Source organism: Pristiophorus japonicus, chromosome 6 (genome assembly GCF_044704955.1).
Source record: "Pristiophorus japonicus isolate sPriJap1 chromosome 6, sPriJap1.hap1, whole genome shotgun sequence".
In the NCBI taxonomy this organism is placed as follows: domain Eukaryota; kingdom Metazoa; phylum Chordata; class Chondrichthyes; family Pristiophoridae; genus Pristiophorus; species Pristiophorus japonicus.
The window spans coordinates 117,080,279-117,152,367 of record NC_091982.1 but is presented as its reverse complement, the minus strand read 5'-3'; the positions used below and the strand labels follow the sequence as shown (position 1 = coordinate 117,152,367).

At 48.2% G+C, this 72,089-nt stretch overlaps 1 pseudogene; it reads left to right on the top strand.

Annotated features, from left to right (window-relative positions):
- The first annotated feature begins 61,095 nt into the window (after nt 1-61,095).
- Nucleotides 61,096-61,335, top strand: LOC139266388 (U2 spliceosomal RNA; annotated as a pseudogene).
- Nucleotides 61,336-72,089: the final 10,754 nt, after the last annotated feature.

Sequence of the window (72,089 nt, the reverse complement as noted above, 5' to 3'; positions counted from 1 at the left end):
CTTTGGAGGGGGTACAGAGACGATTCATTTGGCTGATTCCGGAGATGAGGGGGTTACCTTATGATGATAGATTGAGTAGACTGGGTCTTTACTCGTTGGAGTTCAGAAGGATGAGGGGTGATCTAATAGAAACATTTAAAATAATGAAAGGGATAGACAAGATAGAGGCAGAGAGATTGTTTCCACTGGTCGGGGAGACTAGAACTAGGGGGCACAGCCTCAAAATACGGGGGAGCCAATTTAAAACCGAGTTGAGAAGGAATTTCTTCTCCCAGAGGGTTGTGAATCTGTGGAATTCTCTGCCCAAGGAAGCAGTTGAGGCTAGCTCATTGAATGTATTCAAGTCACAGATAGATAGATTTTTAACCAATAAGGGAAATAAGGGTTATGGGGAGTGGGCGGGTAAGTGTAGCTGAGTCCACGGCCAGATCAGCCATGATCTTGTTGAATGGCGGAGCAGACTCGAGGGGCTAGATGGCCTACTCCTGTTCTTAATTCTTATGTTCTTATGTTCTTATGTAAGAGAGGGAGGGAGGGAAAGTGAGGGAGGGAGCGAGAAAGGGGGAGAGAGGGAGGGAGGGAAGGGTGAGAGGGAGGGGGAGACAGGAAGGGAACGGGTGGGAGGGAGAGAGAGAGATGAAGGGAGGGAGAGAGAGATGGAGGGAGGGAGAGAGAGGGAGTGGAAGAGAGGAAGGGAGAGGTTGGGAGGGAGAGAGAGGGTGTGAGGGGAAGGGAGAGTAAGACTTGGAGGGGGAGGGAAAGGGATGGTGCGAGAGGGAGAGAGGGAGACGGAGATAGTGGGAGGGAAAGAGGGAAGGAGTGGTAGAGAGGGAGGTAGAGTCAGAGAGGGAGAGGGAGGGAGAGAGACAATAAGGGAGAGAAGTAGAGAGGACATCAGCGTTGATTTGCATTAAAGGTACTAATTTGGCCACAAGTATTTTGCGGGTCTCTGATAGTATCCCTTCATACCTTTGGTTAACAAAATTCTATCAATCGCATGTTTAAAATTAACAATTGATCAACCCAGCATCAATTGCTGTTTGTGGAAGAGAGTTCCAAACTTCTACCACCCTTTACGTGTAGATCTTCACTCCCGAAAGGCCTAAATTTTAGGTTATGTCTAGATTCCCCATGCAGCAGAAATAGTTTGATTGTCTCTGCCCAATATGCTTCCATTAATATCTTGAACACATTGATCAAATCTTCATTTAACCCTCTGAATTCCAGGGAATACAATCCTAGTTTGTGTAATCTCACCTCGTAATTTAACCTTAGGAGTCCAGATATCATTCCAGTAAGTCTACGCTGCACTCCCTCCAAGGCCAAGATAACCTTCCTCAGGTGTGTTGTCCAGAACTGCTCACGGCACTCCAGCAGTGGTTTAACCAGGGATTTGTATAGCTGCAGCATAACTTCTACCCCCGTGTATTCTAGTCCTCTAGATATAAAGGCCAGCGTCCCCTTAGCATTTTTGATTATTTTCTGTTCTTATCCATGACATTTAATGGTCTATGTAAATGGACTCCGAAGTCTTTTTGAAATCTATTTGCCACAGTTTTGGCCATTCACTCAATCTATTAATATCACTTTGTAATTTTATGCTTCCATCTACACTGCTTACAATGCCGCCTATCTTTGTGTCATCGTCAAACTTAAACATGTGGCTTTCTATCCTGTCATCTAAGTCGTTAGTAAACGCAGTGAATAGTTGAGGCCCCAACACAGATCCCTGTGGGATGCCACTACTCACATTCTGCCAATAGGAGCACCTGCCCATTATCCCCACTCTCAGTCTCCTGCCGCTCAGCCAATTTCCTAACCAGGTCAACAATTTGCCTTCAATTCCCTGAGCTTTGATTTTAGCTAACAGTCTCTAATGAAGGATTTTATCGAATGCCTTCTGGAAGGCCTTGTAAACAATATCCGTAGACATTCCCCTGACCACTACTTTAGTCACAAAATGGTATTCCCAATATCTGCCCCAAAACAAGCCTTGGATCACTTAACATCTCACTGAATGGCGCTACTCAGCGCCGAGCTTGTGGCCAACATCTCGCCATAGGCAATTAGGCCCATACAGCACTGCCTGCGCTCCAGTCATCTTGGATCCCCTTGCCACAGGACCAAGATCTTGCTCAGCTAAGCCCGTGTGGTAGCCGCTGTGCAATGGCCACCCCACGTTAAAAGAACTCACACACAGGCATCTTCCACCCAATAATATGAAGTTTGGGACCTAGAACATTAAGACCCTTATGGACAACTCCAACAGTGACAAGCCGGAACGCTGCACCGCCATAGTTGCCCAGGAACTCAGACTTTTCGATGTTGACATCGCCGCCCTAAGCGAGACCCAGCGGGCAGGGGAATTCCGGCTCACGGAACATGGTGGAGGTTACACCTTCTTCTGGAAAGGCAAACCAGAGGAAGAATGCCGCCTTCACGGAGTCGCTTTCGCTATCAACAACGAGCTACTCGACCGCCTCAGAGACTCCCCCTGTGGGATTAACGAACGTCTCATGACTCTCCGACTCACCCTATCCTGGAACCAATGCACCACAGTCATCAGCGCATATGCCCCAACACTCGATGCAACAGATGAGGCCAAAGAGGGCTTTTACTCCAGCCTCGTAAAATCCCTGTCCCGCGTTCCTACGGATGTAAGTCGACAAATTCAACTCTGAACTGTTGTGTTTCATCATCATAGGCAGTCCTCGGCATCGAGGAAACATAGAAACATAGAAAATAGGTGCAGGAGCAGGCCATTCGGCCCTTCGAGCCTGCACCACCATTCAATATGATCATGGCTGATCATGCAACTTCAGTACCCCACTCCTGCCTTCTCTCCTTACCCCCTGATCCCCTTGGCCATAAGGGCTACATCTAACACCCTAATGAATATATCCAACGAAGTGGACTCCACTCTTTCTGTGATAGAGAATTCCACAGGTTCACTATTCTCTGGGTGAGAAAGTTTCTCCTCATCTCGGTCCTAGATGGCTTGCCCCTATCCTTAGACTGTGACCCCTGGTTCTGGATTTCCACAACATCGGGAACATTCTTCCTGCATCTAACCTGTCAAATCCCATCAGAAATGTATATGCTTCTATGAGATCCCCTCTCATTCTTCTAAATTCCAGTGAATATAAGCTTGGCGATCCAGTCTTTCTTCATATGTCAGTCCTGCCATCCTGGGAATCAGTCTGGTCAACCTTTGCTGCACTCCCTCAATAGCAAGAATGTCCTTCTTCAGATTAGGAAGCCAAAGCTGCACACAATACTCAAGGTGTGGTCTCAGCAAGGCCCTGTACAACTGCAGTAAGACTTCCCTGCTCCTATACTCAAATCCTCTCACTATGAAAGCCAACAAGCCATTTGCCTTCTTCACCGCCTGCTGTACCTGCATGCCAACTTTCAATGACTGATGAACCATGACACCCAGGTCTCGTTGCACCTGCCCTTTTCCAAATCTGTCACCATTCAGATAATAATCTGCCTTCCTGTTTTTGTCACCAAAGTGGATAACCACACATTTATACGCATTGTACTGCATCTGCCATGCATTTGCCCACTCACCTCACCTATCCAAGTCACCATGCAGTCTCTTAGCATCCTCCCCACACTGTCACCCAGCTTAGTGACATCTGCAAACTTGGAGATATTACATTCAATTTCTTCGTCTAAATCATCAATATATATTGTAAGTAGCTGGGGTCTCAGCACTGAACCTTGCGATACCCCATTAGCCACTGCCTGCCATTCTGAAAAGGACCCGTTTATTCCTACTCTTTGCTTCCTGTTTGCCAACCAGTTCTCTATCCACGTCAATACATTACCGCTAATACCATGTGTCTTAATTTTGCAAACTAATCTCTTGTGTGGGACCTTGTCAAAAGCCTTTTGAAATTCCAAATATACCACATCCACTGGCTCTCCCCTATCCACTCTACTAGTTACATCCTCAAAAAATTCTAGAAGATTTGTCAAGCATGATTTCTCTTTCATAAATCCATGCTGACTTGGACCGATCCTGTCACTGCTTTCCAAATGCGCTGCTATTACATCTTTAATAATTGATTCCAGCATTTTCCCCACTACCGATGTCAGACTAACTGGCCTATAATTACCTGTTTTCTCTCTCCCTCCTTTTTTTAAAAGTGGGGTTACATTAGCTACCCCCCAATCCATATGAACTGATCCAGAGTCCATGGAATGTTGGAAAATGACCACCAATGCATCTACTATTTCAAGGGCCACTTTCTTCAGTACTCTGGGATGCAGACTATCAGGCCCTGGGGATTTATCGGCCTTCAATCCCATCAATTTCTCTAACACTATTTCCTGACTAATAAGGATTTCCCTCAGTTCCCTCAGTTCCTCCTTCTCGCTAGACCCTCGGTCCACTAGTATTTTCGGGAGGTTATTCGTGTCTTCCTTAGTGAAGACAGAACAAAAGTACTTGTTCAATTGGTCTGCCATTTCCTTGTTCCCCATTATAAATTCACCTGATTCTGACTGCAAGGGACCTACATTAGTCTTCACTACTACCCTTTTTCTCTTCACACATCTATAGAAGCTTTGCAGTTAGTTTTTATGTTCCCTGTAAGCTTACTCTCATACTCTATTTTCCCCCTCCTAATTAAACCCTTAGTCCTCCTCTGCTGAATTTTAAATTCCTCCCCGTCCTCAGGTTTGCTGCTTTTTCTGGCCAATTTATATGCCTCTTCCTTGGATTTAACACTATCCCTAATTTCCTTTGTTAACCACGGTTGAGCCACCTTCCCCGTTTTATTTTTACGCCAGACAGGGACGTACAATTGTTCTAGTTCATTCATGTGATCATTAAATGTCTGCCATTATATACCGTCAACCCTTGCTTCCACTCTTAACATGAATTCTTTGGTGGCTGAACAGTCCAATATGAGAACCACAGTCTCTGTCACAGGTGGGATAGATCGTCATTGAGGGAAGGGGTGGGTGGGACTGGTTTGCCGCACGCTCTTTCCGTTGCCTGCGCTTGAGTTCTGCATGCTCTCGGCGACAAGACTCGGGGAGCTCAGCGCCCTCCCAGATGCACTTCCTCCACTTAGGGCAGTCTTTGGCCAGGTCTCCCAGGTGTCATTAGGGATGTTGCACTTTATCAGGGAGGCTTTGAGGATGTCTTTGTAACGTTTCCGCTGCCCACCTTTGGCTCATTTGCCATGAAGGAGTTCCAAGTGAAGCGCTTGCTTTGGGAGTCTCGTGTATGGCATGCGAATTATGTAGCCTGCCCAGCGGAGCTGATCAAGTGTGATCAGTGCTTCAATGCTGGGGATGTTGGCCTGGTCGAGAACGCTAACGTTGGTGCGTCTCTCCTCCCAGGGGATTTGTAGGATCTTGCGGAGACATCGTTGGTGGTATTTCTCCAGCGAGGAAGAAGGTTGGGGCGATGACGCAGCCCTGCTTGACCACGGTCCGGACGTGGATTGGGTCTGTGATGGATCCATTGGTAAGGATCACGGCCTGCATGTCGTCGTGGAGCAGGCGGAGGATGGTGATGTACTTTTGGGAGCATCCGAAATGGAGGAGGACGCTCCATCGACCTTTGCAGTTGACAGTGTAAAAGGCCTTTGTAAGGTTGAAGAAGGCCATGTATAAGGGCTGGTGCTGTCCCCTGCATTTTTCCTGCAGCTATCGCGCTGCAAAAATCATGTTGTGTTTATATCCTTGTTGGCTGTACACCCTCAGAAGGACTTTTGAAATACTGTGATGCAAGATGGCTGGTCTGGATTAGGAAGAAACCTGTTGCTCGGTGAAACACGCGGGGGGCAGATCTCTCCCACAGAAACTGGTGAGAGAAGCTAGGGCTGTTAATGTTAATTTGAACACTTGCCTGCCCGTAGCCAGCGACATCAGAGCTGGGTGCTCTTAGGAAGGCCAAGGGACTCTTTTGTCTGTGGAGCCAGGCTGCCTAGGGAGGTGCTAGGACAAGACCGACACCTGCATTGTCTCCACAATGGTCCATTTAACACTCACTCGGGAAGCCTGCAGAGATCGATCGGCTGGCTTTGTTCAGACCCCAGCACATCTCAGATAGCGCGACATAAGACCTGAAGAAGCCAGAAAGGTTCCCTGGAGGCAACAGAACCATCCAAACCCAGCCAGAATTGTGGATTACAGCAGTATAACTGTCGAGCCTTTCGGAAGCTCGATCTTCGTTCTATCGCATCCTACGTGAAGGCACATTTGCCCAACCCTCGAGGATAAGGACCGAGAGCGAAGCCTCGCTTCTCCAACTCGACGGACTTCAACTTCAACCTGGATCTCGCATGTTTCAGCCAAGCACGGGGCCATGGAGTCGAACCACTGAGGAAGGACCAGCGCGCACGGAAGGGCAGATTGGATGAGAACTCAATAGTTGCACGCTCACCAACCGATTCACGAATGTGCATGAGGGGATGTCTGTGTTCCCTAACCAAACCAGAGGGGTGTTTAGAGTTAGGTGCGTCTCGGGTGGGTTTAGCTCATGGGAAGGGTTGGTTTGTTGTAAGGCTAATAAGGGAAGTGCACTATTTTACTGGGTATTACTGCACTGTGTGGTTCCACTTCACAAGCATCTGGCGAGTGGAGTGGAGGTGTTGATCTGTTGCAATAAACCTTGATGTGATTTTGAACTCGAAACGTTGGTCCGTATCTATAAGACAATCCGTTGTTACTCTTTTTGCCCGTACATAAGCACAGGTTTAGTGCCCTTGCTATAAGCGGGTGTTAAATTATAAACAGAAGATTGGATAACTGTGAGAGACCTATTGGCACCGGTCTCTGTGGAAAACCAACCCGTAGCACAGCAAGCAAGGCAGGGCCGATTTGGCACCGGTCACTGCCAAGTAAAAACCCTGACTTATTTGGACCCTATGGCGAAGCCTCGAAAACCTCAGGAAATAACCGTAGACTGACCACTTACACGGATGACAAACAGATCCTCCTCGGCGACTTCAATGCCAGGGAGAGAGGGAGTAGTCAAAACCAATAACAGCGGTATCCTTCTCCTGGCAAAATGCCTAGAGCACGACCTTGTCATCACCAACACTTTGTTCCAGCAGACAGACAAATACAAGGCAACATGGCAACACCCTTGCTCCAAACACTGGCACCTGCTCGACTATGTCATCGTCCGAGCCAGGGATCGCAAGGATGTGCGCCTCACCCGCGCCATGAAAGGAGCTGACAACTGCTGGACAGACCACCGCCTAATCCGATCCATCATTAATATAAACATAGTCCCAAACGGTGACGGCAGCAGAAGCAGTGCCACAAAAAAGTTAATGCCGGGGCACTAAGAGAGCCCTATACAGTCAACGCCTCACTGCTAACCTGGCGTGCCTTGTTGACCCCGAGAAGCAGAATGCCCACAGTGCTTGGTCTGCCCTCCAGGCCTGCATAACCAGTGCCTGCAAAGAGACACTCGGTCACTCAACCAGGAAACACCAGGACTGGTTTGATGAGAATGACCAGGAGATCCAAGAGCTCATAGATCGCAAGCGCGGGCATTTCTGAGCCTCAAGCATCAACCCAACTCAAGAGCTACAAAGCAACACTACAGATGGCTCAAGGCTGAGGTTCAACAAAAAACCCGGGACCTAGCCCGGGTGGAGAAAGCACAGGAGATTCAGCAGTTGGCCGACAGCCATGATGTGCGAGGATTCTTCACCGCAAAGCAACCTATGGCCCAAACACCCAAGGCCCCACCCCACTGCTGGCCAATAATGTGAAGACACTCATCAAGGACACCGAGGCAGTCAGAACCCGCTGGAAGGAGCACTTTGAAGATCTCCTCAATCAAGGTTCTGCCTTTGATTCGAGTGTCCTCGACTCCATCCCACAGCATGCTACCCACCATCACCTCAGCAAAAACCCAGACATGCACGAGTTAGAAAAGGCCATCCACCAGCTTAAGAACAACAATGCAACGGGAGCGGATGGAATCCCCACTGAGGCACTAAAGTATGGTGGAGAGGCACTATTGGCACGACTGCATGACTCATCTCTCTCATCTGGAGGGAGGAGAGCATGCCAGGAGATCTCAGAGATGCAGTAATCGTGACCATCTTTAAAAAAGGGGACAATTCCGACTGCGGCAACTACAGGGGAATCTCCCTGCTATCAGCCACTGGGAAAGTCATCGCTTGAATCCTTCTCAACCGTCTTCTCCCTGTGGCTGAGGAACTCCTCCTGGAGTCGCAGTGCGGACTTCATCCTCTACGGGGCACAATGGACATGATTTTTATAGCATGACAGCTGGAAGAAAAATTCAGGGAACATCACCAACCCTTGTACATGGCCCTCTTTGTCCTTACAAAGGCCTTTGACACTGTCAACCGCGAGGGGCTATGGAGCATCCCCAAAAGTACGTCACCATCCTCTGCCTGCTCCATGACGACATGCAGGCCGTGATCCTTACCAACGGATCCATTACAGACCCAATCCACGTCCGGACCGGGGTCAAGCAGGGCTGTGTCATCGCGCCATCCATCTTCTCAATCTTCCTCACTGCAATGCTCCACTTCACACTCAACAAGCTCCCTGCTGGAATGGAACTAAACTACGGAACCAGTGGGAACCTGTTCAACCTTCGTCACCTCTAGGCTAAATACAAGACCATCCCTACCTCTGTCGTCGAACTGCAGTATGCAGACGACGCATGCGTCTGCACACATTCAGAGTCTGAACTTCAAATCATAGTCAACATCTTCACTGAGGCATACGAAAGCATGGGCCTTACACTAAACATTCGTAAGACAAAGGTCCCCCACCAGCCTGTCGCCACTACTCAGCACTACCCCGCAGTCATCAAGATCCACAGCGCGGCTCTGGATACCGTAGACCACTTTCCATACCTCGGGAGCCTATTATCAGCAAGGGCAGACATCGACGACGAGATTCAACACCGCCTCCAGTGCGCCAGCGCAGCCTTCGGCCGCCTGACGGAAAGAGTGTTCGAAGATCAGGCCCTCAAATCTACCACCAAGCTCATGGTCTACAGGGCTGTTTTAATACCCGCCTTCCTGTATGGCTCAGAAACGTGGACCATATATAGTAGACACCTCAAATCGCTGGAGAAATACCACCAACGATGTCTCCGCAAGATCCTGCAATCCCCTGGGAGGAGAGACGCACCAACGTTAGTGTCCTCGACCAGTCCAACATCCCCAGCATCGAAGCACTGACCACACTCAACCAGCTCTGCTGGGCGGGCCACATTGTTCGCATGCCCAACACAAGACTCCCAAAGCAAGCGCTGTACTCAGAACTCCTACACGGCAGGCGAGCCCAAGGTGGGCAGAGGAAACGTTACAAGGACACCCTCAAAGCCTCCTTGATAAAGTGCAACATCTCCACTGACACCTGGGAGTCCCTGGCCAAAGACCGCCCTAAGTGGAGGAAGTGTATCCGGGGGGAAGCTGAGCATCTCGATCTCATCACTGAGAGCATGCAGAAAGCAAGCGCAGGCAGTGGAAGGAGCGTGCGGCAAACCAGTCCCACCCACCCCTTCCCTCAACGATTATTTGTCCCACCTGTGACAGAGACTGTAATTCCCATATTGGACTGTTCAGTCACCTAAGAACTCATTTTTAGGGTGGAAGCAAGTCTTCCTTGATTTCGAGAGACTGCCTATGATGATAACTTTAGTCATCTCTTCAGAAAATTCAATCGGGTTTGTTAGGCATGAACGAACTTTAGAAATTCTTGCTGGCTCTCTCTGATCAACTGAAAATTTTCAAAGTGTTCAGTCACAATTAAATACTGTAGTAATTTCCCGACATTACATATTGGGCTAACTGGTCTATAATTCCCAGGTTTCCCTCTCGCACCTTTCTTCAATAGCAAAGTAACGTGTGCAATTTCAATTGTGTAGGGACGGAGTGACAGAATTGCTGAACTGCTTATAGTGCCTGCTTCTGTAGGCCAAGCTCTACAGTAATGTTGGTAACATTGTGACTCGGGACAGCATTACCCATCCGAGTTATCTAACGGCGAGAAACAAAAATTAGGGATAGTGATTGTATAGGGGTCCAGCAACTGTCATGTTGATCGGAAGTAGACACACAATATTCTCCTTGACCTTTGGTGGGCATGCTGTACTCATTCACAGCTCCATGATGCCAAGCCAATAGTTCAGCTGGAAGAGTGTTTATTGAGAGTGAAGCCACATGCTGAACATTTGCTTTGAACACAGATCACCAACACAAGTAGATACCTGGCTTCCTGTCGCAAAATGCTATGTCATGTACCCCCCGCCACCCGCTCCCCCCCGGCCCATGCTTCCTCCTTTCCCAAAAGGGTGCATGGATACTCCACAAATTCTTTGTGGATCTTTTCTTCCCAGACTGCTATGGTCTCAACTGCATACACAGGCAGTGGGACATGTGTCTCATCTTGAAGCATAGGTAACATGACTGTAAGGCCAGTAAGTAGGCTTGGGGAAACAGTGGTGCAGTCTCATTTTAGCATAAACACTGAGCCAAATTGTCTGATCAGCAACAATAGTTAGCTGGAATGCCCCACTTGATCGACTGCTGCTGAGTAATAAAGGCTGGCACTCAATTGTTCTCAATATCATTCATGCCCTTCGGAACTTGATCTAACATGAAAGTTCCATACATGCTACAGGTAATTGCCTTGCAGGCCATTTTCTTCACCTTGATGTGGTCATTAGTGACTGCGTTGATTTTAGCTTGTATTTGACCATCGGCTTCTACTGGTCTTTTACTGTTAGACGGAACTGTCATTCCTCATAAACAAGGTCTTCCCGGGTTTTACCCTCTTGCTTAACAATATCTTTCAATTGCCTTCTCACCCCAGGTACAGTTCCCATTGGGCCCCTGATCCTAGCAATTCTCACACATCACTTTTTCTACAGCTACCACTTTCCTGTATAGGTTTTCCTTGGTTCCCATTCCCAGAGTTCCTTTCTAAAAATGGTTTGGTCATTATGGACAACATCTCTCGGTAAAAAGGCTCATATGTCTTGCTGCACAGAACACTGGGTAAATGTATCATTGAAAGATCAGGAATTGCAGGAAATAAATCATATCTTACATCATTGTACAACCATTCACAGGTTTCAATAGTCACCAGAACGTTTACGGGTCTAGGGTTGGGCAGGGTGATTTCGTTGGCTCAGTCCCATTCCTTACAGGATGGCGGCTTGATAACAATAGAGACATTGTTTCCACCCCAACAATACGCTGTGCCATCGTGGAAGGAAACCTTACCTTCCTGCACGAACAGAATGGGGTGTTTTTCCCCTCCTGCATACAACAGAAGGTTGCTTTGCGGTGGGGCCAGAACTGTGACCAGATCAGACGGCTGAATAATGTGAAGATGCAAAGGGATTGGGTATGGAGAATTATAATGTGAGAATTAAAACAGATCATGGACAGTTAATGTATGGGTAGTACAGATAACAATTGTGGAATGATTCAGCAGCCTTGAGATCTGGCAATGATATGCATTGGTGCCCCTCATATACAGCGTGGAGGCCCCGACTGCGAGAGACCATCAGCGGCAGGTCGGGGCCATAAAAGGAGCGGCGTGCGGCGGCAATGGACAGCATGGAGGCCCTGACCTGCAAGAGAACATCAGCGGCCGGTCAAGATCATAAAAGGAGCAGTGAGCAGCGGCCCGGGAGCAGCGTGGCGGCCACTACAAGGTATAACGTGAGCTGGTGCAGGAGGGCGATGGCAGCAAAGAGTGACGTCATCAAGGTCCAGGTCGGTGATTGGAGCGTGGGCAGGTACAGCAGGAGCGGCCAACGAGTGGTTAGAAAGTGTAGAGGGATATGATCGGGGCCCAGGGGAGGCGTGAGTTCGGGGCCAGGGGCCCAGGGGCAGCACGGGCCAGCCTACACTGCGATATGTGTGCGCATTAGATCCGTGCAGCAGAGCAGGTCTCCAGTTGTCTTGGGTAATCCTTGCCACTGGACCTAGACCTAGCTCTGTCAAGCCCGTGTGGTGGCTGGTGCGCAACAGTCACCACACGTTAAAAAAATCCACGCACAGGCATCTTCCACCCTTCAACATGTGCTTCAGGTTCTTCATTCGAAACACCTGTGAACTCATCCTTTTTTTGGCGTGGAAGCAAGTCATCCTCGTTTCGAGGGACCACCTATGAATGATGAATGATGAATGATGTATTGGTGCCCCTCATGTGTATTGGTGCCCCTCATCTCATGCAGTTATGTGCAATCTACTGTCAGTATGAGTGACAGTTACAGACAAAGAAATGGTACAAGTGAAGTCGGTGTGTTTCAAGGAAGGTATAAATATGGTATCAAACCCTTTGACCCGTGAACTCAGTGTTAGGAACAGTCTCAACAACTCGACTGGTAACTCTCTAGCCCACAATGAGTCCCTGCTGGTGAGTGGTTAGACGTATCACTTGCATTACTCATGTGCTCTGTCCAATAAAATCTCTGCTAAGTTGAACTGACTTTTGGATCTTGAGCCTTTATTCATGGAGTGCGTAACACTCCACCACACAGCAAGGGTTAACCCTTGCCACTGGATAAAGGCCTAGGTCTGTCAAGGCCTTGCAGTGGCTGACGTGCAACGGTCACCACATGTTAAAAAAATCCACGCACAGGCATCTTCCACCCCCTCAACTGGAGTTCAGGACTGGAACATCGGGTCCTTCATTGAAACATCTGTGAACTCATGTGGAAGCAAGTCATCCTCGTTCGAGGGACCACCTATGATGATGATGACCACACAGCACATTCCACAACTGCCTCCCTGGTGATGCAGGCTCCTGAGATGTAGTTCCTCCAATATTTGCAGGAAACTGTGTCTGGCCTGTGCACATGTGTCCTGGGACAGGGGTGATGGGGGAAAAGGACTTGGTGTAAGTTAGGATATGGGCAGCAGAGATTTGGATGAGCTTCAGTTTATGCTTTTATTGTAAACAGAGAGTTTAATTACTTACAATACAATCTCGAGGAGGAACTCTGGACGAAGGAAAAATTCAGGCTCAGCTTCAACAGTGGGACAAAGCTATGTTGAAATTTAAAACGAAACAACTGAAAAGCTGCTATATTCTATTCTTGGTGAGCATTCACCAAAAAAAGGTCTGTTATGCAAATCAGCTTCAGTGAATCCCAGACGATAGTCAATGTGATTATAATGCAGGAAAATAGAGCTTGAGCACAGAGAAGTGGTGAGACTTTGGAACTCGCTACCACACAACAACTTATATTTATATAGCACCTTTAATGCAGTAAAACGTCCCAAGTCGCTTCACAGGAGTATTATAAGACAAAACATTTGACACTGAGCCATAAAGGAGAAATTAGCACAGGTTTTCAAAAGCTTGGTCAAAGAGATCGATTTTAAGGAGCATCTTAAAGGAGGAAAGAGAGGTAGAGAGGAGGAGAGATTTAGTGAGGATATTTCAGAGCTGAGCGCCCAGGCAGCTGAAGGCACAGCCATCGATGGTTGAACGATTATAATCATGAGGCCAGATTTAAAGGTGCTAAGATATCTTGGGCGGTTGTGGGCCTGGAGGAACTTACAGAGATCGGGAGGGGTGAGGCCATGGAAGGATTTGAAAATAAGGATGAGAATATTGAAATAGGGAGCCAATGTCGGTCAATGGTTGTGGGTGAGCAGGACCTGGTGCGAGTTAGGACACGGGCTGCTGAGTTTTGGATCACGTCTAGTTTATGTAGTACAGATGTTAGGGAGAGGGATGGAACGGAGTTCGTGGTAGGGACCGAAAACAATGGCTTCTGTCTTTCCAATATTTAATTGGAGTATATTTCTGCTCATCCAGACATGTCTGACAATTTAGAGACCGTGAAGGAGTTGAGAGAAGTGGTATTGAGGTAGAGCTGGGTGTCATCAGTGTACATGTGGAAACTGACTATGTTTTTGGATTATGTCACTAAGGGGCAGCATATAGATGAGAACTAGGAGGGGGCCAAGGATAGATTCTTGGGCGACACCAGAGGTAATGATGTGAGTGCAGGAAGAGAAGCTGTTGCAGATGATTCCCTGGCTACAATTAAATAGGTAAGAATGGAATCAAACGAGTGCAGTCCCATTCACCTGAACGACGGTGGAGGGGCATTGGAGAAGGATGGAGTGGTCAACCGTGTCAAAGGCTGCAGACAAGAAGTATGAGGAGGGATAGTTTTTTCACAGTTACAAAGAATGTCATTTGTGACTTTAATGTATTGCTTTATGGGTTCTCTGCTAAAGAATTCACAGCAACACATTGCTATTAAGAACTAGTTGGTTTATTAGCAAAAGGTTTAACAATCGCACCACACATTACCAGTTCATCCACCAGGCTCACAACCACCTGCCTCATTGTGGACCCCTGAACCCAATTGGCTGGGATTTTATTGAGTCTTGTGAACATCACGTAACTAAGCCATTCACAACTCAACAGCTCTATAAACCTGTGAGCATACTCACAGATGCATACATACCAGTGACTTTGATTCAAACATGGAGTTGTGGGAAAGAAGGGCACAGATTTGGGAGGTGACAACACATTCAAGGACTTTGGAAAGGAAAGGGGGGTTGGAGATGGGGTGGTAGTTTGCAAGGACGGAGGAGTCAAGGTTTTTTTTTGAGGAGATGGGTGATGACAGCTGATTTGAGGGAGGGGGGGACAGTACCTGAGGGGAGAGAACAATGTCAGCTAACATGATAGCCAGAAAAGGAAATTAGATGATCAGCAGTTTGGTGGGAATAGGGTCGAGGGAGCAGGAAGTGGGTCCCATGATTAACATGAACGTGGAGAGGTCATGAAGGAAGATCGGAGAGAAACTGGAGAAAGATGTGAGTTCAGGGGGATACTTAGAGGAAGTTTGGCCCGGTGGGCTAGGCGAAGGAAGGAAAGTGGCAGAGGGAACTGAACGAATAGTCTCAATCTTAGAGACAAAGAAGTCTATGAGCTCCTCACACCTGTTATTGGAGGTGAGGGTGGAGGAGACAGGGGAGAGGGGTTTAAGAAGATGGTTAGCAGTGTAGAATAGAAGCCGGGATTTATCTTTGCATTCCAGAAGACGTCCCTTCTGTTCAGATTCATGTTCAGGAATGTAAAATCAACCCCCCCCCTCCCAGCAACAAGTGAGCTCACACAGTGTTTGATTCACATGGGGTAGCGCACAGTAATCTGTCGAATTCTATAAAAGCTCTGTTATTAGACCAGTTCAGCGCCATCCCTATTTACTCCCAGTGTGAGTGAGACACTGAAACAGCAGGACCAGTCACTCTGGATTAAGGTGTTGACAGTCTGAGAATTCACTGATGGACTCTCCTCCTTCAAGGAACTAGTGCAGGTAAGGACGAGGAAATGAAACAACAAGCTGAGTGTAGTTATCAGAATTGTAAGGGTGAAACATATTCAACAGGTTTGAACAGAATTCCAACCCAACTTGGAGGATTGTTTTAAATGTTCTCCATCATTGTCTCAATCTCCTTTCTCTTCAAGTTCTGGACGTGTTCAAAATACCAACTCCTAAAAGTGAGGATTTAATGAAAGTGTCACAGGCTTTTTCTACAATATGCAGGGCCGTAGTGTCCTTGTGAATGATGAGGATGTCTAACAGAGGGACTGGATGAGGAAATTCTTTACTCTCGTAACCTCAAACTCCTAAAAAAAATAATTTCAAACTTTTCGGATGTGCGGGCCACTTGCCGGGCCTGCCGCTCCCAGTGGGACGTTTGGAGAGGCCAATGTGCCTCCAATCAGTCCATGTACCTGCTGCCTTTACTATTGCAATGCCTGCATTTGCAGTAATTAAAATCATTGCAATATTTCACAATGTGTATTTTAAAGAGTAAAGGTGTTTGTCTCTGAGCCACCTGTCTGCGTACATTAATCCTTGACTTTCCTCCATGACTAAAGACAATCAGAGAGTCACTGAATAACACATCATCATCATCATCATCATAGCCATCACACGGGCTTGACGGAGCTAGGTCTTGGTCCAGTGGCAAGGATTACCCAAGACAACTGGAGACCAGCTCTGCTGCACAGACCTAGTGTGCATACGTATAGCAGTGTGGGCTGGTCCAACACAAACCTCCTGCTGGTTGCAGACTGATTGAGGAGTGAAGTATAGGTGGCCCAACTCAAAACCACTGGCCACAGACCTGTCAGTCAATATTACTACAGCCAATCACTGACCCTGCCGCTCCTCACTGGTCTCACATAAAGCTGTCAATCAAAATCACCAGGTCCAGAAAAGAGTTGCATTTATATCGTACCTTATACTACCACCAGACGTCCTAAAGTGCTTTACTGCCAATGAAGTACTTTCTGAAGTGAAATCACTGTGGTAGGAAATGTGCCAGCCAACTTGCACACAGCAAGCTTTCACAAACAGCAATGTTATAATGATCAGATAATCTATTAATATTGGCCAGGACACCGGGGAGAACACCCCTACTCTTGTTCAAAATTGTGTCATGGGATCTTTTACGTCCAAGAGTGCAGTTGGGGTCTTGGTTTAACGTCTCATCCAAAGGGCAGCACCTCTGACAGTGCAGCACTGGAGTGTCAGCCCAGATTTTGTGCTCAAATGTCTGGAAGAGGACATGAACCCACAATCTTCTGGCTCAGAGGCAAGGGTGCTATCCACTGAGCCACAGCTGACACTTAGTTCCAGCTGTTCATTCACAGGAAGTGGGCATTGCTGGCAGCAGTTATTGCTCATCCCTAATTGCTCTTGAGAAGGTGGTAGAGAGCTGCCTTCTTGAACCGCTGCAGTCCGGGAATGGGACTAGCTGAAGCGCTCTTGCAGAAACCCTGCAAGGAATGGCCTCCTTCATTGCTGTAACTATTCTATGATTCTAAGATATTCCCACAGTTCTGTGACCTAGGCAGTTCCAGGATTTTGACCCAGCAATGATAAAGGAACGCCAATTTATTTCCAAGTCAGGATGACGTGAGACTTGGAGGTGGTGGTGTTCCCATGCGCCTGCTGCTCTTGTCCTTCTAGGTGGTGGAGGTCCAGGGTTTGGGAGGTGCTGTCGAAGAAGCCATGGTGAGTTGTCGCAGAGCATCTTGTAGATGGTGCACACTGCAGACATGGTCCGCTGGTTATAGAAGGAGGAAATGTTTAAGGGGGGTTGTTTTGATGGATGGTGTCGAGCTTCTTGAATGTTGTTGGAGCTGCACTCATCCTGGCAAGTGGAGAGTATTCCATCACACTCCTTTGAAAGTCGATACATCCCCAGGCCCAGATGGAATGCATCCCAGGCTGTTGAGCAAAGTGAAAGAGGAAATAGCAGAGGCCTTGACCATCATTTTCCAGTCCTCTTTGGACCTGGGCATGGTGCTGGAGTATTGGAGGACTGCAAATTTATTACCCTTGTTTACGAAGGGAAAAAGGGATAGGCCGAGTAATTACAAGTCTGTCAGTCTAACCTCAGTGGTGGAAAAATTATTGGAAAAAATCCTTAAAGACAGGATAAATCTGCATTTGGAAAGGCTAGGATTAATTAGGGATAGTCAGCATGGATTTGTTAAGGGAAGATCGTGTCTGACTAACCCGATTGAATTTTTTGAGGAGGTAACCAAGAGGGTCGATGAGAGTAGTACGTACTATTATGTCTGTAATGCAATTATGAATACCTCTATGAGGCAATGTATTGTCCTCAAACTGTAGTGACCTTGGTCCTATATTTGTAACTCCAGAGTGAGGCGGCTGCATGGTGGCTACCCTTGAATACAGCCCCTGCCACCAGGGCAGGAAACCCCGGTCTCCACCAGTTGCACCCTCTAGTGGTGCCAGCATAGTATATACACAGTGTAAACCTTATTGATAGTACATCAGGTAAACAAGTCTCCATCTTATGCAACTATACAGTGACCACAAAGAGAGTATATCTACAGTCTGCATATATAACATGTACGATGTAGTATATATGGACTTTAGCAAAGCTTTTAACAAGGTCCCACATGGTAGACTGGTAATGAAGGTTAAAGCCCAAGGAATACAGGGCAAAGTGTCAAGTTGGATCCAAAATTGGCTTGGAGGTTTTTGACTGGAAGGATGTTTCCAGTGGAGTTCCACAGGGCTCAGTATTGGGACCCTTGCTTTTTGTGGTATATATCAACGATTTAGATTTGAATATAGGGCATATGATTAAGAAGTTTGCAGACAACACTAAAATTGGCTGTATGGTTGATAATGAAGAGGAAAATCATGGGCTGCAGGAGGATGTCAATCTACTGGTCAGGTGGGCAGAGCAGTGGCAAATGGAATTTAATTCAGAGAAGTGTGAGGTGATACACTTTGGGAGGGCTAATAAGGAAAGGGTATACACATTAAGCAGTAGGCCACTTCATAGTGTAAATGATGAAAGGGACTTTGGAGTGCTTGTCCACAGGTCCCTTAAAGTAGCAGGCCAGGTGGATAAGGTGGTTCAAAAGGCATTCGGAATGCTTGCCTTTATTGGCCAAGATATAGAATATAAGAACAGGGAGGTTATGCTTAAATTGTATAATACTTTGGTTAGGCCACAGCTGGAGAGTTGCGTGCAGTTCTGGTCACCGTATTACAGGAAGGATGTGATTGCACTCGAGAGGGTGTAGAGGAGATTTACTAGGAGGCTGCCTGGAATGGAGAATCTTAGTTATGAGGACAGATTGGATAGGCTGGGTTTGTTCTCATTGGAACAGAGGAGGTTGAGAGGAGACCTCATTGAGGTGTACAAAATATTGAGGGGCCTTAACATAGTGGATACTAAGGGTCTATTTCCATTGGTGGAGCGGTCTATTATGAGGGGGCATAGTTTTAAGGTGGTTGGTGGAAGGTTTAGAGGGGATTTGAGGGGGGACGCTTCTTTACGCAGAGAGTTGTGGGGATCTGGAACTCGCTGCCTGGAAGAGTGGTGGATGCAGAAACCCTCACCACTTTTGAGAGATGGTTGGATGGGTACTTAAAGTGCCGTAACCTGCAGGGTTACGGATCTAGAGCTGGTAATTGGGATTAGACTGGATGACTTTTTGTTGGATGGAGCAGATATAATGATAAGTACTGCAGGGAATAGAATACGGCCAGGGTGATCTCCTGGACTAGTTTTGATCGCCTGGATGGGTCGGAGAAGAATTTTCCCAGATTTTTTTCTCCCTAAATTGGTCTGTGTTTTCATCTGGTTTTTGCCTCTCCCAGGAGATCACATGGCTCCAGTTGGGGTGGAGTGTAGAATGTTTTAGTATAAGGGGTGTCGCAGTTGTGGTGAGGCAGATTGGTTGGGATGGGTGCTCTTTCCCTTTTGGTCATTGTTCATAGGTTTATATGTAACCTTTAGGGCTGCTGACCAAGGGCCACATGGCTCTTTGTCGGCCGGCGTGGACACAATGGGCCGGATTGGCCTCCTTCTGCGCTGTAAATTTCTCTGTGGGGTGGGGAGATCACTGTGGGGAGGGAGAGATCGCTGTGGGGGGTGGGAGATCGCTGTGGGGGAGAGATCGCTGAGGGGGGGAAGTAGTTCACTGCGGGGGGGTGGAATCATTGCGGGGGGGAGATCGCTGTGGGGGGAGGTCGCTGTGGGGTGAGATCGCTGTGGGGGGGTAGTTCACTGGGGGGGGATCACTGCGGGGGGGGAGATCACTGGCGGGGGAGAAAGAGACTGGAGGGGTGAAAGAGAGAGAGTGGGGGTGAGATGGACTGGGGAGTGAGAAAGACTAATAAAAATGTTATTATAGTTCATTAATAAAAGACTAATTAAGGCTTTATTAGACCATTTATATTATTGCCTAACACTAGAAAATACTACAATCCATTTAAAAATACATCAAACTGTGGAGAACTATAAAGATCAAACAAACCTGTCAGCTCTGTGTACATATCACCCACTTGAGATCCACTTAAAAGCACCTTCTCCAGGACGGTATGCATTTCCGGCAGTATGTCAGTGGTAAGTCATAAATTTTTCACTTTTGGGCGGTATCTCAGCGGTCTGCATGGGCGGGCGGTTTACATACAGCCCAGCGGTATGTCACTGATTGATTTTCCGCCACGTGGTATGTAGGTATTTTTTCACCAAAATTGCATTTTTGGGCAGTAAGCTGGTGGTAAGCAGGCGGTAGTGGGTGGTATTTCGACCAATTTCGGGCCCTATACTTCTATTCATGAACCCAGGATTCTGTAAGCTTTTTTAACTGCTTCAACGATTTGTGCACATATACCCTTAGGTCCCTCTGTTCATGCACCTACTTTAGGACTTTACCCTTTACTTTATATTTCCTCTCATATCACTTTGCATTGTTCTGCATTAAATTTCATCTGCCATATGTCCGCCCATTCCACCAGCCTGTCTATGTCCTCTTGAAGTCTATCACTATCCTCCTCACTGTTCAATATACTTCCAAGTTTTGTGTCATCTGCAAATTTTGAAATTGTGCCCTGTACACCCTGTATCAAGAAAATCAGTGGTCCTAGTATCTACCCCTGGGGAACACTACTGTATACCTTCCTCCTCTCCGAAAAACAACCGTTCACCACTACTCTCTGCTTCCTGTCACTTAGCCAATTTCATATCCATCCTGCCACTGTCCCCTTTATTCCATGGTCTTCAACTTTGCTGAAAAGCCTATTATGTGACACTTTATCAAATGCTTTTGGAAATCCTTGTACGCCACGTCAACCGCTTTGCCCTCATCAACCCTCTCTGATACCTCATAAAAAACTCGATCAAGTTGGTTAAACATGTTCTGCCTTTAACAAATCCATGCTGGCTTTCGTTAGTTGTCCAAGTGACTGTTAATTTTGTCCCGGATTATCGTTTCTAAAAGCTTCCCCACTGTCGAGGTTAAACTGACCGGCTTGTAGTTGCTGGGTTTACATTTACACCATTTTTTGGACAATGGTGTACCTTTTGCAATTCTCCAGTCCTCTGGCACCACCCCCATTTCTATGGAGGATTGGAAGATTATGGCCAGTACCTCTGCGATCTCTTCACTTCCCTCAGCATCCCTGGATGCTTTCCATCTTAGTAACATATCTACTTTAAGTTCAGCCAGCCTTTCTAGTACCTCCTCTTTATCAATTTTTATCCCATCCAGTATCTTCACTAACTCCTCCTTCACTATGTCTATGGCAATATCTTCTTCCTTGGTGAAGACAGATGCAAAGTACTCATTTCGCATCTTTTTCATGCCCTCTGCCTCCATGTGTGCATCTCCTTTTTTGTCCCTAATTGGCCCCACCCTTCCTCTTACTACCCATTTACTATTTTACCTCCTGACCTGTTCTTGCAGCAACAGTATTTATATGGCTCGTCCACAAGTTTCTGGTCAGTGGTGACACACGGGACGTTGGTGGTGGGTCATTCGACAACGGTAATACCGTTGAATGTGAAGGGGAGATGGTTAGACTCTCTCTTGTTGGACATACTCATTCCTGGGACATTTGCGACATGAATGTTACTTGATAGTTATCAGCCCAAGCCTGAATGTTGTCCAGGTCGTGCTGCATGCAGGCACAGACTGCAAGGACGTTCTTGCTATTGAGCGAAGGTTTACCAGACTGATTCCAGGGATGGCTGAGCTGTCATATGAGGAGAGACTGGATCAACTGGGCCTTTATTCACTGGAGTTCAGAAGGATGAGAGGGGATCTCATAGAGACGTATAAAATTCTGACGGGACTGGACAGGTTAGATGGGGGAAGTCCAGAACCAGGGGGCATAGTCTTAGGATAAGGGGTAGGCCATTTAGGACTGAGATGAGGAGAAACTTCTTCACTCAGCGAGTTGTTAACCTGTGGAATTCCCTGCCGCAGAGAGTTGCTGATGCCAGTTCACTGGATATATTCAAGAGGGAGTTAGATATGGCTCTTACGGTTAAGGGGATCAAGGGGTATGGAGAGAAAGCAGGAAAGGGGTACTGAGGGAATGATCAGCCATGATCTTATTGAATGGCGGTGCAGGCTTGAAGGGCCGAATGGCCTACTCCTGCACCTATTTTCTATGTTACGATGTTTCTATGTTTCATTGGGCCCAAGTTACCACATGATTCGCGCCTGATTTTTAGGAGCAACTGGTGGAGAACGGACTATTTTAGAAATCGCAATTCTCCACATTTTTTTTTCTGCAGTTCGAGTCAGGTAGAACAGTTCTAGTTTAGAACAGAATTTTTTCTTCAAAAGGGGGCGTGTCCGGCCACTGACGCCTGATTTGAAAGTTTCCACAGTGAAAATGTACTCCAAACTAAAGTAGAATGGCGCCAGTGAAGATTTTTGTAGAACTGAAAAAACCTGTTCTACACATTAAAAAATCAGGCGCAGGTTACAAATTAGGCGCCCAGAACGAGGTGGGGGGGGAAGGGAACTCATTAAATTTGACAATAAATCCTTATTTATACTTCTACAAATATTATACAAATAAATCCAACCTGAATAAACATTTATAAGCCAAGAAAAGATTAAATAAACCATCTTCCTACCTGTGTGAAAGTGCTTCAGCCAGGGAGAATTCTGCAGCTGTTCGTGCCGCTGAGCGAGAGAGAGAGGGAGAAGGGAGAGAGAGGGAGAGGGGAGAGAGGGAGGGAGGGAGGGAGGGAGGGGGAGGGAGAGGGGGGGGGTCGGGGGAGCGGGCGTCGGGTCGGGGGGGGGAAGCGTATGTCGGGTCGGGGGGGGGAGCGGGTGTCGGGTCGGGGGGGGGGAGCGGGTGTCGGGTCGGGGGGGGGGAGCGGGTGTCGGGTCGGGGGGGGGAGCGGGTGTCGAGTCGGGGAGGGGAGCGGGCCTCGGGTCAGGGAGCAGGACTCGGGTCGGGGCGGGGGGGAGAGCAGGTCTCGGGTCTCTGTTGGGGCGGGGGGGGGAGCGGGTGTCGGGTCGGGGCGGGGGGGGGAGCGGGTGTCGGGTCGGGGAGGGGGGGGGGGGAGCGGGTGTCGGGTGTCGGGTCGGGGCGGGGGGGGGGAGAGCGGGTGTCGGGTTGGGTCGGGGCGGGCGGGGGGGGAGCGGGTCTCGGGTCTCGGGTCTCGGTCGGGGAGGATCTGGTCGGCCGGGGGCGGGGGGGAGCGAGTGTCGGGTCTGGTCGGCGGGGGGGGGGAGGGGGGAGCGGGTGTCGGGTCTGGTCGGGCAGGGAGCAGAAGCTGGCCGTGGGAGGAGCCTCATTTACGCAGCCCCAGTGAGGCCATTGGGCCAGGGCTAGGGGGCTGCGTGCTTCGGGCCCCTCCCACATAGTTCGGCGCCTGGAGCTACTGCACTTGCGTGCCGACTGTAGCGCGCATGTGCAGAGGTCCCGGCACTGTTTTCAGCGCAGGGACCTGGCTCCGCCCCCCCCCCACAGCTCGTGCCGGCTGCGCCGAGTGCCACAGGACCTGTAAGTCGGTGGAGAATACCGAGGATTTTTTTAGGCGCCGTTTTAGGCGCGAAAAACGGGCGCCCAGCTCGGAGGGGCGCCCGTTTTTTTTCTTGTGGAAACTTGGGCCCATTATGTGAGGAGTTGCGAATGGAACTGAACTCTGTGCAATGATCAGCAAACATTCCCACGTATGACCCTATCATAGAAAATTATGACACATTATTACAATTATATTCCTACATTACAACAGCGACTATACTAGGAAAACGTACTTTGGGTCATCCGGTGGTTGTGAAAGGAACTATATAAATCATCACATCACATCTAGTCAGACACAGTTGGTAAATCTCACCAGTTCAGAACTTGAGCACATAACCCGAGCTGACACTCCAGTGCAATACTGAGGGAGTGCGGCATTGTTGGAGGTGCCATTTTTCAGATGAGGCATTAAACTGAGACCCCTCAGGTGGGCATAAAAGATTCCATGTCAGTGTCGGAAGATGAGCAGGGGAGTTCTCCTGGTGTCATGGCCAACATTCCTCCCTCAACCAATAGCACTAAAAACAGGTTAAATGCTCATTCATTTCATAGCTTGTTGTGGGACCTTGCTGGGCATAAATTATCCTTCACATTTGGCGAGATAACAATAGTGATTGCACTTCATAAGTAATTCTTTAGATGTGAAGTGCATGGGGATGTCCTGAAGATGTGATACTGGCCCAGACTTTGCGGTAAAAATATCATGATCGAGGAAGACTTGCTTCCACTCTTAAAATTAGTCCTTAGGTCTGAACAGTCCAATACGAGAACCACAGTCCCTGTCACAGATGGGACAGATAGTCTTTGAGGGAAAGGGTGGGTGGGATTGGTTTGCTGCATGATCTTTCCGCTGCCTGCGCTTGATTTCTGCATGCTCTCGGCGATGAGACGTGAGGTGCTCAGCGCCCTCTCGGATGCACTTCCTCCACTTAGGGCGGTCTTTGGCCATGGACGCCCAGGTGTCAGTGGGGATGTTGCACTTTATCAGGGAGGCTTTGAGGGTATCCTTGTAACTTTTCCTCTGCCCACGATTGACTCGTTTGCCGTGAAGGAGTTCCGAGCAGAGCGCTTGCTTTGGGTGTCTCGTGTTTGGCATGCGGACGATGTGGCCCGCCCAGTGAAGCTGATCAAGTGTGGATTTAATGCTACGGATGTTGGCCTGGTTGAGGACGCTAACGTTGGTGCGTCTGTCCTCCCAGGGGACTTGCAGGATCTTGCGGAGACATCATTGGTGGTATTTCTCCAGCGCCTTGCGCTGTACTTACTGTACATGGTCCATGTCTCTGAGCCATACAGGAGGGCAGGTATTACTACAGCCCTGTAGACCATGAGCTTGGTGGCAAATTTGAGGACCTGGTCTTCAAACACTCTTTTCTTCAGGCGGCCGAAGGCTGCACTGGTGCACTGGAGGCGGTGTTGAATCTCGTCGTCGATGTATCCTCTTGTTGATAAGAGGCTCCCGAGGTATGGGAAATGGTCCACGTTGTCCAGGACCGCGCCATAAATCTTGATGACTGAGGGGCAGTGCTGTGCAGCAAGGACAGGTTGGTAGAGGACCTTTGTCTTACGGATGTTTAGCGTAAGGCCCGTGCTTTCGTACGCCTCAGTAAATATGTTGACTATGACTTGGAGTTCAGCCTCTGTATGTGCGCAGACGCAAGCATCGTCTGTGTACTGTAGCTTGACAACAGAGGTTGGGGCGATCTTGGACTTGGCCTGGAGACGGCGCAGGTTGAACAGGTTCCCACTGGTTCTGTAGTTTAGTTCCACTCCAGCAGGGAGCTTGTTGACTGCGAGGTAGAGCATGTCAGCGAGGAAGATTGAGAAGAGGGTTGGGGCGAATACATAACCCTGCTTGACCCCAGTCCAGACGTGGATTGGAAGCTCTCACCCTTATTCATGAGTAGATCGGATAGCAACTTCCAGCGACCGTGCACACACACTAATACGCGGAAATCAGGAGGTTGCTGAACGAGTTGCACTGCTCCTTCAGAAGCTTCGCTATATTGGTATCTCGTCGAGAGACTCCGCATTGAAATACATAGAAGGGTGGGAAGTTGCAGTACTTGCGTGATAGATACCCAGTAAACATGCCAAAAAAAGCTAGGGCATATCCTTTCAAGTGTAAGTACATTTTTTGACAGTGCAGTAAGTCTTAATTACTGCCAAACAAGTTCTGGCACTGAAAATCAACTTTAACAAGTGTAGAGTTCCATTCCTTCAGATTCTATTTATTGTTGGAGATTTTTTTAAATGCAAATAATTCTTTTTCATTCCTTCCTTTTGTCTCTTATCTCTTTCTCTCTCTCTCTTGTGATCCCATCTTTCTTTCCCTCTCTCTTTTCACTTTCTGTACATGATTTGGTATTGAATCCTAACTTGCACTTCCTAGTCCAGACTCAGCGTGGATTCTTCAATTTGATTGGTTAAGGACATACGCAGTTGCTTGTCCCCTGTCTTGGATTTTTAATCACTGTAAGGTCCAATGCAGAAACCCATAGATGTCCTTGGGCAGGTGTAAGTGTAATGAACAGCTAGTGCCTTTCGTTCGCCACTGACCGCCAAATCCAGACCATTTTACTCTATAAACGTTTTACTTTTGGTTTGTTGCAACACATCATGCAAAATATTTCCTTTCAGTGAACAGATGGCTCAGTCTTTGAACTCTTTATACTTCACTCAGGAGGAGTTCAACAAACTGAAGTCTGAGTATGAAACGGGTGGGCTGGGAAAGGTTACACTTCTGATACAGAAGAAGGTAAATGAGCTAGACAGTACAGAGCTAAACATTGCAGTGACGGGAGAATCAGGCGCAGGGAAATCCACCTTCATCAATGCTATGAGAGAGCTTCAGGATGGTGATGAGGGAGCAGCTAAAACTGGGACCACACAAACCACAATGGAGCCAACCGGATACCCACATCCCACCCTGCCTAATGTTTACCTCTGGGACCTGCCAGGAATTGGAACTAAACAATTCCCAGCCAATGACAGAAATTAAATTTACAAGATACGATTTCTTCATCATAATCTCATACTGTCGATTCAGAGAAAATGATGTAAAACTCGCCAAAGAGATTAAATGGCTGGGGAAGAGTTTTTACTTTGTTCGGTCTAACATTGACGGTGATCTCGATTCAATGAAAAAGCAACAGAGGGAGTTTAATGAAGAAGAGGAACTGGAGAAGATCAGGAATGACTGTGTCAGCAAGTTGCTCGAGGCAGGGATTCCATCGCCCAATGTTTTCCTGATATCAAGCCTCGATCTGAATCTGTATGATTTTATTACATTAATTAGGAACATAGGAACAAGAATAAGCCATTCAGCTCTTTGAGTCTGTTCCGCTATTCAATTAGATCCTGTCTGATCTGTAACTTAACTCCCATCTACCCGCCTTGGTTCTGTAATCCCTATACCCTTATCTAACAAAAATCAATCTCATTTTTGAAATTTTCTATTGATCCCCAGCCTCGCTAGCTGTTTGACAGAGAGTTCCAGATTTCTACATGAGATATACAGCACAAAAACAGGCCATTCAGCCCAACCAATCCATGTTAGCGTTTATGCTCCACTCGAGCCTCTTCCCATCTTTCCTTATCCAACTCTATCAGCATAACCCTCTCCTTCATGTAGTTATCTAGCCTCCCCTTAAATGCAACTATACTATTTCCTTCAACTACTTCTTGTGGTAGCGAGTTCCACATTCTCACCATTCTCTGGATAAAGACGATTCCTCTGAATTCTTGGTGGCCTCTAGTTTTGCTCTTCCTCACAAATGGAAACACTATCTCTGTAGCTCTGTATCTACTCTATCAAAATCCTTCATGATGTTAAAGACCTCTATTAGGTCACCCTTCAGCCTTCTCTTTTCAAGAGGTAAGAGACCCAGCCTGTTCATCCTCTCCTGATAGGTATAACCTCACACTTCTGGTATAATTCTCGTAAATCTTTTTTGCACCCTCTCCTGTGCCTGTATATCCTTTTTATAATAATGGTCCACCAGAATTGTATGATAAAAGTTTAGCATAACTTCTCTACTTTTTAATTCAATCCTTCTAGAAATAATCCCTAGTGCTTGGTTTGCTTTTTTATGACTTTGTTAACTTGTGTCGGTACTTTTAATGATTTGTCTATTTGTACTTCGAGGTGTCTTTGCTTTTCTAGCTCACATAGATTCATATGTTCCAAGTAATATGTGACCTCCCTATTTTTCCTACCAAAATGTAATACTTCACATTTATCTGTTAAATTTAATTTGACAATTATATGCCCATTCTTCAAGTTTATTAATGTCTTGTAATTTGTTGCACATCGCCTCGCCTCCCATCGCCCGCCTCAGAACTGGTCATGGTAGATGCTGCCACCTTCTCCATAGATTGAAGATTAAAGCATCCCCATCATGAGTCCTACTCCAGAAAAACCTCAGCTACTCCTACACCACCACTCTATAACCCTCTCCCGTACTCCTAGAGTACCACTCTATACCACCCTATGTATTGCCACTAGTGCTCCTACAATCCCATTCCACTCACCCCTCATGTACTCCTACAGTCCCATGCCAAACAACCTTCACGTACTGCTACAGTCGCACCTAGATCCTCCTCGGATGCCCCTACCCCAAACAACCTTTTCAGGCGTTTCCTATCAGGCTGTCTATTAACTGTTCCTGGTGATATGCCAACACTATTGTATTTCTGGTTCTACTTTTAACATGCTCTCTCTCTCTCTCTCCCTTCTTTCAGGGAGTGCCTTATCCAGTCTAAGTAAATATTACACACGGTTGATCAAATCTCTCCGGTTCTCGAACCGGAACCTGACCTCTCCCAACACAGTGATCCCACTTCTGACACCACTACAATTTGGATCACTGGTCACACACCGTTTACCCAAAGGATCTTGGGAGTTGTACGGCGTTTTATTAAAGAGCGGCAGTTATAAGCATAATCAGATACAATATGTGATTGAGATCGATACAGTAGACATATAAACCGTGACAGATGAGAACGATCTACGGTCCCAGAACGGAACGGACAGAACAGTGGTCTCTGACAGATTCCTGCAGCAGCAGTCTCTTCTGTTCAGTCATTTCCCAAGCTGGCGGAGCTGTTAGGCTAAAGCCAACGTGGTGGATCCATCTCCGAGGTTTGAGCTTGAGCAAGGTGTTAGGCCGAAGCCCGCATGAGGTTCACCTTGAGGAAACAATCTCCTCAGTCTGCCTGTTTCTTTCTCTCAGTTGCCGGTTTTTATATCTTATTTCGGAGGGCTGGTGGATACCTTGCATCAATTATTTTTACCCATTCCATGGTCTAATTACAGGGGAGTGAATACCTCTGACAGCCCCCTCCCATCCATCCTCATGAGGTCAGCTTTTTCCTCATCTCTGCTCTAAATATCTTCTTGTTCTTCTATAGTCAGTTTGCTTATCCTACGGCTTTTTGCTCCTGTTATCAGTTTAGTCATGTCTGCTCAGAGATCTGCTTTACGTGTCCTGACCTCATAACGACCTTAGCCCTCTGTGTAGTTCTTAGGTGATGTGGCTGGAATTTCTCCTGTGTCATCATCTGCTGAGTTGGTATAGCTACTTCCTTTATAGAATTATTATTTATTTTATAATTCGCAATTTCTTCGGATTTATGATTTCTTACATTCCTACGGTCGCACTCCTCACCCTTCTAGGATGCTCCTACAATCCCACTCTACACGCCCCTCAGCTACTCCTAGACTGCTGCTCTGTAACCCCGTCAGGTACACCTACAATCCCACTCCACACCCCGTCAGGTACACCTACAGTCCCACTCCACACCCCGTCAGGTACACCTACAGTCCCACTCCACACCCTGTCAGGTAAACCTACAGTCCCACTCCACACCCTGTCAGGTACACCTACAGTCCCACTCCACACCCTGTCAGGTACACCTATAGTCCCACTCCACACCCCGCCAGGTACACCTACATTCCCACTCCATACCCCGTCAGGTATACCTACAATCCCACTCCACACCTCGTCAGGTACATCTACAGTCCCACTCCACACCCCGTCAGATACATCTATAGTCCCACTCCACACCCCGTCAGGTACATCTATAGTCCCACTCCACACCCCGTCAGATACATCTATAGTCCCACTCCACACCCCGTCAGGTACACCTACATTCCCACTCCATACCCCGTCAGGTATACCTACAATCCCACTCCACACCTCGTCAGGTACATCTACAGTCCCACTCCACACCCCGTCAGATACATCTATAGTCCCACTCCACACCCCGTCAGGTACATCTATAGTCCCACTCCACACCCCATCAGATACATCTATAGTCCCACTCCACACCCCGTCAGGTACACCTACAGTCCCACCTTCTCTTTAAAAACTGAAGCTAAATACTCATCAAGCACTTGCTCTGTTCCCTCACTGTTGAGTGCAAGGTAGCTGCCTTCCTAATATTTATACTCCCCTGAAATCCAATGGCCGATTATTGGGGTAGCTCTCAATGCCTGTTGGTTACCCTGCCGGACCTCTCCCCGGCGAGTCTCCAATTGCCAGGGTGTCATTTGACACTGGGACATGTCCAATGTGTTCAGCTAACCTTTTAATGGAGCATTTATCCCGCTTATTTTAAATGTGTTATTTTAAATTATTTGTCGCTCTTACGGAAAAGGAAGAATATTTAAATTCAAGAATTTATCAGTGACTGTCGGTGATCATTTCTTTGATCTAAATACGTAAAATATTTAGCTCTTTGCCCCTGGTCAGTAATTTGACGCGACAGACACAAGAATGAGGACAGCTTGCATCTATATAGCGCCTTTATTGCAGAAAAACAACAGAGGTGTAATCAGAAACAAACGGACACCAAGTCCAAGGAGATAATAGGAGGGGAGATGAAACTCTGCTCAAAGAGGTGGGTTTGCCTCACAATGTACCTGGCAGCCCCTCCTCATCAAATTAGGGGTCATTTTCTTCATTTCATCCCACTCCATTTCATGAGCCCATGGCGGAAATTTGTGTTCATTTGTTAGAATCTCTTCCGCTCGATTACCGCTGGAGGCTGGGGGTGAAGGGGAGGGGAGAGGGAGAGGGGGTGGAGGAGGGGAGGAAGAGGGAACTGCAGGGAGAGTGGGAGGGGAGGAGGAGAGGGGGATGGGAGAGGGGGGAGGGAGGGGGGAGAGGGGAAGGGGGGGGAGAGGGATGGGGGAGGGGAGGGAGAGGGAGAAGGAGGGGAAGGGAGAGGGGGGAGGGAGGGGAGGGGTGGTCCCTCACAATCATGAAGCCAGAAGCCTCCCCCTTATTGGGTGTCTTCAAAGCTGCGTTTCTTTTGCTGAATGTTTTGGGCGGTGAGGGATTGCGCTTGGGTAAGTTTCTGAAATCCTGTGCGAAGGAGACGAGAGAAAGAAACACTTTCACGGCCACCGGACATCTCAATGTGCTTTACAGCCAATGAAGTACTTTTGGAGTGTAGTCACTGTTGTAATGTGGGAAACGTGGCAGTCAATTTGCGCAGAGCAAGCTCCCACAAACAGCAATGTGATAATGTCCAGATAATCTGTTTTTGTTATGTTGATTGAGGGATAAATATTGTCCAGGACACTGGGGAGGACTCTCCTGCTGTTCTTCGAAATAGTGCCACGGGATCTTTTAAATCCACCTGAGAGAGCAGATGTGGCCTCGGTTTAAAGTCTCATCTGAAAGACGGCACCTCCGACAGTGCAGCGCTCCCTCAGCACTGCACTGGAGTGCCAGCCTAGATTTTTTTTGCATGTCCACTGAAAATATGAAGTGAAAACAGAACATGTGGGAAATACCTGAACAGAGAAGGTTCAGATAACCTTTCAGATTGAAATTCTTTATCAGAATTCTCTCCCCCTCAAACTTTGCTCTGTTTTATTTCCTGCTATATAATTCCAGCACTTTCTGTTGGCTCCCTGACGAGGTGTTGTAGTGTGCCGATCTGTCCAGCAGGTAGTGCTATGTGCTCACAACATGTACACCAGCTTTGACTCTGTGCAGCTTATAAGTCAATGGTTATGACCAGGTTTTGTGTGCACTGTTGGCTATTCCTGGGTCTTTTCTACATCAATGAAGACAAAAATAGAAGCACATTGCAGTAATGAAGTTACTGAAATTTTGCTAAGTCGTAAATGCATCTCATCCAAAAGACGGCATCTCTGACAGTGCAGCAATCCCTCAGCACTGCACTAGAGTGCCAGCCTCGATTTTCTGCTGTGTTACAACTGAGCCATGGCTGACGCCACTTGATGTAGCACCAATCAGGAACGTCACAGTTCAATCCCTCATCTGTAGATATTAGCTACTGGTATATTTCACCCTGAAATGAGCTTCCGGCCACATATCCGCAGCATAACTAAAACCGCCTATTTCCACCTGCATAACATCGCCCGCCTCTGCCGCTGCCTCAGCTCATCTGTTGCTGAAACCCTCCTCCATGCCTTTGTTACCTCTGGACTTGACTACTCCAATGCACTCCTGGCTCATCTCCCACATTCTACCCGAAGTAAACTTGAGGTCATCCAGAACTCAGCAGCCCGTGTCCTAATTCACACCAAGTCCCATTTACCCATCACCCCTGTGCTCGCCAACCTGCATTGGCTCCTGGTTAAGCAACATCTCGATTTCAAAATTCTCATCCTTGCTTGCAAGTCTCTCCATGGCCTCGCTCCTCCCTATCTGTAATCTCCTTCAGCCTCACAACCCCTGAGATGTCTACACTCCTCAAATTCTGCCCTCTTGAGAATCCTGCATTATAATCGCTCAACCATTGGTGACCGTACCTTCAGCTGCCAAGGCCCCAAGCTCTGGAACTCCCTCCCTAAACCTCTCCGCCTCTTTACCTCTCCTTCTTCCTTTTAAACGCTCCTTAAGACCTTTCTCTTTCAGCTGTAATTTCTTCTTGTGTGGCTCGGTGTCAAATGTATTGCTTTGTCTTATAACACTGCTGTGAAGCGCCTTGGGACTTTTTACTAATTTAAAGGCGCTATATAAATACAAGTTGTTATTGTTGTTGTACAATGGGACTCATTGCCCTGGGCTAAGCAGGGGGAACGTTACCCAGGAATCCCATTCCTGATCACTACCCAGTGACCCCTGCTGGATAGTACGTATGTCTGGAATTCAGCCGCGAATATGCTTCAACTTGGTTCTGATGACACTCAAGGGAGAATGTCTTGCTGACATTCACTGTTGACGTCCACACAAGAAGAATGTAGAGTGGGTGAGGTAACAGAACGCTGAACCCCAGCAAGAGTCAGCACCTTCAGAAGAGGAGGCTAGAAATGGAGAGGAGGTTGTAAAACTTGCAGCCGTGGATTTTAGTCCCAGTTTATTAATGGCAGTTAACAGCACTACCTATTGGGTTAGACACCGGAGTCAAACCCATGTTGACATTGGTAACGGCATTGAAACATTTTAATGCATGAGATAAAGAAAATACTGCTGACAGGTATTGTATGCCTAACACAGATGAGACTGCACACAGGGAGGTTAAAGTAACAGTGACCTCAGTCTTTATAAGACACTCCAGAGTGAGGAATAGGCCTTAGGGGCCGGATTATATACGATGCTCCCAAGGGATACTGGGATCCCTTGGGACTTCAGGGGATGCACTCCCTGGTGGCGGAACATGGGAGTGCATGCTTTACAGATAAACAACATCACTCCCCCCCAAAGTCAAAGTGAAAATGATTTACAAGTTGAGGCGGTCGGGAGCCTTTCTTTACCTGGTGGACTGCCTCGGCACAAATGTCTGTTCTGGTGTGTTGGCTGTGCCCTCGCTGGGCTGGCGTGTTGTTGGCCCTGCAGGGCTGCTGGGTGAGCCTGGCCTTGCTGGGCTGTTGGGCTTGATGGGTTCGATTTCCTGGTCCGGGGAAAGGTGGTGTCTGCTGTGGGTTGTTCAGGGCAGTCTGTGAACCGCAGCCTTGTTTGGTCCAGGTGCTTTATGCAAATTTGTCCATTGTCAAGTTTGACTACAAACACCCTACTCCCTTCTTTAGCTATCTCCGTGCCCGCGATCCATTTGGGACCATGTCCATAGCTTAGCACATACACAGGGTCATTCAGATCAATTTCCCGTGACACAGTGTCGCGACCATCATTTACATTTTGTTGCTGCCGCCTGCTCTCTACCTGATCATGCAGGTTGGGTGAACCAGTGAGAGTCTGGTTTTAAGTGTCCTTTTCATGAGTAGCTCAGCCGGGGGCACCCCTGTGAACGAGTGGGGTCTCGTGCGGTAGCTGAGCAGTACTCGGGACAGGCGGGTTTGGAGTGAGCCTTCTGTGACTCGTTAGAGGCTCTGTTTGATTATTTATACTGCCCGCTCTGCCTGCCCATTGAAGGATGGTTTAAACGTGGCCGAGGTGATATGTTTAATCCCATTGCGGGTCATGAATTCTTTAAATTCGGCACTGGTGAAACATGGCCCGTTGTCACTGACCAGTATGTCAGGCAGGCTGTGGGTGGCAAACATGGCCCTCAGGCTTTCAATAGTGGCGGTTGGCAGTGCTTCCCGACATTATTTCACATTCAATCCATTTTGTAAAAGCATCCACCACCACCAGGAACATTTTACCGAGAAACGGGCCCGCATAGTCGACATGGATCCTTGACCATGGTCTGGAGGGCCAGGACCACAAACTTAGTGGTGCCTGTCTGGGCGCGTTGCTCAACTGAGCACACACACTGCATTGACGTACACAGGACTCTAAGTCAGAATCGATACCAGGCCACCACACGTGGGATCTGGCTATCGCTTTCATCATTACTATACCCGGGTGTGTGCTGTGGAGATCCTAGATGAACGTCTACCTGCTCTTTTTGGGTAGCACTATGCGGTTACCCCACAACAGGCAGTCTGCCTGAATGGACAGCTCGTCCTTTTGCCGCTGGAATGGCTTGATTAGTTCTTGCATTTCAACAGGGATGCTGGCCCAGCTCCCATGCAGTACACAGTTTTTTACTAGGGACAGCAGAGGATCTTGGCTGGTCCAAGTCCTAATCTGGCGGGCCGTGACAGGTGATTTATCATTTTCAAACGCTTCCATGACCATCAACAAGTCTGCGGGCTGTGCCACCATCAACAAGTTTGCAGGCTGCGCCATTTCCACCCCCGTAGTGGGCAATGGTAGCCGACTGAGAGCATCCGCACAGTTCTCGGTGCCTGGCCTGTGGTGGATGGTATAGTTATACGCTGATAGCGCGAGTGCCCACCTTTGTATGCGGGCTGAGGCATTAGTATTCATCCCCTTGTTTTCAGCGAACAGGGATATGAGGGGCTTGTGATCGGTTTCCAGCTCAAATTTGAGACCGAACAGGTACTGATGCATTTTCTTTACCCCGAACACACACGCTAATGCCTCTTTCTCAATCATGCTGTCAGCCCTCTCGGCCTTAGACAAGCTCCTGGAGGCATAGGCGACAGGTTGCAACTTCCCCGCAACGTGAGCTTGTAATACACACCCGACTCCGTACAACGACGCATCACATGCTAGCACAAGTCTTTTACATGGGTTATACAATACAAGCAGCTTGTTGAAGCATAAAATGCTTCTGGCTTTCTCAAAAGCAATTACTTGTTTTTTTCCCCATACCCAGTTCTCACCTTTACGCAATAACACGTGTAAGGGCTCTAAGAGGGTGCTTAACCCTGGTAGGAAGTTGCCAAAATAGTTGAGGAGTCCCAGGAACGACCGCAGCTCCGTGACATTCTGTGGCCTGGGCGCGTTCCTCATAGCCTCTGTCTTGGCGTCTGTGGGCCGAATGTCATCCCCCACGATCTTTCTCCCCAAAAACTCTACTTCTGTTGCCATGAAGACGCATTTCGACATCTTCAGCCGCAGCCCTAAGCGATCCAGTCGCTGGAGGACCTCCCTCAGGTTTTGTAGGTGCTCGATGATGTCCCGACCCGTGACCAATATGTCGTCCTGAAAAACCACTGACTTGAGTAGGCTCTCAATGTTTCTCTGGAAGATCGCTGCAGCCGACCGAATTTCAAACGGCATCTGTTGTACACGAACAGTCCCTTGTGCGTGATGATGCAGGTGAGGCCCTTCAAAGACTCCTCCATGTAGGCCGAAGTCGGGTCGAGTTTGGTGAACATCTTGCCTCCTGCCAGCGTCGCAAATAGGTCGTCTGCTTAGGTAGCGGATATTGGTCCTGTAGTTACTTTATAATCGCCGCAAATCCTGACCGTACCATCACTTTTGAGTACTGGAACAATCGGGCTGGCCCACTCACTGAATTCCAATGGGGAGATGATGCCCTCGCATTGCAGCCTATCCAGCTCGATTTCCACTCTCTCCCTCATCATGTGAGGTACCGCTCACGCCTTGTGGTGAATGGGTCATGCCTCTGGGACCAAGTGGATCTGCACCTTCGCCCCGGAAAAGTTTCCAATGCCTGGCTCAAAAAAGGAAGGAAATTTGATAAGAACCTGGGTACATGAGGCCTCATCGACATGTGATGGCGCTTGGATGTCATCCCAATTCCAGCGGATTTTGCCCAGCCAGCTCCTTCCAAGCAGTGTGGGGCCATCGCCCGGGACAATCCTGAGTGGCAGTTCGTGCACCGTGCCCTCGTAGGTGACCTTGACCATGGCGCTGCCCAGGACAGTGATAAGCTCTTTGGTGTACGTTTTCACTTTCGTGTGGATGGGGCTCAGGGCTGGTCTGAGTACCTTGTTGCACCACAGTCTCTCAAACATTGTTTTACTCATGATGGATTGGCTAGCACCAGTGTCCAGTTCCATGGCTACGGGTAAGCCATTCAATTTTACATTTAGCATTATAGGTGGACATTTCATCTAAAATGTGTGCACCCCATGTACTTCAGCATCTGCCTCCTTTCTCTGAGGCTCGAAATTGCTTTGATCCACCATGGACCGATCTTCCTCTGCCACATGGTGGTTAGCAGGTTTTTCAGAGCTTGCAGCTCGTTGGAGGTACCCCATTGTTCCACAGCTCTTGCAAACATACCCTTTGAAGCGGCATGAATAGGCTAAATGGAAGCCTCCACAACACCAACAAGGTGTGAATTGCCTTGCATTCATCCTTTGTTGCGGACTCTGAGTCACCTGGGTCACCTGAGGCCTGCTGGCAGTTGCAGACTCGTGGGTTCTGCCCTGTACATTTCTGCTCACAAACACAGTTCCAGATAATTTATGACCATTGCTAGCACTTGTGTGCTGAGAGATTTGTTTGGTGTTATCACAGGTGGACATAAATGCCTGTGCTATCACCATGGCCTTAGTGCAGGTCGGTGTCTCTACAGTCAAAAGTTTTCGTAGGATGGTCTCGTGGCCAATGCGCAGTACAATAAAGTCTCTGAGTATCTGCTCCAGGTAGCCATCAAACTCACATTGTCCTGCAAGTCGCCTTCGCTCAGCGACGTAGCTCGCCACTTCCTGAACTTCAGATCGCTGGCGCGTGTAGAACCGATACCTCGCCATCAGCATGCTCTCCCTCGGGTTAAGATGCTCCCGAAGCATTGTACACAGCTCCTCATATGACTTATCTGTGGGTTTCACCGGAGCCAGAAGATTCTTCATGAGGCAGTCGGTCGGTGCCCCGCAGACTGTGAGGAGGACCACTGTCCTTTTTGCAGTGCTTGTTTCTCCGTCCAGCTCATTGGCTACAAAGTACTGGTCTCGCCGTTCGACATAGGCTTCCCAGTCCTCACCCTCTGAGAACTTCTCCAGGATGCCCACAGTTTACTGCATCTTTGCGTTGGATTCGTTTACTTCTCGATGCTGGGATCCCTTGGGACTTCAGGGGATGTACTCTCTGGTGGCAGAACATGGGAGTTCATGCTCTACAGATACACAACATCAGGTATGAGAGGGAGGGGCACCCAGCCTGTTGGGAACCATGGATTAGATGAACGGCGCGGACACGTTGAGCTGAAATGGCCTCCTTCTGCGCTGTGGATTTCAATGTTTCTATATTTAAACGAATACCTTATGCACACACAGCTGGAGACCTCCTCCATCTAGGGACATGACCCCACCAGTTAAAAGGGACAATTAGTTATTAAACAGACAAAGCAGTTGTAAGGGGTAAATTATAAGAGTTGCAAATAGGTGGTCAGAATTATGCTGAAGGTAGTGAACTTATCAGTATTAGGAGGGTCTGTAAAATTGCCTATGTATGTAACACTTGCTTATATAGGTAAAGCACACTTACAAGCATTAAACTATAGCTTAACCTTAGTGACACTTAAACAGCCAAAGTCAGCAGTTTTGTTTAGAAGTCCCTGAGGAAGAGATAAAGAAGCCAGTGCAACCACCCGAGGCGTCGGATAGACTGGGGTAGAGGGCAAAATGCAACAACACAATGATGAGAGATGGACAGTTGCATGTACCACTCAGAGCCCGTCAGATAAGAGTCGACAAATTAATGTAACTTCGCTGACAGAAATAGACCTATTGATGATTTTGTAGGAGGATAGCTCCTCTCCAAAACCTGTATAAATTGTACTTGAAACCTCTTGTATTTCGGAGGTTCCACGACTAAACCTTCCTGTACATTGCCCTTAATCAGCAGCCCTAAAGGTTACATATAAACCTATGAACAATGACAGAAAGGCAAAGAGCACCCAACCCAACCAGTCCGTCTCACACAACTGCGACATCCCTTATACTAAAACATTCTACACTCCACCCCAACCGGAGCCATGTGATTTCCTGGGAGAGGCAGAAACCAGATAAAAATCCAGGCCAATTTAGGGAGAAACAAAATCTGGGAAAATTCCTCTCCAACCCATCCAGGCGATCGAAATTAGTCCAGAAGATCACCCTGGCCGTATTCTATTCCCTGCAGTACTTATTACCATTATATCTGCTCCGTCCAACAAAAGGTCATCCAGTCTAATCCCATTACCAGCTCTAGGTCCGTAACCCTGCAGGTTACTGCACTTTAAGTGCCCATCCAACCATCTCTTAAAAGTGGTAAGGGTTTCTGCATCCATCACTCTTCCAGGCAGCGAGTTCCAGATCCCCACAACCCTCTGCGTAAAGAAGCCCCCCTTCAAATCCCCTCTAAACTTTCTACCAACCACCTTAAAACTATGCCCCCTCATAATAGACCGCTCCACCAATGGAAATAGACCCTTACTATCCACTATGTCCAGGCCCCTCAATATTTTGTACACCTCAATGAGGTCTCCTCTCAACCTCCTCTGTTCCAATGAGAACAAACCCAGCCTATCCAATCTGTCCTCATAACTAAGATTCTCCATTCCAGGCAGCCTCCTAGTAAATCTCCTCTACACCCTCTCTAGTGCAATCACATCCTTCCTGTAATACGGCAACCAGAACTGCACGCAGTACTCCAGCTGTGGCCTAACCAAAGTATTATACAATTTAAGCATAACCTCTCTATTCTTATATTCTATGCCTCGGCCAATAAAGGCAAGCATTCCATATGTCTTCTTAATCACCTTATCCACCTGGCCTGCTACTTTCAGGGACCTGTGGACAAGCACTCCAAGGTCCCTTTCATCATCTACACTATTAAGTGGCCTATCGCTTAATGTGTATACCCTTTCCTTATTAGCCCTCCCAAAGTGTATCACCTCACACTTCTCTGAATTAAGTTCCATTTGCCACTGCTCTACCCACCTGACAAGTAGATTGATATCATCCTGCAGCCCATGACTTTCCTCTTCATTATCAACCACACAGCTAATTTTAGTGTTGCCTGAAAACTTCTTAATCATACTCCCTATATTCAAATCTAAATCGTTGATATGTACCACAAAAAGCAAGGGTGCCAGTACTGAGCCCTGCGGAACCCCACTGGAGACATCCTTCCTGTCACAAAAACCTCCAAGCCAATTTTGGATCCAACTTGACACTTTGCCTTGTATTCCTTGACATTTAACCTTCATTACTAGTCTATTATGTGGGACCTTGTCAAAAGCTTTGCTAAAGTCCATATATACTACATCGTACGTGTTATATATGCAGACTATAGATATACTCTCTGTGTAGTCACTGTATAGTTGTATAAGATGGAAACTTGTTTACTTGATGTACTATCAATAAGGTTTACATTGTATATATACTATGCTGGCACCACTAGAGGGTGCAACTGGTGGAGACCGGGGTTTCCTGCCCTGGTGGTAGGGGTTGTATAAAAGGGTAGCCACCATGTGGCTGCCTCACTCTGGAGTTACGAATTAAGGACCAAGGTCACTACAGTTTGAGTACAACACATTGCCTCGTGGAGTCATTCATAAGTACATTTCAGACATAATAACTGCCGACGAGTATATGGACTTTTACGCGATTATGGCTACTTTTGGCACACTAAAAGACTTCACAGAGGGTGATGATTGGGATGCCTTCACGGAAAGGCTCAAGCAATATTTTGTGGCAAACATCCTGGCAGGGGAGATGGACGTATTGGCGGAGAAGCGCAAGGCTATACTGCTGACCAGTTGTGGGCCCGAGATCTACCGCCTCATCAGGGACTTGCTGGCACCCATGAAGGCCAAGGATAAGACATACAATGAGCTGACTGAACTAATTCGCGACCAACTAAAACCAAAAGTGAGCACCCTCATAGCCAGGCATAGATTCTACACTCACAGACCTAAATGCAGACCTGAGGGCCAGGAGATTGCAAAATATGCTGCCAACCTCAGGAGACTTGCGGCACCATGTGATTTTGGTACGCACCTCAACGAAGCATTGCGAGAATTCTTCGTTATAGGAATTGGCCACGAGGGCCTCCTTCACAAGCTATTATCTGCCGACACCACAGTCAACCTGCAGAAGGCCATCAGCATCAGTCAGGCATTCATGACCTCGACCTGCAGCACCAAGCAAATTATTCATCCTGTGGACTCAAACCCGGCAAGTACTGTACACAGAATGGTGCCTTTCACAGGCAAGACTTAGAACGTGGCTCTGCCCTGGGCAGCCCCCAGACCCAGTCACTACCTCGGCCATGTCTGGGAGTGAAAGGTCAGAACCAACGTGTTCCCCAAATGGGACCTGGAACAGCCAGGTTCCCAACACCGTTAGAGAGCAGGCAGAAGATTCTTCTGCCCTCAAAGGAGGACAGGGAGGCCACACACATCTGTGGCTCTGCCCACCACTAGGCAACGGCAAAGGCCCTGAGTCCTGGCAAGGTGAGCAAACAAAGCCTACACCGCTAGCAGGGGGTGCAGCACCGCCATCAGACGACTAGGGCCCCGTCCGGTTGCTGTCGAACTAGCATCCTCGCATACCTGTACTGCTACCTCAGTACTGACCATGACTAATCCATGAATGCAATCTACCCAATCCTGGCGCACGACCGTAAAATGTAACGAATGTAAATCACTGAACCAAGGTGTCACGATACAAACTGTAAAAAAAGTTTTTTTCTTCCTTTCTTTATACTTGCACTGTGTCTGATCCTATATGTTAATATAACGGGCCAGCTACATGATCTCACTGTGGGGGCCGGGGTGGGGGGGCGTGGAAGGGGCGCGAAATGGATGTATGTAGCAAGTGCAACATCCCCACTGACATCTGGGAGGCCCTGGTCAAAGACCGCCATAAGTGGAGGAAGTATATCCGGGAGGGCACTGAGCACCTTGAGTCTCATCGCCGAGAGCATGCAGAAATCAAGCGCAGGCAGCAGAAAGAGCGTGCGGCAAACCAGTTCCACCCACCCCTTCGCTCAACGACTATCTGTCCCAGCTGTGACAGGGACTGTGATTCTCGTATTGGGCTGTTCAGTCACCTAAGTACTCATATTAAGAGTGGAAGCAAGTCTTCCTCGATTCCGAGGGACTGCCTATGATGATGATGATGATGACACAAGAGGTTATTACACAAAATTAGGACTCATGGGATTGGGATTAATATATTAGCATGGATTGAGGATTGGTCATAGACAGAAAACAAAGAGTAGGAATCAACAAGACTTTTTCACGTTGGCAGGCTATATATAATGGGGTCAGTGTTTGGGCCTCAGCTATTTACAATCTATATTAATGACTTAGACGCAGGAACTGAGTATAACGTGTCCAAGTCCGCTGATGATACAAATTTAGGAGGGACAGTAAGCTTTGAGGAGAATGCAAAGAGGCTGCAGAGAGATATAGACAGGTTGACTGAGTGTGCAAGAACATGGCAAATGGAATACAATGTGGGGAAGTGTGAAGTTATCCACTTCGGTAGGAAAATGAAAAAAGCAGAATATTTTTTGAATGGCGAGAGACAGGGAAGTGTTTGCATTCGGAGGGACCTGGGAGCCCTTGGACATGAATCACAGAAAGTTAACATGCAAGCAATTAAGAAAGCAAATGGTATGTTAACTTTTGTTACAAAGGGATTAGAGTGCTCAGTTTAGGTTTCTCTCTCCCTTCCCTGAAGTTTCATGTTCAGCCATGAACTCATTGAATGGCGGTGCAGGCTAGAAGGGCTGAATGGCCTGCTCCTGCACCTATTTTCTATGTTTCTATGTTTCTATGTTTCCCCAGTTTGTGCTGCTGTCCTTCTCCCTCCCCATCAATAACAGATCAGGAATCAATTCACTCACCAATAGCAGGTCAGGAACCAATTCACTCACCAATAACAGGTCAGGAATCAATTCACTCACCAATAACAGGTCAGGAACCAATTCACTCACCAATAACAGGTCAGGAATCAATTCACTCACCAATAACAGGTCAGGAATCAATTCACTCACCAAAATCAGTTCAGGAATCAAATCAATCATCAAAATCAGGACAATAATCCAACAACTGACCAAAGACTGGGCCATAATCAAACAGTTGTCAAAAATTCCAACTTGATAGCCTCATAGTAACTGATGCCAATTGCTTCAGTTAAGTCTCTGTGCCTGGAGCATCACAGAACCTACATCTTATTACATAGAATCATAGAATGGTTATAGCAGTAAAGGAGGCCATTCGGCCCGTTGAGTCCGTGCCGGCTCCCTGCAAGAGCACTTCAGCCAGTCCCACTCCCCCGCCCTTTACACGTAGCCCTGCTCATTTTTTTTTCCTTCAGGTACTTATCCAACTCCCTTTTGAAAGCCACGATTGAACCAGCCTCCACCTTTTTACGCAGTGCATTCCAGATCCTAACCACTCACTGCGTAAACAAGTTTTTGCAGCACAGAGGCAGGTCATTCGACCCAACAGGTCTATGTCAGTGCTCATGCTCCAGATGAGCCTCCTCCCACATTACTTCATCTCACTCTATCAACACATCCTTCTATTCCTTTCTCCCTCATGTACTTTGCTGTAAATGCACCAAAACTATTAGCCTCAACTGCTGCATATGATAGCAAGTTCCACATTCTCGCCACTCTCTGACTAAAGAGGTTTCTCATGAATTCCTAATTCGATTTATTGGTTGCCTATCTTATATTCATGGGGCTAGAAATTCATATACTCACCGCCACACCATAATGCCATAAAATGGCGATAAAATGGCAGGCGCCGCTCTTTCGCCAGCTGGTGGCGAGTCCAGCGGCGGCCGCCATATTGTTCTCCCCCTTTGCGCTGCCAGTAACTGGCAGCACCCTAGAAAATAAATGGCAGCTTGGTGGTGTCAATCGCCGTGCAACACTGACTTAACGTCGCCAAGCGAACTTCGACCCTAGCGCTGAATTCAGCGCTGCGTCCAAAGCACGAGTTACCTCGGCGTGCAAGCAGGCTGACAGTGGTGATGTCAACAGCTCTTAAAGGGGCACACATATCATTTAGGTAAGTTTGAATTTAAGGGTTTGGACTGGGGTTTCTTTGATTTTATTGAAGCGGTGGCTTGTAATAGATGTGAAAAGTTTTTTTTAAGTGTGTTGGCAGTGCTGCTGGTTCCTTGCAAGGGCTCAGATGGTAAATTAAGGCCTTTGAGAAGACAACATGCTGCAAATACTCAGCAGGTCATGACACATCTGTGGAGAGAAGAACAGAGTTCATGTCTCAGGTTGACATGCTGCCTCACCAACTGAGTATTTCCAGCATTTTATGCTATCATTTCACATTTACAGCATCTGCTTGCAGAGAGAAAAAAGGAAAGAAAGACTTGGATTTATATAGTGCCTTTCACGACCACCAGATATCTGAAAGTGCTTTACAGGCAATTAAGTACTTTTGGAGTGCATGCACTGTTGTAATGTAGGAAGAGGAAGACACAGAAGGAGGGAGAGAGAAAACAGGGAATTATAGACCGGTCAGCCTGACATCGGTAGTGGGTAAAATGATGGAATCAATTATTAAGGATGTCATAGCAGTGCATTTGGAAAGAGGTGACATGATAGGTCCAAGTCAGCATGGATTTGTGAAAGGGAAATCATGCTTGACAAATCTTTTGGAATTTTTTGAGGATGTTTCCAGTAGAGTGGACAAGGGAGAACCAGTTGATGTGGTATATTTGGACTTTCAGAAGGCTTTCGACAAGGTCCCACACAAGAGATTGATGTGCAAAGTTAAAGCACATGGGATTGGGGTAGTGTGCTGACATGGATTGAGAACTGGTTGTCAGACAGGAAACAAAGAGTAGGAGTAAATGGGTACTTTTCAGAATGGCAGGCAGTGACTAGTGGGGTACCGCAAGGTTCTGTGCTGGGGCCCCAGCTGTTTACACTGTACATTAATGATTTAGATGAGGGGATTAAATGTAGTATCTCCAAATTTGCGGATGACACTAAGTTGGGTTGCAGTGTGAGCTGCGAGGAGGATGTTGTGAGGCTGCAGAGCGACTTGGATAGGTTAGGTGAGTGGGCAAATGCATGGCAGATGAAGTATAATGTGGATAAATGTGAGGTTATCCACTTTGGTGGTAAAAACAGAGAGACAGACTATTATCTGAATGGTGACAGATTAGGAAAAGGGGAGGTGCAAAGAGACCTGGGTGTCATGGTACATCAGTCATTGAAGGTTGGCATGCAGGTGCAGCAGGCGGTTAAGAAAGCAAATGGCATGTTGGCCTTCATAGCAAGGGGATTTGAGTACAGGGGCAGGGAGGTGTTGCTACAGTTGTACAGGGCATTGGTGAGGCCACACCTGGAGTATTGTGTACAGTTTTTGTCTCCTAACCTGAGGAAGGACATTCTTGCTATTGAGGGAGTGCAGCGAAGGTTCACCAGACTGATTCCCGGGATGGCGGGACTGACCTATCAAGAAAGACTGGATCAACTGGGCTTGTATTCACTGGAGTTCAGAAGAATGAGAGGGGACCTCATAGAAACATTTAAAATTCTGACGGGGTTAGACAGGTTAGATGCAGGAAGAATGTTCCCAATGTTGGGAAGTCCAGAACCAGAGGTCACAGTCTAAGGATAAGGGGTAAGCCATTTAGGACCGAGATGCGGAGGAACTTCTTCACCCAGAGAGTGGTGAACTTGTGGAATTCTCTACCACAGAAAGTTGTTGAGGCCAATTCACTAAATATATTCAAAAAGGAGTTAGATGAGGTCCTTACTACTAGGGGGATCAAGGGATATGGCGAGAAAGCAGGAATGGGGTACTGAAGTTGAATGTTCAGCCATGAACTCATTGAATGGCGGTGCAGGCTAGAAGGGCCGAATGGCCTACTCCTGCACCTATTTTCTATGTTTCTATGTTTCTATGTTTTAAGAGGAGGAAGCCAAAAAGGAGGCATCAGATGGAAGGGTGAATCCCAGACAGCCCCTTTGTGGCCAGGACACCCAGGATGGAATCATTCGCCTGCGGTCCCACTAACTCAGCAGGCTGCTTCTTCTTGGGTGTGTGAAATGAGGAAGGCATGAGGGTAGAGTTAGGAATACTGGAGGGCGGTAAAACAAGAGGTGCATGCCAGAAGGAGGATAATGTATGACGATACCCACATCTTGTATCCTTTCAGCCCCACTGCTGGCCAAGGGCTCAATCATTCTCCTGCCAAGAATGGCCTGCACCGTCTCCACCAAGTGGGTCAGGGGAGGCTAGGAATAGGAGATGTACATTGTCATTGGTGTAAATTGTTGGTAGGTGAGTGATTGGGTGTTGTGCATTGAGCAGTGTGTGAGGCTAGTGGTGCAGTTGGTAGGAGACGGCTTTTGAAGATGCATTCACTGACCTTGACCAGTGGTCTGAGGACATGAAACTTCTTTGGGCACTGGAGCCAGGTGTTGGGGCCACACTGCTGGCAGTGATGGCCTTAGTGATGTAATCCCACATCATTCTTTCTGGAGTGCCTCCTGGCCCCTGTGGGTGGAAGCCCGTTTTTGCAGTGTTGACCCTTGTACAAAGCTGGGATGTTGTGGTGTAAGACCCTGAGTGTCCTTGTCCTGGCTTGCTGAGCCATTTGTGTTACTGCTGAGGCAGTTTTCCCAATTGTTGAAGTTAAGAATTAGGAGCAGGATTAGGCCATTCGGCCCTTCGAGCCTGACCCGCCATTCAATGAGATCATGGCTGATCTTCTACCTCAACTCCACTTTCCTGCATAATCCCCATATCCCTTGATTCCCTTAAAACCCAAAAATCTATTGATGTCTGTCTTGAATACACTCAAAGACTGAGCCTCCTCTGAGTGAAGAAATTTCTCCTCATCTCATTCCTAAATGGCCATCCCTTTATTCTGAGACTGTGACCCCTGGTTCTCGACTCCACAGCCAGGGGGAAACATCCTCCCTGCATCTACCCTGTCAAGCCCTGTAAGAATTGTGTATGTTTCAATGAGATCACCTCGCATTCTTCTGAACTCTAGAGAATATAGACCTAGTTTACTCAATCTCTCCTCATAGGACAATTCCCCCATCCCAGGAATCAGTCTGGTGAACCTTCGCTGAACTCCCTCAATGGCAAGTATATCCTTCCTTAGGTAAGGAGACCAAAACTGTGCACAATACAGGTGCAGATCACCAGGGCCCTGTATAATTGCAGTAAGATATATTTATTCTTATACTCAAATCCTCTTGTAATAAAGGCCAACCTACCCAGGTCCCTCTGAACACCAACACTTCCCAATCTCTCACCATTTAAAAAATACTCTGCTTTTCTATTTTATCTACTACCAAAGTGGATAACGTCACATTTTTCCACATTATATTCAATTTGCCATGTTCTTGCCCACTCGATTAGCCTGTCTATATCCCCTTGAAGTATCTTTGCATCCTTCTCACAACTTACATTTCCACCTAGCTTAGTATTATCAGCAAATTTGAATATATTACATTTGGTCCCCTCATCCAAATCATTGATATAGATTGTGAATAGCTGTGCCTAAGCACCGATCCTTGCGGCACCCCACTAATTACAGCCTGCTAACCTGAAAATGATCCGTTTATTCCTACTCTCTGTTTTCTGTCCATTAACCAATACTCAATCCATGCTAGTATATTACCCCTAATCCCATGAGCCCTTATTTTGTTCAATAACCTCTTGTGTGGCACCTTATCAAATGCCTTCTAAAAATCCAAATACAACACATCCACTGGTTCCCCTTATCTATTCTGTTGGTTACAACCTCAAAAAACTCTAACAGAGTTGTCAAACATGATTTCGCTTTCATAAATCCGTGTTGACTCTGCCCAATCCTATTACTATTTTCTAAGTGCCCTGTTACTACATCCTTAATAATAGATTCTAACATTTTCCCTACTACTGATGTCAGACTAACTGGTCTGTAGTTCCTCATTTTCTCTCTTCCTCCTTTCTTAAGTAGCAGGGTTACATTAGGTACCTTCCAATCTGCAGGAACTATTCTAGATTCTATGGAATTTTGGAAGATGCATCCACTATCTTTATAGCCACCTCTTTCAAAATCTTAGGATGTAGGCCGTCAGGTCCACGGGATTTATCGGCTTTTAGCCCCATTAATTTCTCCAGTACTATAATTTTAGTAATACTAATTTCTTTCAGTTCGGCATTCTCACGAGGCTTCACAGCTGAATATTCACATTTGGAACTTCTTTTAAATATTGAATATTCCTTAAAACAGAAAGAGCTGAAAAATGTATTGATTTACTGCATTTTATTTTGTAATGCCTCAGTTTGTGTGACCCCTCAGACCTCTTCATTGCCTAGACTTCCTTGCGAGCTCCACAGCTTTGCTCCTAGAGGCTGTGGAAAGCTGCAATGACGGACCTGGACAGGAACTTCGACCCAGATCCCTCCAGCAATGCCACTAGGACAGCATTGCACAGAAGGTGAACGCTGTGCTACCTATCCCCATGCACCCCGCCAGATCAATGTCACTTGGTTAGTGTTGCGGCCATTTCCAGCGGCCGTTAACTGCAGGTGCCAGTGACACCAGCAACTTTGCTGGCGAATACTAATTTTCCCCCATGGTCCCTAGTTTTGGACTACCCCACAAGTGGAAACATGTTCCCTATATCTAACCTATCGAACCCCTTCATAATTTTAAAGACATCTATCAGGTCACCCCTCTGCTTTGCTTTTCTAGAGAAAAGAGCCCCAGCTGTTCAGTCTTTGCTGATAGTTGTAGCCTTTTAGTTCTATTGTCATCCTTGTAAATCTTTTTTGCACCTTTACCAATGACTCTTTGTCCTTTTTGTAATATAGAAACCAGAACTGAGCACAGTACTTAAAGCGTGGTCTAGCCAAGGTACTAGAGAAAATTAATATAATTTCACTGCTTTTCAACTCTATTCTTCCAGAAATGAACCCCAGCGCCTTGGTTGCATTTTGCTATGGCTTTGTTAACATGCATCGTTACTGTTAATATTTTTTAATCTGTACCCTAGATCCCTCTACACCATTTAGACTCCTAGGGGGTGAAATTGCTCCATGCCCCGATCGGGGGCAGTAACCTTCCGGAGCTGGGAATTTTATCACCTGGCCAGGAAGTCCTGCCCGACACAGAATTGGGCCTACTACCCCTCAAAGGAAGCTGAGCATTGACTCCGGGACTCCGCTTCCTTTGGGGGCGGTGCTGGGGCAGTAGCGCAGTGCTGAGGCCAACGCTAGGCAGATGCTCTACAATGCTCCATTAAAGGGGAGGGGGTGCAGCATACCCTGCACGGCCCTTTGATGGCTGCCATTGGGCCACCAGGGACATGTGAGACTGGGCCAGCAGCTCGGCACCCAAGACGGAATGCTGGGCTGCACAATGGCGGCACGGACCATGCTAGGGCCGCCATCATCGAGCCGACCCACGAATCGTTCAATAGAAAAAGATGGCAGTCTGGGCACTGCCGACCTCCCCTTTAATCAGCGCCCCGAGAGCGGATGTCCGCCCACACCAGCCTCGCTGCCCACAGGACAATTTCCCCCGCGGGGCGTTAGGGGGTCGGGGCGGGGCGTTCAGGGATCGGCTTGAATGACGATGATATCATCGCTGGTTGCGCAGCAGGCTGGGGCACTAACCGCTGGATGCGGCACTGCCCCTTATTTTCCAAGGAGTAGGGAGCCTCCTTATTCATGCCAAAATGCACAATCTCACACTTATCTACATGGAAATGAATTTGCCATTTTGACGCCAATTCTACAATTTGTTATGAGAACATCTTCCCGTATTTTGTTGTAGTCGTCCTCAGCATTAACTGTACCCCCAGAGTTGGTGTCATCCTTGGTATTAACTGTACCCCTGAAGTTGGTGTCGTCCTTGGTATTAATTATACCCCCCAAGTTGGTGACATCTTCGGTATTAACTGTACCCCCCCAAGTTGGTGTTGTTCTAGAAACATAGAAACATAGAAAATAGGTGCAGGAGTAGGCCATTCAGCCCTTCGAGCCTGCACCGCCATTAAATGAGTTCATGGCTGAACATGCAACTTCAGTACCCCATTCCTGCTTTCTCGCCATACCCCTTGATCCCCCTAGTAGTAAGGACGACATTTAACTTATTTTTGAATATATTTAGTGAATTGGTTTCAACAACATTCTGTGGTAGAGAATTCCACAAGTTCACCACTCTCTGGGTGAAGAAGTTTCTCCTCATCTCGGTCCTAAATGGCTTACCCCTTATCCTTAGACTGTGACCCCTGGTTCTGGACTTCCCCAACATTGGGAACATTCTTCCTGCATCTAACCTGTCTAAACCCGTCAGAATTTTAATCGTTTCTATGAGATCCCCTCTCATTCTTCTGAACTCCAGTGAATACAAGCCCAGTTGATCCAGTCTTTCTTGATATGTCAGTCCCGCCATCCCGGGAATCAGTCTGGTGAACCTTCGCTGCATTCCCTCAATAGCAAGAATGTCCTTCCTCAAGTTAGGAGACCAAAACTGTACACAATACTCTAGGTGTGGCCTCACCAAGGCCCTGTACAACTGTAGTAACACCTCCCTGCCCCTGTACTCAAATCCCCTCGCTATGAAGGCCAACATGCCATTTGCTTTCTTAACCGCCTGCTGTACCTTCATGCCAGCCTTCAATGACTGATATACCATGACACCCAGGTCTCATTGCACCTCCCCTTTTCCTAATCTGTCACCATTCAGATAATAGTCTGTCTCTTTGTTTTTACCACCAAAGTGGATAACCTCAGATTTATCCACATTATACTTCATCTGCCATGCATTTGCCCACTCACCGAACCTATCCAAGTCACTCTGCAGCCTCATAGCATCCTCCTCGCAGCTCACACTGCCACCCAACTTAGTGTCATCCGCAAATTTGGAGATACTACATTTAATCCCCTCGTCTAAATCATTAATGTACAATGTAAACAGCTGGGGCCCCAGCACAGAACCTTGCGGCACCCAATTAGTCATTGCATGCCATTCTGAAGAGTATCCATTTACTCCTACTCTTTGCTTCCTGTCTGCCAACCAGTTCTCAATCCACATCAGCACACTACCCCCAATCCCATGTGCTTTAGCTTTGCACATTAATCTCTTGTGGGGGACCTTGTCGAAAGCCTTCTGAAAGTCCAAATATACCACATCAACTGGTTCTCCCTTGTCCACTCTACTGGAAACATCCTCAAAAAATTCCAGAAGATTTGTCAAGCATGATTTCCCTTTCACAAATCCATGCTGACTTGGACCTATCATGTCATCTCTTTCCAAATGCACTGCTATGACATCCTTAATAATTTATTCCATTATTTTACCCACTATCGATGTCAGGCTGACTGGTTTATAATTCCCTGTTTTCGGTAGTAACTACCCCCTAAGTTGGTGTTGTCCTCGGTATTAACTGTAACCCCCAAGTTGGTGACTGATATGTCCTTACTATACAGTATAAATGCATACGAGGCCCATACTTGAGAGAAGGTCACTTTGTGACCAGTTACCTTTGTTATCAAGACCTCAACTGATGAAGGTGGGTGGAGCTTCCCCTTTTATACCTGAAAGTCCAGGTTAGGAGTGTCGCCAACAAGTTCACCCCTTGTGCTCAATGTTCTCAAGGTGTACAACTTAGGTCAGCTTATACATGGGTTACGATGAGAGTTGAATACATGACATCACCTCCCCCCCCAAAGTCTTATTAAGATCACAGGTTAAGTCTCGCTGATGGTTTACGCTCCCTTGTAGAGCGCCTGAGTTGGGGCTCTGGTTGTTGGGCGCTGGCCTGAGTGTCTGCTGTTTGCGGTGCCTCAGGCCTGTCCGGACTGCCCACAGTGACTGGGCTCTCCTCCACTTGGTTCCAGTGTTCGGTCACCTGTGGTGGAGTAAACTCTACATTGTGTTCTTCCTCTGCTTCTTCTATGGGGTTGCTGAACCTCCTTTTAGTTTGATCCACGTGTTTGCGGCAGATTTGTCCATTGGTAAGTTTAACTACAAAAACCCTATTCCCCTCTTTGGCAATCACAGTGTCTGCAAGCCATTTGGGCCCTGCAGCGTAATTAAGGACAAAAACAGGGTCATTGACATCAATACATCGCGCCCTCGCATTCCTGTCATGGGAGTCACATTGTGACTGACGCCTGCTCTCAACAATTTCTTTCATAGTGGGGTGTATAAGGGATAACCTGGTTTTGAGCATCCTTTTCATTAGCAGCTCTGCGGGTGGAACCCGTATGAGCGAGTGTGGTTGGGATCTATTGGCCACCAGGAGGCATAATAAGCAGCTTTGTAGGGCACCCCCTTGGATTCTGAGCATCCCCCATTTGATTATCTGCACTGCTCGATCCACCTAGCCGTTTGAGGCCAGCTTGAACGGTGCCATTCTGACATGGTTGATTCCATTGCCTGCCGTGAAGTCCTGGAATTCAGTGCTTGTGAAACACAGACCATTGTCGCTGACCAAGACATCCGGTAGACCATGGGCGGCGAACATTGCCTGTAGACTTTCTACCGTGGAGAGGATGTGCTTGAATTTAAAATGGCACACTCAATCCATTTGGAGTAGGCGTCTACGACAACCAAAAACATTTTTCCCATGAAAGGACCTGCGTAGTCCACATAGATGCATGACCATGGCTTGGCAGGCCAGGACCAGAGGCTAAGAGGAGCTTCCCTGGGTGTATTGCCTAGCTGAGCACACGTGTTGCACCTGCGAACACAAAGTTCCAGGTCTGCATCTATCCCTGGCCATCAAACGTGTGATCTGGCAATTGCTTTCATCATGACAATGCCCGGATGTTCATTGTGAAGTTCTCTGACAAACATCTCTCTGCCCATCTGGGGCATGACTACTCGGTTTCCCCACAGTTGGCAATCGGCCTGAATCGAGAGTTCATCCTTGTGCCTATGAAACGGTTTAAATTCTTCAGGGCATGCCCCGTACTTGGCTGCCCAGTCCCCATTAAGGACACATTTCTTAACTAAAGACAGTAGCGGGTCTTTATTTGTCCAGACTTTAATCTGACGGGCTGTCGCAGGTGAGCCTTCGCTTTCGAAAGCTTCAACAGCCATGACCATCTCAGCATCATGCTCAGTTGCCTCCTCAGTGGTGGCTAGTGGGAGCCTGCTGAGTGTATCGGCGCAGTTTTCAGTGCCCGGTCTGTGCCGAATTGTGTAGTCATAGGCAGCTAACGTGAGTGCCCACCTTTGTATGCGGGCCGATGCATTTGCATTTATGGCCTTGTTGTCGGCCAAAAGGGACATTAGGGGTTTGTGATCTGTCTCCAGCTCAAATTTCCTGCCAAACAGGAACTGGTGCATTTTTTTTACTGCATATACACATGCTAGCGCTTCCTTTTCTACCATCCCGTAGCCCCTTTCTGCCTGGGACAGACTTCTGGAGGCATAAGCTACCGGCTGTAACTGACCATTGGCATTCACATGCTGCAACACACACCCGACCCCATAGGATGACGCATCGCAAGTTAAAACAAGTTTTTTACACGAGTCATATAACCTAACAGTTTGATGGAGCATAACAAATTGCATGATCTATCAAATGCCCTTTCCTGGCTGTCCCCCCAGACCCAATCGCGACCTTTGCGTAGGAGCACGTGCAGCGGCTCTAACAGCGTGCTCAATTTGGGAAGAAAGTTACCAAAATAGTTCAGGAGCCCCAGGAACGAACGCAGCTCCATCGTGTTATGGGGTCTGGGTGCTCTCTGAATTGCTTCTGTTTTGGGTGCAGTATGTCTGATCCCGTCTGCTGCTACCCTCCTCCCCAGGAATTCTACCTCTGGAGCTAAGAAGACGCACTTCGCCTTTTTCAGTCGCAGCCCTACCCGGTCCAGTCTGCGTAGGACCTCCTCCAGGTTGTGGAGGTGTTCTTCAGTATCGTGACCCATGATGAGGATGTCGTCTCGAAAAACCACCGTCCTTGGAATCGACTTGAGGAGGCTTTCCATATTTCGCTGAAAGATCGCGGCGGCCGAACGAATCCCGAATGGACATCTGTTGTACTCAAACAACCCCTTGTGTGTTGTGATGGTGGTCAGCTTCTTCGACTCACTCGCCAGCTCCTGGGCCATGTAAGCTGAGGTCAGGTCCAATTTTGAAAAAAGTTTACAACGGATAGCGTCGCAAAAAGGTCCTCCGCTCTCGGTAGCGGGTACTGGTCTTGGAGTGACACCCGATTGATGGTGGCCTTGTAATCGCCACATATCCTGACCGACCCATCCGCCTTGAGTACCGGCATGATCGGGCTCGCCCAGTCACTGAATTCGACTGGCGAGATGATGCCTTCCCTCAGCAGGCGGTCCAATTCGCATTCTATCTTTTCCCGCATCACGTACGGCACTGCTCTGGCCTTGTGGTGTACTGGCCTGGCGTTCGGGTTTATGTGAATCACTACCTTGGCCCCCATGAAAGTGCCAATGCCGGGTTGAAATAATGACTTAAATTTGTCCAGGACCTTTAAGCACGATACTCGCTCCACAGAAGAAATTGCATTGACATCGCCCCATTTCCAGTTCATGACAGCAAATCAACTCCTCCCCAGTAGTGCGGGACCGTCCCCCGGGACAATCCAGAGTGGCAACCTGTTCGCCAAATCTTTGTGGGTCACGACTACTGTGGCGCAGCCTAGCACCGGAATGATCTCCTTTGTATATGTCCATAGCTGTGCGTCAATCGGCAATAATTTTGGCCTCCTGGCCTTGGACACCCACAACCTTTCGAACTGTTTGACACTCATCAGGGACTGGCTGGCCCCCGTGTCTAGCTCCATTAATACTGGGATGCCATTGAGGAGCACTTTCATCATTATCGGTGGCATCCTGGTATATGAACTGTATATGTGATCCACATGAACTTGCTGAACTTCAGCTGCCAGCGATTTCCCCCAGTATCCATTTGGCCTCGTAGGGCTTACATCGGGCCTGACCTCCTCATACATCAACCTGGCTGCAGGCTTCCTGCACATACGCGCCAAGTGACCGCTGACGTTGCAGTTTCTGCAGGTATATTGCTGATACCTGCAAGCTCTGACTGGGTGTTTGCCTCCACACCTCCAGCATGAACTGGAGGCCCTGTTGTTGGAAACAAAAGGTCCATTACCAGTCGATCGTCTCTGACTGTCTCTGTAACTGTCCTTAAGCGCACCATTAACAGGTGTTGATGGCCCCATTACTGACCGCATTATCCATTGCGAAGGCATGAATCTCCGTTCAGCTAGCCATTGTCTCTGTTGAATTCCCCCTTTTGGTTCGACTACATGCTGGGGCATATCCGATTGCCCTTGTCTGCCGAGAGAACTGTGTGCCGCGTTAACAATGTTGACTCCCTAGTCGTTTGCCGCATTTGAGCCAAGATTTTTGTCATACATCATTCTCGTCTCTTCCTCCCCTGAGATAAATGTCTGGGCTATCACAGCCACCGCTTCCAAGGTCAAGTCTTTGGTCTCAATCAGTTTCCTTAAAACCCCAGCGTGCCTGATGCCCTCAATAAAAAAGTCTCGCAGCATCATGCATCTGGGAACTTACATAGGCTCGCCAGTCGCCGGAGATCTGCCACGAAGTCTGGAATGCTTTGCCCTTCTCGCCGCCGGTGCGTGTAACACCGGTGTCTCGCCATGTGCATGCTGCTCGCTGGTTTAAGATGTGTGCCGATCAACTTACTGAGCTCTTTGAACGTCTTGTCCGCCGGCTTCTCTGGCGCTAGAAGGTCCTTCATCAGGGAGTACGTTCTGGATCCACAAACCATCAGGAGATGAGCCCTGCGTTTGTCAGCCGAATCCTGTCCCAACCACTCCTTAGTGACAAAACTTTGCTGTCGTCTCTCAATAAAGTCATCCCAATCATCACCAACACAGTACCTCTCTTCTGTGCTGCTCGTGGCCATGCTTGCGTGGTTTAAATCCCAGTTTCTCATCGCCAATGATATGTCCTTACTATACAGTATAAATGCACAGGAGGCCCATACTTGAGAGAAGGTCACTCTGTGACCAGTTACCTTTATTACCAAGACATCAAGTGATGAAGGTGGGTGGAGCTTCCACTTTTATACCTGAAAGTCCAGGTTAAGAGTGTCTCCCACAAGTTCATCCCCTTGTGGTCAATGTTCTCAAGGTGTACAACTTATGTCAGCTTATACATGGGTTACAATGATAGTTGAATACATGACAGTGACATCCTCAGTATTAATTATATCCCCCAAGTTGGTGTCGTCCGCAAGTTTTGATATTGTATTTCTGTTTCCCCGAGTGCAAATAATTTTGTAAATGGTGAACAATAGTGGTCCCAGCACCGATCCCTGTAGTCCACTGCTTCGTACCTTCCAGCAGTCTGAGTACATCGACTCTCTGTTTTCTGTTTTATAACCAGTATGCAATTCATTCACTACTTGTCCCCGACTTAACATGCTCTGACCTTAGCCATGAGCCCACTATGCGGAACCTTATCGCAGGCCTTTTGAAAATCCATGTACATTACATCCACTGCATTACCCTTGTCTGCTCTTTGTGTTACTTCTTCAAAGAATTGAATAAGGTTGGTCAAGCCAAACCTTCCTTTTTGAAATTAGCGCTGACTATTCTTTATTTTGTTTTAGTTTTGTGAAGGACAGTGAAGCCCGGCGGGGCTTTAACCCATTGCTCGGGGTGTTCACACAGCAGGAGTTGGCCATGGGCCAGAGCTCCCGGTGTGAGGCGGTGGATCCCTGCTGTCTGGCAGTGACTGCAGCTGGTTCCCGGGACCTGCTTCCCCGGGTCACACCACACAGCGGCTGGCATGGTGCCTCCACATTAAACACCGACCGGGCTTTCAACAAACGCTGGGAATTGTCACTCTCCAGGTTTTCAGAAAGTGACCGGTTCATTTATTCTCAAAGTCATGGGTTCAAATAGCCTGGATCAGGTGAAGTGTAACAGTGACGGGAGCAGCTTTAAGTTGTGAAAGGGGACGAGAGGAGTGTTCATGTCTGAGTCTGCAGCCCACAATGACAACATTTAAAAATGGACCAAATGGGCGCAGGTCCCCCAGAGAGTGGGACTAATTCAATAAACTGAAACCAGCATGTTTGACTCGGTTCAAACACCTGAAATCACAGGACTGAAAAATGATCCTCTCACACTCATGTACTTTAAATTTTATTTTGCAGTGGGTTCCATACACCGTGTTTACATGTACTGAAGGTGTCATGTTTGTAACTACAATGTAACACCACTGTATTACTATACACACTCAACTCAGATGGACACCTTGACCACAGGGGGTGAACTTGTGGGAGACACTCCTTACCTGATCACACAGGTATATAAAGGGAGGTCCCACGCTGTGTCATCACTTCTGGAGTCCTGTAATAAAGAGTTAAGGTCACAGAGTGGCCTTGTCCCTGGAATGTGCCTCGTGTGGTTTCATGCTGTAGAGTAAGGACTTTACATTGGCGACGAGAAACTGGAATTCACGACTCTCGGGAATGGCCACCGGTAGCACAGAGGAATGGTACTGTGTTGGGGAAGACTGGGACGATTTTGTCGAGAGGCTCCAGCAAAGCTTCATTACTAAAGACTGGCTGGGGGATTCAGCGGCCGACAAGCGACGGGCTCATCTCCTGACCAGCTGTGGGCCAAAGACTTATGCGCTCATGAAGGACTTACTGGCACCCGAAAAGCCGGCGGACAAAACCTTTGAAGAGCTTAGCAAGTTAATCGGGGAGCACCTCAAACTGGTGAGCCGCATACACATGGCTCGACACAGATTCTACACCCACCAATGTCGTGAAGGACAGAGCATACCGGACTTTGTAGCGGACCTCCAGCGTTTGGCCAGCCTCTGTAAGTTCACAGATGCCTGCAAGGGGGAGATGCTAAGGGACTTCTTTATCGAGGATATCGGTCATGCGGGAATTTTTCGCAAGTTAATTGAGACCAAGGACTTGACCTTGGAAGCGGCAGCGTTGTGAGCTCAAACTTTCATGGCGGGGGAGGAAGAGATGAAAATGATTTACGCGCGCAATTCTGCCTCTAACGCGGCGATGGATCAGGGAGTCAACACCATCAATGCTACTCAGAGCCCCGCAGGCAGGCAGGGGCAATCCGACATTTACCAGGCAGCAACAGACCCCAGAGCAGGACCTCAACAGAGACAATGGCAGGCTGAATGGATGTTCACGCCATCACAGTGGACAATGCGGCCCAGGATGGGGCGATTGACACCCACTAATAGGGTACTTAAGAGCAGTCAAAGGGACAGTCAGCGTGGAATTCCTGGCCATAGTCCCTTTGTCCCCAACAATGGAAACTTTAACTCATGCTGGAGGTGTTGGGGAAAACATCAGCCAGATCTTGCAGATTCCAACAGTTTGTCTGCAGAAAACCTGCAACCAGACTATTATATGAGGCAGATGGACCAGAAGAGGATTCTGTGAGGCAGGATGACTTTTGGGGAAAATCAATGGACGCTGAGGTTCAGCGGGTCCATGCGGCGAATATTCATAGTTCATACACCAAAATACCACCAACGATGATAAGGGTTTTGTTGAATGGTATCCCAGTGTGCATGGAGCTGGACACTGGGGCCAGCCATTCACTCATGGGCATTCAGCAATTTGAGAAGCTATGGCCACTCAAAGCCAGTAGACCCAAATTAGGACGTATTGAGACACAATTATGGACTTACATCAAAGAAATCATTCCGGCACTAGGCAGTGCAATGTTGGCTGTCACACACAGTGGGTTAGTGAACCAGCTGCTGCTCTGGATTGTCCCGGGCAATGGTCCTGCATTGTTGGGGAGGAGCTGGTTAGCTGAGATGAACTGGAAATGGGGGGGATGTTCACGTAATGTCCTTGGTGGAGCGAAGTTCGTGCTCACAAGTCCTATATCAACCGAGTCACTATTCCAACCGGGCGTCGGGACTTTCAAAGGCACTAAAGTAGTGATACACATCACCTCAGACGCCAGGCCAGTGCACCAAAAAGCCAGAGCGGTGCCGTATGTAATGCGGGAAAAAATAGAGAGCGAATTGGACCGCTGTTGTGAGAGGGCATCATCTCACCTGTTGAATTCAGCGACTGGGCGAGCCCCATCGTTCCCGTTCTAAAAGCGGATGGCTCTGTCAGGATCTGTGGCGGCTACAAGGCCACCATCAATCGGGTGTCCCGACAAGACCAATACCCGCTCCAAAGAGCTGAGGACCTCTTCGCTACGCTGGCAGGGGGCAAGCTGTTCACCAAGTTGGACCTGACTTCAGCCTATATGACCCAGGAACTGGCCGACGAATCCAAACTACTGACCACCATCACCACGCACAAGGGACTGTTTGCGTATAACAGGTGCCCGTTTGGCATTCGATCAGCGGCCGCGATTTTTCAATGTAACATGGAAAGCTTGCTTGAATCCATTCCGGGAATGATCGTATTCCAGGACGACATCCTCATCATGGGTCGAGACACCGAGGAACACCTCCACAACCTGGAGGAGGTGCTACGCCGACTGGACCGGGTAGGCCTGTGACTCAAGTAGTCTAACTGCATGTTCTTAGCTCCCGAGGTTGGGTTTCTGGGCAGGAGGATTGCTGCAGATGGGATTCGGCCCACCGAATCCAAAACAGAGACAATTCGACAAGCACCCATGCCCTGCAACACATCGGAGTTGCGTTCATTTCTGGGACTGTTGAACTATTTCGGGAACTTTCTGCCAAACTTGAGCACGTTGTTGGAGCTGCTACACGTGCTCCTGCGTAAGGATTGCGATTGGTTTTGCGGGGGACTGTCAGGAACGGGCTTTTAATCGGGCGCAAAACCTACTTTGTTCAAACAAGTTGTTGACCCTGTACAACCCCTGTAAACGTTTAGTTCTGACATGTGATGCATTGTCCTTTGGGGTTGGGTGCATGTTGCAGCAGGGTAATGCTGAGGGTCAGCTACAACTTGTGGCTTATGCCTCCAGGTCGCTCTCTCTAGCAAAACGGGGATATGGGATGGTCGAGAAGGAAGCGCTTGCATGTGTCTATGGTGTAAAAAAAATGCATCAGTACCTCTTCGGCAGGAAGTTTGAATTAGAGATGGACCACAAGCCACTCACACCCCTGTTGTCAGACAGCAAGGCTGTCAATGCCAACGCATCAGCTCGCATACAGTGGTGGGCTCTCATGCTAGCTGCTTATGACTACTCCATCCGGCACCGGCCCGGCACTGAAAACTGCGCTAACGCGCTCAGCAGGCTCCCACTGGCCACCACCGAGGGGGCAGCTGAGCAAAGCGCTGAGATGGTCATGGCTGTTGATGCCTTTGACAGTGCAGGCTCCCCCATCACAGCCCGCTAGATCAAAATCTGGACCAACAGAGATCCTCTCCTATCCTTGATTAAGAAATGTGTCCTGACTGGGGATTGGGCGCCCGCACACGGAGCATGCCCTGAGGAGGTCAGACCGTCCCACAGGCCTGACCTCCTGCCGACTGCCTATTATGGGGCAGCCGGGTAGTCCTGCCCCAGACGGGCAGAGAGGCATTCATCAGGGAACTCCACTGCACCGTTCAAGCTGGCCTCCAATGGCCAGGCGGAACGTGCAATCCAAATCATTAAGCAAGATATACTCAGGCTTCAAGGATCCTCCCTACAATGCCGCCCATCGTGCCTCCTGCTGGCCTATAGATCCCGCCCACACTTGCTCACGGGGGTCCCGCCCGCAGAGCTACTCATGAAACGGACACTTAAAACTCGGTTGGCCCTCATCCACCCAGTCCTGACCGACATAGTTGATGGCAAGTGCAAGTCACAAAACGAGTATCATGACCGTAATTCAAGGGGGAGATGTATAGAAATAAATGATCCTGTATTCGTCCTCAATCACGCCATGGGGCCCAAATGGCTTGAGGGTACTGTAATTGGCAAAGAGGGGAATAGGGTCATCGTGGTAAAGCTCAACAATGGCCAGATATGCCGTAAGCATCTGGACCAAGTAAAAAAAGGTTCAACATGGACACGGAGGAACCTGAAGAAGACCATGAGATGGAGCTCACACTACCATCAGCGAACGTGCAATAAGAGCAACCAGAGGAATGCACAGTCCCTGAGGTCAGCCCGGACAGGTCGGAATCACCACAGGTGACAGACACTCACATCAGTGTCCAACAGCCAGAGCCCCAACTGCAACGCTCCACGAGGGAGCGTAGGCCACCTGAAAGGCTAAACCTATGATCCCAGTAAGACTTTGCGGGGGGGGAAAGGTGCTTTCATGTTTGTAACTACAATGTAACACCACTGTATTACTGTGTACACTCAACTTAGATGCACACCTTGACCACAGGGGGTGAACTTGTGGGAGACACTCCTTACCTGATCACAGAGGTATATAAAGGGAGGTCCCACGCAGGGTCATCACTTCTGGAGTCCTGTAATAAAGAGTTAAGGTCACAGAGTGGCCTTGTCCCTGGAATGTGCCTCGTGTGGTTTCATGCTGTAGAGTAAGGATCTTACAGAAGGTAAAACTACCACCTCCACTGATGGCTTTGCTTAATCTGCACCAGAGCTCACAGCAAGTGACTGGCCGTCAGTGTCACAGCAACAGAAACACAAATACATTACAAATAAATAGTTTCATAATTAATATAAATAGAATTAAATATTGTTTAAATGGCAGCTGGAACGCTATGTACATTAAGGATTTAATCCAAGAATCGAGCTTGTAAACAGTCTACAGGTGAGACACTACTGATCATCAGTCGGAGTTTGTGGAGCAAAAATTGGAGGAGTGAATGAATGTGGGAAGGTCAATGAGCAGGTGGTACTGGCAGTGTTGCTCCCGGAGTCAGACCCTGGGGATACGAGAGAAAAGACAAATGAGCTGAGCAGCATACATCCACAGTGCAAGACTCAACATCTGAGTTATATCACACCGTGTAATCTTGGTTGAGAAGCTTGATATTAAAAGTGATCTGATTGAGTAGGGTCCCTTCATGGTGTACTGGAAGGCTTTGTCCTTCTCTTCGTGTTGGTCTGTCTTTAAAGGACTACGCATATATCTGATCAGTCTGATGAATCTCAGTGACTGAAAGGGGCTGATAAACATTAAGCAACTCTTATGAACTGATCGCTTCTCGGCCTTTTGGCTAAGATCATGCGTAACTGACCTGACAGGGGAGTAACCATGACCCCAACGTGGTTCTCCCTGGATCAGGAAGGTGGTTCTCCTATGCTTTTTGGAAATAGGAGGTGGGTGGGGTGGCTTGACCCATCCACCTCCACGGAGGTGTGTGTGGGGTTGCTGACCCATCCACCTCCACAGCACGAACCTGGTATTGCAGTACTTCCAGGAACGGTGCTTGGGCTCTAGGCCTTTTGGCTAAGAGCATTAGCGCAGGGTGATCCTTGATGTGTGCAAGGTGACCTCTGGCGTTTGTGATCTGACCAAGAATTGGAAAGATTGGCTACGAAAAATTTCAAAAAAAAACTCTTATGCAACTGAGCAAAGAGGCTCTTTACAATAAATATTCAATAGGACTGGCAGTGCACAGGAGGGTTAACATGGAAGTGAGCAAGGAATTGATGTTAGGATTAAGGATGGAAGCAGAGAGCTGGGAATAGGAGGCAGGGAGCAAGTGGTATATGGAGGTTAGGCATAAGGAGTTGGTGGTAGGGTTAGGAATGAGGCAGGGAACTGATTGAACAGTTAAGGATAGGAGCAAGGAGCTTTTGGTAAATTATGAAGAACGATTGCAATGACTAGGCTTGTATTCTCTTGAGTATAGAAAATTAAGGGGTGATATAATTGGGGTGTTTAAAATGATTAAAGGACATGACCTTAAATTAGAGCTAGGCTGTTCAGGGATGAGAAGCGAGGAACTGTGGAAGAACAGAGAGATTTAGGGATCCAACTACAGAAATAACGAAACACTAGTGGACAGGTTCAAAAAAGAATTAAAAAGGTAATGGAATATTGACCTGTATCTCAATGGGGCTGGAATACAAAGAGTGGAAGTTATGTTACAGCTGTACAAAGCTCTGGTCAGACCCCATCTGGATTACTGAATTCTGTTCTGGCACGCACCTCAGGAAAGATATATTGGCCTTGGAGGGGGTATAGCGCTGATTCACCAGAATGATACTGGGGCTAAAAGGATTGAATTATGAGGACAGGTTGCATAGATTAGGCTTTTAGTCCCTTGAGTATAGAATATTAAGAAGTAAGCTAATTGAGGTGTTTAAGATGATTAAAGGATTTGATAGGGTAGATGGAGAGAAACCATTTCCTCCTCTCGGGGAATCCAGAACAAGGGGGCATAACCTTAAAATTAAAAAAAAAGGAGTACTGAGGGAATGATCAGCCATGATCTTATTGAATGGTGGTGCAGGCTCGAAGAGCCGAATGGCCTCCTCCTGCACCTATTTTTCTATTATATATTCAGTTTCTTGATGTTTATCTATTACATCTTTGAGTAAAGATTCCATTATCTTTCCTACCACCAATGTTAAGCTAACTCATCTATAGTTCCCTGGATTTGTTCCAGCTTCCTTAATAAAATAAAGGAATAACATTAGCTGTTCGCCAGTCCACTGGCACTATTCCCTTTTCTATTGAATTTGGATATATATAAAACCTGTATTAGTTTTATGATTTATTTGGAACAATAAATTTACTCCAGTTATTTTTGAAAGTAAAACAGGAAAGTAAGATGAGAAGAAACAAATTTTAAATTGGAAGAATTATCAGGAAAATAAATACTCAAAAAGTGATGTTTGAAGTGATGTGCAAGGCAGGCTAGTGGAGGCACAAACACTTGGTGATCCAACATAATAATATTTGAGGTAGGGTACTAAAGGAGCAGGCTTCAATGGTGAGTTATGGTACTGGAGAGATTGACTTCATTAGGGAGTTAGGGTACAAAAGGGATGGGCTTCAATAGGAGAATTAGGGTATTCGAGCAATGGGCTTTGATGGTCAGTTAGGGCAGTGGTTCTCAAAACTTTTTGTTTGAAGGATCCCTTTTCCAATGCACTAGTAATCATGGACCCCCATTGAAATTATTATTGCCCCCCTAGTATTGATATTGTGCCGCATTCAGCAGCACCCGGCCGCTCCACACCAACTCGCTCTCCACAACCGATTTTTTTCGTGGACCCCTGGAAAGTCACTACGGCCATGGACCCCAGCTTGAGAGCCAATGAGTTAGGGCTCTGGGAGTTTGGGCTTTGATGCGAGAGTTAGGGCACTAGAGGGATGAGCTTTGATAGCAGGGTTAGTGTCCTAGATGGATGAGCTTTGATAGGAGAGTTAGGGGCCTAAATTGGCCCTGTTAGTGGCTGGAGGTACTTACAGGGCACAAAATAGAATTCGCCCATGCACAGCGCAAAAATCACCCCACCCCTCACGGAATTAAGCGGGGTTTTTGTGCAGGCGCTACGAGGTAATGCCCCGCTCCTGCCGGGAGCGCCCCACTCAATGACATCATCGCAGTGTGCATTGCCCCCTTACCATTCCGGAAGTGAAATTGCCCCGCACAACCTACCTTAGTGCCTGGTGATGACGACAGCTTTTGCTGTCGAGTTGCAGTCTGGAACCGAATGCACCAGTGTTATTTAAAGACACTATATTGGAAAGCTTTTACTGTCGGCCATTATTTATTTCTGGTTTCCAACATTTAGGCAGAGTGGCCAGTGGACCATTTTTCTGCCTCCTACCTTTCCCCCTGTATCGCTCCCTGTGCTTTCCACATTCTACCATTTCTGTCGCTTCATGGGGGCTGTGCTGGCATCGACTGCCTGCTCCGACTTCACCATCAGAGGATGCTTCAATGAAGACAAAGTAGCTGCCAATTACAGAGAGAAATGCATCGAGAGAGGGAGAGAGAAAGGCTATGCCAAAGAGGGAGCACCACAGGAAGAGGCCTTTGGAGAGGCCCACGGAACACGTCACAGGGAGAGGCAAAGGGAGAGGCAAGCGGACAGGCACAGCTACATCCAGCAGCACAGGGTGAAACACAGCAAGGTGTTGCCAGAGGAAGAAGGTGCCACAGAGCCTGCAACAGGAGGCCTTACTCTCCGGCAGCAGTTCTACATCAATTTCACTGAGGAGCAGTGTGTGCAAAGGCTACGTTTCAGCAACGATGTGGTCACAGAACTCTGCCATCTCCTGCAACTAGACCTCGAGCCTCACACCAGGGTGAGGACGGCTCTCTCAGTCGCAATCAAGGTCACTATCGCTCTCAATTTTTACGCTGATGGATCTTTCCAGGGAGCTTCAGGAGACATTTCCAACATCTCCCAGATTGGCATCCATTGCTTCATCCGCAAGGTCACAGATGCTCTGTACAGAAAGAGGAGGGACTACATCTCCTTCTCCATGAGCAGTGAAAAGCAGTACAAGCGTGCACGTGGCTTTGCCAGGATAGCGGGCTTCCCCATGGTGCAGGGTGCCACATCGCTTTGAGGGCATCGCATCACAATCCAGAGATCTTCTGTAACCGCAAAGGTTGCCACTCACTGAATGTCCAGTTGTTGTGTGACCACACACGCAGAATCCTCACCGTGAATGCCCACTATCCTGGCAGCAGCCATGATGCCTTCATTCTGTACCATCTCTGCTCCAGCCCTCAAATGAAGCTCGTGGCTGGCTGCTCGGAGACAAGGGCAATCCACTATGCACCTAGTTCATGACTCCCCTCTGAAATCCCACCACTCCTGCCCAGCACTTGTACAATGAGAGCATTGCCACAACTAGGAACATCATTGAGCAGATCATCGGAGTGCTGGAGCAACAGTTCCGCTGTCTTGACTGCTCGGGAGGTGTCCTGCAGTACTCGGCTGAGCAGGTGTCCCTATTCGGCTTCGTCTGCTGCATGTTGCACAACCTGGCCATCATGAGGGCACAGCGATTGCCACTAGGCATAGCTGCACCATCGCAGGAGGAGGAGGAGAACCAGGAGGAACAGGAAGAAGACGAGGAGGAGCAGGAGCAGCAACAGCTGCAACGGAGGAGGCAGCAAGTCCATCGCGATCCTGCAAGGGAGGTCCGCGAATGTCTCATCAGAGCTCGTTGCCACTGATTTCCATCCCACTTCCCGGTTCCTGTGGATGTCCCCATCACCCATCAATTTGCCCTTCTGTAATGTATGTACATAAGGTCTGCCTACCACCAAGGGGCACTACCGTCGGAGGTCCTAGGGTCAGAGATACACTCATGCTGGGCCCGGTATATAACCTGAACTTCACCTTTGTATCTTCACTTCTGGAAGCCATTAAAGACTGACCAGGTTACACGGTCACTGGCTCACAGTACGGAGATCATTGTATCATTTCATACACGACACCTTCCATACCAAAACCCCAACACTGAAATAAGAGACAGCAGCAAACATTAAACATTCTAATCACCATTTATGAAACTGTGCATTTAATCATCACCCTTGTGCTTTTCCTTTAGCCCCCTTTTCATCCAGCTATTCTAATACTCCTCCGCATTGTGTCCCTGTGACTGCAACATAGATAGTGGAAGACTGCTGTGTGTCAGGGCTAGAGAATAATAGATGGCCTTGTAGGAAGCCCTCGACCAGCTCTGGGCATGGAAGGCCCGGCTGTGGACTGCACCAGCTCAGGCTGGGCGGTGGCAGTCTGGGTTGGCTGGGTGAGGGGCAGTGGCAAGTGCAATGGCGGAGTGACAGTTGTAGGATCAGGAATGCTGTCATCCTGAAAGAGGACAGCAGGTTACTGCTCTACTGACCCACTCAGCATTCCTCCCAATCTGCTGGAGCACAGATTGCTGGGCTGTTGCAACACCATGTGATCCCCAGTCGACTGTGGTGGACCCAGCAGTGATGGCAGCAGTCAGAGCTTGCGTGGGCTTCAAGCTGAGACTGCATGAGAGCAGTCTGAGCATCCATGTGAGCAACCATTGACTCTATTGTAGCACAAAGACGTTGAGTTGCTTCCGCATGTGCTGCAATGGAAGCTGCCATATTGCCCATGACACGCGTCATGAGGTCTGGATCTGCACGGTCTCTTTGGGAGTCCACCATCGTCTGCAGACTGGCAATGGTAGGCTCCATGCTGTGCGCAGAGCTGTCTACAATGTGGGAGGCAGACTCCTCCACGCTCCTTACCACTTGCGACAGGCTCTCGGACAGCCTTGCCATTGCCCCTACCATGTTGGAGTGCATGGCCATCAATCTTTGTGTGAACGCCTCCCAATCGAGGTCCTCATCCGAGTCCTGTGCAGCAGAACCCGCGCGCAAACTCACCCACTGGGGAGTTGGCTCGTGAGCTTTCTTTTCTCCTTAACCTTGCTGCAGCCCGCTAGGCCCCGGTGCATCATCCAGTGCAGACCCGTGTCCTAAGCTAACCGCTAATGACTGCGTAGTGCCAGTATCTGAACTGGTGCCTGCGGGTGAGAGAAGCAATGACGCAGTGCTTGGCTCCTCCTTCACCCCCTCCCCCACTCCGCCTCGTAATCCTCTTCCCCCTCTTCTCCCTCGTGACTGGGCTGGGGGGGCGGTGGGGGGCTCAGGCACAGGCTGCTCATCGTCTGGCTGATTATCTGAAAGCACAAATGGCACAAGAGTCACGTTAAGGTGAGGACAGGGGGCAGGAATGGAGCAAGGAAGGCAGACAGAATAACGAGCTGGAAAGTGATAAGGCCTTCTAGTTTAATGGGGAAGTGGGATCAGAAGAGGGGATAAAGATACCATAATTGCCCCCAGCAGGCTCGATGTCTCCGCTGGCCACGGCGCCCACCACCTGTGGGCCAATGAGCCGCAGCACGCGTTCCTCCAGGTCAGAAAGCTGGCGCAGTTCAGCTTCCCCCCAGCCCCCGCCTCCAGTCTGCTGCTGCTGCTGCATCCTGTTAACATAGAAACATAGAAAGGTAGAAAATAGGTGCAGGAGTAGGCCATTCGGCCCTTCAAGCCTGCACCACCATTCAATAATATCATGGCTGATCATTCACCTCAGTACCCCTTTCCTGCTTTCTCCCCATACACCTTGATCCCTTTAGCCATAAGGGCCATATCTAACTCTCTCTTGAATATATCCAATGAACTGGCATCATCAACTCTCTGCGGTCAGGAATTCCACAGGTTAATAACTGACTGAGTGAAGAAGTTTCTCCTCATTGTTGAGTCCTTAACTCTTAAACATAATCACACGTACTGCAGACACAGTCACTCTGTGACCTTCACCTTTATTACCTGGACCAAGGAGTGCTGGCCCTGTGAGGGACCTCCCCTTATATACCTGAATCTCCAGGTAAGGAGTGTCTCCCACAAGTACACCCCCTGTGGTCAAGGTGTGCATTTCTAGTAAGCATGTACAGTATGTAGTGGTTACTTGAGGGTTACAATTGTATAAGGTTTACAGTAGTGTGCTGGTTCCATACATGACATCATCTCCCCCCTCACGTCTTTTTGACTCAAAGGTTAAATCTATCAGGCGGTCGACGCTCTCTTGTGGAGCGCCGCAGTTGAGGCTCTGGTGGCATGCGTTTCTGTCACCTGAGGTGATTCCGGCCTGTCCGGGCTGGCCACAGGGACTGTGCATGCTGGTGATTGTCCTTGTTGCTCGTCCACTGGCAGTGGTGTGGTTGACATCTCATGCTCTTCTTCATGTTCATCGGTGTCTATGCTGAACCTTTTCTTTACTTGGTCCAAGTGTTTGCGGCATATCTGACCATTATTGAGTCTGACCACTATGACCCTGTTTCCCTCTTTACCAATTACGGTGCCCTCCAGCCACTTGGGTCCCAATGCATGGTTAAGCACAAATACCGGGTCATCCATTTCTATACACTTCTCCCTTGAGTTACGATCGTGGCACTTGGTTTTGGACTGGCGCTTGCCCTCAACAATGTCTGCCAGGGTTGGGTGGATGAGGGACAGCCGCGTTTTGAGCATACGTTTCATGAGGAGTTCCGCTGGCGGTACTCCCATGAGCGAGTGCGGCCGGGACCTGTAGGCCAGCAGGAGGCGTGATAGGCGGTACTGCAGAGAGGGTCCTTGGATGCGGAGAATGCCTTGCTTTATGACTTGGACCGCACGTTCCGCCTGGCCATTGGAAGCTGGCTTGAACGGCGCCGTCCGGACATGTTTGATGCCATTACCCGACATAAACTCCTGGATTTCATGGCTGGTGAAACACGGGCCATTGTCGCTGACCAAAATGTCCGGTAAGCCGTGGGTCGCAAAAACCGTGCGCAGGCTCGCCACAGTGATAGATGTCGTGCACGAGTTTAATATGATGCACTCGATCCATTTCGAGTAGGCATCAACAATTATCAAGAACATTTTTCCCATGAACGGGCCCGCATAGTCCACGTGAATGCGTGACCACGGTTGGTGGGCCAGGGCCACGGGCTGAGCGGGGCCTCCCTGGGGGCGTTGCCTAGCTGGGCACATGTCGTGCACCTGCGAACCCAGTGTTCCAGGTCTGAGTCAATCCCCGGCCACCATACATGTGACCGGGCAATGGCCTTCATTAACACGATGCCAGGGTGCTCGCTGTGGAGTTCCCTGATGAAAGCTTCCCTCCCCTTCTGGGGCATGACTACCCGGCTGCCCCATAGCAGGCAGTCGGCTTGGATGGAGAGCTCGTCCATCCGTCTCTGAAACGGTCTGACCTCCTCGGGGCACGCCCCGTGCGTGGGTGCCCAATCCCTCGTCAGGACACATTTCTTTATCATGAATAGGAGGGGGTCTCTGTTGGTCCAGAGTTTAATCTGGCGGGCTGTGATGGGGGAGCCTGCGGTGGCAAAAGCCTCAACGGCCATGACCATCTCAGCGCTTTGCTCCGCCGCCCCCTCGGTGGTGGCAAGGGGAAGCCTGCTAAGCGTATCAGTGCAGTTTTCGGTGCCTGGCCGGTGCCGTATGGCGTAGTCACACGCAGCCAGCGTGAGGGCCCATTGCTGTATGCAAGCTGACGCATTTGCATTGACAGCCTTGCTGTCGGACAACAGGGATGTTAACGGCTTGTGGTCCGTTTCTAACTCGAGCGGTCTGCCGAAAAGGTTTGGAAGATGGAATACAATGTCGGAAAGTGTGAGGTCATCCACATTGGGAAAAAAAACAGTAAAAGGGAATATTATTTGAATGGGAAGAAATTACTATATGCTGCGGTGCAGAGGGACCTGGGGGTCCTTGTGCATGAATCCCAAAAAGTTAGTTTGCAGGCGCAACAGGTAATCAGGAAGGAGAATGAAATGTTGGCCTTCATTGCGAGAGGGATGGAGTACAAAAGCAGGGAGATCCTGCTGCAACTGTACAGGGTATTGGTGGGGCCGCACCTGGAGTACTGCGTGCAGTTTTGTTCACCTTACTTAAGGAAGGATATACTAGCTTTGGAGGGGGTACAGAGACGATTCACTCGGCTGATTCCGGAGATGAGGGGGTTACCTTATGATGATAGATTGAGTAGACTGGGTCTTTACTCGTTGGAGTTCAGAAGGATGAGGGGTGATCTTATACAAACATTTAAAATAATGAAAGGGATAGACAAGATAGAGGCAGAGAGGTTGTTTCCACTGGTCAGGGAGACGAGAACTAGGGGAACTCTGAGCAGCCTGTCCAGTTCACTTTCAATTTTCTCACGCATCACATACGGCACCGCTCTCGCTTTGTAGTGCACTGGTCTGGCGTCCGGGGTGATGTGTATAACTATTTTTGTGCCCTAGAACGTTCCGACACCGGGTTGAAACAGTGACCTGAATTTTTGTAGTACCTGTGAGCATGAGCTTCGCTCCACAGATGAAATGGCGTGCACATCCCCCCATTTCCAGTTCATCTCAGCTAGCCAGCTCCTTCCCAAAAGCGCCGGGCCATTTCCCGGAACAATCCAGAGTGGCAGCTGGTTCTGTGACCCATTATGTGGAACCACCACGTTTGCACAGCCTAGCACTGGAATGATCTCTTGGGTGTACGTCCGTAGCTGCGTATTAATTCGTTCCAGGTTGGGCCTGCTAGCTCTGTGTGGCCATAGTTTCTCAAATTGTTGTGCACTCTTGAGGAACTGGCTAGCTCCCGTGTCCAGCTCCATGCACACCTGGATGCCATTCAATAAAACTTTTATCATCATGGGTGGCATTTTGGTGTATGAGCTGTGGACGTCAGCCACATGAACCCGCTGAAATTCAGCATCCATGGCTTTACCCCAAGCATTGTCCTGCACTACAAGCCCCTCGCCTGATTCCTCTGTTTCATAGATTAGCCTCGCTATCAGCTGTTTGCAAACTCTAGCCAAATGTCCTCTGGCATTACAATTCCTACAGACGAACTGCTGAAATTTGCAGCTTTTCGCATAATGTCTGCCCCCACATCTCCAGCATTGACTGAGATTGTTGTTCACAAAATGACTGTTAGCAGGCATTCCTCTCTGATTGTTCCCTTGGTTGTTTCTAAACACTCTGATGGTGGGCGTTAATGGTCCCCTTGATGATGTGGATTGCCGCTCCCCTCTCCATTGTCCCTGTCGGGGGCCCACCTTAGAGTTGGTTTCAGCTTGGGCAGTTTCAAAATGCGTTTGTCTGATGCTGCAGTTTCAAAATGCCTTTGTCTGACTGCAAGATCTTGAGCCGCTTTTATCAGGTTAATTCCTTGCTCCGTTGCCACGTTGGACCCAGGACTACTCGCGTAAATTAGCTTGATCTCTTCTTCCCCTGCTATGAAAGTTTGAGCTATCAATGCTGCCCCTTCTAGAGTTAAGTCCTTGGTCTCTACGAGCTTCCTGAAGATCCCGGCATGGCTAATGCCCTCTGTCATGTATCTTACATTATTATATATAACTGTATCCCAACATGCTAAACATGACTGTAATAAGATATGACCTGTAACCACCAGCATACCTTACCACCGGGGGTGCACTTGCAAGAGACAGATATATAAGCACAGGTCTCAGGCAAGTGCAGCATTCCAGAGCTGTGAAATAAAAGGTGCAGGTCCACAGTGACCTTGACTTCACTACATGCCTCATGTGAATCTGTACTGAGGGGACAGGACTTCACAGTGGCGACGGGTTACGGGATTACAGAATCCACAGAATGGCGAACAACGGATCAGATGAAAAGTACAATGCGGGAGACAATTGGGAGGACTTTATAGAAAGGCTCCAGCAAAGCTTTGTAACCAAAGACTGGTTAGGCGACGATAAGGCAGACAAGAGAAGAGCCCATCTCTTGACCAGCTGTGGCTCAAAAACATACGCTTTAATGAAGGATCTGTTGGCACCTGAGAAACCATCAAGCAAGTCGTTTGAAGAATTGAGCACACTGGTAAGAGACCACCTGAAGCCAGCGAGCAGCCTACACATGGCCAGATACAGATTCGACAACTACAGATGCTGTGTGGGCCAGAGCATACCCAACTTCGTGGTGGAACTTCAGAGGTTGGCTAGTTTATGTGAGTTCTCCGATGAACTGAGGAGAGAAATGCTGAGAGACTTTTTCATTGAAGGAATAGGCCATGCAGGCATATTCCAAAAGCTCATAGAGACCAAGAACCTGACCTTAGAGGCAGCAGCACTGGTTGCACAGACATTCTTGGTAGGGGAAGAAGAAACGAGGTTGATTTACAATGCAGGTACGACAACTAACGAAATAATGGAACAAGGAGTTCACAGCATTAGAAAAGCTGCTACCCCCACACACAGACAAAACCGGCAGAACAGGCTTTCGACAGCAAGCAGTGGCAACAGAAGCCATCAAGGGCCACAGGAACGGCCGTTCACATCTCATCAACCCACAATGAGAGCAATCAACTACAAACTGAGAGAAGCTCAAGAGAGATCAGCCAGACGCAGCTCATTCTTTGCAAGCAGTCTGTGCTGGAGGTGTGGGGGTGGGTACTCGTAAAGGGAATGTCGATTTCAGCAAGCTGTTTGCAGGAACTGTGAATATACAGGGCATTTGACCCGCATGTGTTAAAAAAACGGCAGCTCGGCTGGTATATGAATCGGATGGGTCGGAAAGCGGACCAGAAGACGGTGGGGACAGTACCCGAGACACCGAGGTACAGTGGGTCAACACGATCATTGGCCGCTGCTCCTATGACAGGCCGCCTCCTATAATGATGAGGGTCCTACTCAACGGGATATCTGTCAACATGGAGCTG